Source organism: Apium graveolens, chromosome 3 (genome assembly GCF_009905375.1).
Source record: "Apium graveolens cultivar Ventura chromosome 3, ASM990537v1, whole genome shotgun sequence".
NCBI lineage: Eukaryota > Viridiplantae > Streptophyta > Magnoliopsida > Apiales > Apiaceae > Apium > Apium graveolens.
In genome coordinates, this window is record NC_133649.1 from 273,031,037 (window position 1) to 273,103,125 (window position 72,089).

Consider the following 72,089-nt stretch of genomic DNA (forward strand, 5'->3'; position numbering starts at 1 on the left):
AAAGAAGATGCACCTATGCAGGGGGAGCATACTCAAGAATATATCACATCTCAAGAAGCATCAGAACATACATCTGGCTCGTCAAGTTCTGATAAGCCAAGTTCTGATAGTTCTGAAAATCTAAATTCTGAAGAATCCTACTCAGAGAGCATAGTTTCAGGGGGAGCATCAGAAAATGAAAATGAAGACAGCATGGATCATGGGGGAGCATCCAGTTCTAGAGAAAACCTTCCATCTGCAAGGAAGTGGACTAAATCACATACACCTGATTTGATAATTGGAAATCCTGATGCAGGTGTCAGAACTAGAACATGTACTTCAAACGAATGTCTTTACAATTCTTTTCTCTCTCAGACTGAGCCAAAGAAAGTGGAAGAAGCTCTTCAAGATGCTGATTGGGTGCAAGTAATGCAGGAAGAGTTAAATGAATTTGAAAGAAACAAAGTCTGGACCCTAGTGCCAAGACCAAAGAATAGATCTGTTGTTGGTACAAAGTGGGTATTCAGAAACAAAACTGACAGTGATGGCATAATTACAAGGAATAAGGCAAGGCTGGTTGCAAAAGGATATTCTCAACAGGAGGGAATTGATTATGATGAAACATTTGCACCAGTTGCTAGGTTAGAAGCCATAAGAATATTTTTGGCTTATGTTGCTCACAAAAAGTTTACTGTCTTTCAAATGGATGTGAAAAATGCTTTTCTCAATGGAGAATTAGAGGAGGAAGTATATGTTGAACAACCTCCAGGCTTTGTAGATTCCAAACATCCAGATTATGTCTACAGGCTTGATAAAGCACTTTATGGACTTAAGCAAGCTCCCAGAGCATGGTATGAGACTTTAGCTCAGTTTCCTCTGGAAAGTGGATTCAACAGAGGAACAATAGACAAAACACTGTTCTACCTCAACCATGGAAAGGACTTACTTCTGGTCCAGATTTATGTTGATGATATCATTTTTGGGTCTACAAATGACAGACTTTGCAAGAAGTTTGCCAAACTGATGCAGTCAAGGTATCAGATGAGTATGATGGGGGAACTTAGCTATTTTCTGGGCCTTCAAGTCAAGAAAAATGAAGAAGGCACTTTTATTTGTCAAACTAAGTACACCAGAAACTTGCTGAAGAAATTTGGAATGCAAGATTGTTCAAGTACATCCACTCCCATGGCCACTGCAACAAAACTGGATAAGGATACTGGTAAATCAGTAGATATTACTGATTACAGAGGTATGATTGGCTCTCTACTCTATCTAACTGCTAGTAGACCTGATATCATGTATGCTACCTGTCTTTGTGCAAGATTTCAAGCAGATCCAAGAGAACCTCACTTAACAGCTGTGAAAAGAATTTTCAAGTATCTTAAGGGAACAGCTGATCTGGGATTGTGGTATGCCAGAGAATCAGATTTTAAACTAATAGGTTACTCAGATGCAGATTTTGCAGGTTGCAAAATTGACAGGAAAAGCACAAGTGGAAGCTGCCAATTTCTTGGAGGCAGATTGGTTTCTTGGTTTAGCAAGAAACAAAAGTCAATTTTCACATCAACTGCAGAAGCAGAATATATTACTGCAGAAAGTTGTTGTGCACAGATTCTTTGGATGAAGAATCAGTTACTGGATTATGGGTTAACATATTTCAAAATCCCTATTTACTGTGATAATCAAAGTGCTATTGCTATGACAGGTAATCCAGTTCAACACTCTATGACAAAGCACATCAGCATCAGGTACCACTTCATCAGGGAACATATAGATGAAGGTACAGTGGAATTGCACTTTATTCCAACAGATCAACAACTAGCAGATATCTTCACAAAACCATTGTGTGAAGCTACTTTTACAAGATTGGTAAATGAACTTGGAATGGTTTCAGGTTCTTTCTCTAAATCTGCTTAGTTTTGTTCTGTTGCATCAGACTTTATGATCAGTATTTACAGAATTTAATCTCTTTGTGTATTCTGTGCTTAATTGAAAAATATGTTTAAGTACTGACTGTTGTCTGATCAATGTTTCTAAACTCTGATAGTGATATGTCTGTTTAGGTAACTATTCGATCCTATGAGGATAACTGTGCTAGATGCTGACCTAGTAGTCTTCAATAAACAAGGGATCCCATGTAAAAAGTAATTATTTATGTGGAAATCTATTGACACAAGCAAATTCTGATAATTGAGCTTAGTTGAGTTTACTTTGTCTATCTTATTACTAAGTCAAAAACTAGAATAATGCTACTCATCTGTTAAGTTCTGATGCTAGTAAATCTGTTGAATGTACTAAGTGCTGATAAACCTCACTTATCAAAAGAAAAAGAAAGAGAAACAAGGATTAAAAATCAGGTACTCCTTTGAGATCTAGAGTAAAAATGTGGAAGGGAAGACCCAAGTGCATTGCTGGTATTAAGTAATATGCATCAGAAAAGCAAATAAAATATTTTCTTGGTGACTTTTCACACTCTATGATTACTGGAGAAATACTCTGATAATAACATAAATTCTGATAAGCCACTGTAAAATAGAATTTAAAAAGATGCACAAAATTAGCACAAAATAGTTGAGGTGGACTCAAGCATGAATTCATTCAATAGTAGGTTTCAGAATATTGACAAGTTTATAGTAAAGTTTTAGTTATGCCTTATTTCTAAGATGTACTGAAGTGAATCAGAATTTTCTCTTTGTCTGATATTTAGCTTAATGCACACACTAACCACTCCATATGAATGATGAAAATCACTGTGGGGATCTATGTTGTTTTAGATGAACAGTCATTGTGTCACATTGCACAAATTCTGAGGACAAGTTCTGATTGCATGTTCTGATGATTAAGTTCTGAAGAATATAAATTAGAATTTGTGTGAGGACTTACTAAAATAGGCATTCCTTTTTCGAGTTAAGAAATTATGTTCTGATGACTGTTAAGTTCTGATATAAGTCTAAGTTCTGATATTACAGTCTGATTCTTTACTTGACTTATTTTTGGATAAAATTTGACAACAGTCTCAGTTTAAACCAGAATACTGTTGAAGTGGAAGATTAATAGTCACTATATTTAGGGATAGTGGTACTCGTACATGAACAGTCAACTTTTACTTGCTTCTTGTGCGCATTAAACCATGTTTTCTCTTTCCAATAAATGTTTTTCTTTTTCCAAGTCTGGGGAGACGAGGTAGAATTAATTCCACCTGTCAGCATTAAATTTCTTTGCGTCTCCTGGCATTCTCTTACCTATATAAACAACCACTTCACATCAGCCTTCCCATCAACTCTTTTATCACAAACTCACCTTCATACTCTTTAGCAGCAGGAATGGCACGTCACTGCAATTCCTGATGAGATATGGGACTCCATTCCCCATGAGGTACTCACCCACCTCCTGTTCTTCTACATGGACTACCATCGCCATCTGGAGCGATTGGAGGAGGAAAGGCTGGAAGCTCTCCGCCAGCAAGAGCGAATCATTCGACTCGCTATTCTGTTTGTCGAGAGTAGGAAGAAGAAATAATTTATTTTCTTCTTCCTGTTTTTCTTCATCATCAGCCTTGCCCTGCTTCTTGAGCTAGGACTAAGGCTGTTGACGTTAGGTTTAGCAGCTTAGGGAAATCTTGTACAAGTTCTGATGTAATTTAAATTTCATGAATGTATTCTCTTGATATATTAATGAAATTTGTTTTTATTTCAAGATCTTGTCTATGGATATTTTGTAATGTATTGATAAATCCTGATACATATTCATATTCTGATGACCATATAAATTCTATTTTAACTTAAGTTCTGATTTTATTTATCAGTACTTGCTCGTCCGATTTATTATGGTCATTTTCACTCAATTGTTTTTTTCCAGAATATTGATGTTGCAGTGAAAAATAATTAAATAAGTGGGAACAGTTTCAATTTTGAATTAAAACTGATCCACCTTGATTAATGGAATAACTGGGTAAGTGGAACGGTTTTTTCCTTGAAAAACTGCAAGTGGGTAAGTAATGATTACTGTTTTCTCGTGCCCATTAACTATTCGTTTTTACTGCATGTCTGACAGGTGTCCAACTGTTACATTTTTTTTTCAAAAGTACAAGTAAGATAGAGAGAGGATTTTTTAATCTTTTATTTCCTTTCATACTTTTTCTCTCTATTTGCTTTTACTCTCTTTTCTCTTCTAACGTTGGTTTTTCATATAGACATTCTATCAAACACCTAACAGGCACTTTTACATCTCGATTATTTTCATGGCACCTAAGGATTTGATCATTGATGGAGCTAAATTTGTTCCAAACAACTATGTTGCAATTCTTGATAATGCTGAAGCTCCGTCTGAATTGCATTTTGTGCAAGATCTTCTTGCACACAGTGAAATCGGGTATGCATTGATCCAACCTTCCGTCTTCTCAAGCCAACAAGTTCTGACACTTTGGAGGACTGGAAACTTTGATAATGGTGGTCCAAATGGTACTCCTAGTATTGTTTTCGAAGTGGGTGATTCTTCATATGCAGTCACTCCTGGTATAATACGCAAGGCTCTACATCTCCCAGAAGGATGTACTTTTTCAATTCCAGAGGAATCAGCTCTTCAGGAGTTAATGGCCAGTTTGGGGTATGAACAGAGTTTGGCAAAGCTTGGGCAGTTGAAACGGGCTCATATCAGAAGGGAATGGAGCTTCTTCTTCGACTGCATCACTAAAGCTTTTGGGAACAAGTGTTCGAATTTTGATGCCATCCCCTAATGAGTCAACACATCGGGTATGCCATTATAAACCAAACTCATTTTGATTTTGCAACGGCTATAATAGGTTTTATTGGGGATAGGATGACAGAGGATAGGAATGTTGTTTACTTTGCTAGATTCTGTCAACTTATATATACTTTTTGTACTGATGAACCTCGACTAACCAGTACCTTAACTTCACCTTTTAAAGTTACAAAACGTTACTTTAATGACCTGGTAAATGCTGACACTAAGAAACCAGTGGTTAGACCTTTACAGATTCCTCAGTCTGTGAAACAGATCTTAGTAAATGCTGATCCTGATTCCTATAGATCTGTTTATCCTGATGTCCAACCAACAAACACCTCCCACACACCACAACAACCATCAGCACCTACCACCCATACTACTCAACCAACCCTTAGATAATATATCAAATCCTATCTCTCCACTTCACAGACAGTTCAACCCTCATCCTCAGCACCTACTGTGAAGCCTTCATCTTCCAAACCTAAGAGAACAAAGACTGTTCCTCAAATACCTCAAAAGAGAAGGAGGATTGCTTTGAGAGATGAGTCTGACAGTGAGGAACAAGTTTTTGCATCAGAACCTGTTGTCCAAGAAGCTGAGACAGTGACTTCTCAGAAGATTCTGAAATTGGGGGATCTAGGCTTCTCAAGAGGCTTAGAAGAATGACTGTTCCTGAAACTCCCAAGGAATCCATATCTACAAAGAGATACAAGAAACAGAGGGCAAAAAGGCTAGTTTCAGATGATGAAGAAGCAGTAGCTAAGAAGGAGATCAGGAATCTCTGATCTTACAAGAAAAGGAATTTGCTAAAGTCACTTCTTCTTCATCAACTCCATCTCAGGAAGTTGTTCCTGAAAGGGCCAACACAAAGGAATTTGCTAAAGTCTCTTCTTCTTCATCAACTCCATCTCAGGAAGCTGTTCCTGAAAAGGCCAACACACCATCTGTGTCTCCTGTTCCAACGTCTGTATCTCCTGTTAATACAGGCACCCGTACTGAAATTGATGTTCAGAACCTGGTTGTGCCTGAAGTAATTTTCCTAGAAGCTCCAACAGCAACTAATCCATCAACAACACCTGTTACTGATGCTGCTCAAAATTCAGACTTCTCTTCTACACCTTCTCTGCATCTCGATGCTGATGATCAGAATATAGGTGAACATCAGGATATGGCTGTTGATCAGAACTTAGAACCAGATCAGCAATTAGAGGATACTGAAGCCTCTATTGCTACTCACACTATTGTTTTATCAGAAGATACTGATTCTGTAAGTTCTGATGCTGCAAATGCTGGAGATACTGGTGATGCTGCTCCAAATGTAGATGCTGATGAAGCAGGTCCTTCAGGACATGCTCCACAACAAACTATTCTTAAATCTGAACTTGTTAAGAAGTTTGTTACCAGAGAAGCACCAGTGCCTTGGAGTGAAACTCCTGCAGGACAGGAGTGGACTAAGGAATGGAACTCAATTTCCTGTATTACAAATGCAAAGCATCTGGCTGAGCACTTGAAAAAAGCTGATGAAATGTTAATTTCTGATGATTTCAAAACCCAGCTTAGAGTCACTGTATTGAGTACTAAACATCTACAAGGTCTCCATTCAACTACTCATGCAGAGCTACACAAGATTCAGGAAGAATTCATCAAACAGGACCAAATTCAGAAAATTGACAAGAAAAAGTTCTTCCAACCTACCTTTGACTGGATTGCTTATATTGAGAAGACTCAAGAGAAACAACAAGCTCAGATTGATGATATTCTAAAAAATCAAGCTTCTCAGCAATCTCAACTTACTGAAATCCAAGCCTCAGTGGAATTGCTTGTCTCTCTTCTACTACCTGCTGATGCCAAAAAGGGGGAGAAAGTAATTAAGTCCAAATGCATGACTGGCAAGACACTGAAAGGGAAGGATGATGAAAAGGATGATCAAGGAAACTCTGGAATGGGTAGAGGTCATAGTCAAGGTAGAGGTTTCTCATCAAGAAAAGCTGAAATCACAAGTCACAGGACAAGTTCTGATACTGGGAAAATAATTAGTTCTGCTACTGGTAAAAGGATAAGTTCTGATGAAATTTTAGATCTTGATGAAGAAATGTCAAGACAGTTATTTCTTCAGGAAAATCCAGGAATGGACTTGGAGAGTTTAATGGAAGAAGAAGCCAGACTTAAATCAGAAAAAGTCACATCTAAATCTGAAGCTTCTGGTAAAAAGACACTTCCAAAAATCAAAGGCATTGTGATAAAAGAAAGGACAAATACTGAAGCAACATTGGCTAAATCACAACCGCAGATAGATCCAAGATCCAAGGGTAAAGAAAAGGTTGGTGAACCTATCAAGATTTATGTGCCTCCTGAGAATGAAGAAATCACTGATGAAAATGATGATCTTGCTCTACTTCAAGAAAAGTTCTTAAAACAACCTCTGACATGGCTCAAGTTGTTCAGAGTCAAGAGACAGTAAGTTCTGATATTCCAAAGAAGCAAGTAACCTCTGACATAGCTCAAGTTAACTTGATATCAGAAGTTAGACCAAAGACACTCCTACCAGGATTCACTAAAGCAAAATAGACTCAACCTTTGAAGACTGCTGCAAGTGGTTTTGAAGCAAGAGTAGTTACTGGAAAGGAAGCAAGAGATAAATTTGGATTGGGAAGTGCTGATGAAAGAAGAATACAGAACACTACCAATGATCCAACTTTCTTGAGTGAACCAGGTATTGGAGCAACTCCTGAGAGATTGAATCAACTGGAATCTGTACAAATGGTTTACCATACCTACTTGAAAGAACACATCTTGTTGTACTTCATGACAGATGGTAGAGTTTATCATATAAGGCAAAATGCCATTCCATTGAAGTATTTTGAAGAATTGGAGCATGTACTATTCTTACTTCAAGTGGATGATAGATTGACAGGAAGTGCTGCAAACTATTTGAAGGATCAGATTCAGAGACATAAAAGGCTTTATTCTGTTAAGTCTGACAGCACATATGTTCCAAAGTACAGAGATCACAAGGGTGATATAGTTGAAATGAAGCCCAACACTGCTAAAATTATAACTACCTTTCTGGGTTACAGGGCTGTGGAATTCAATCTTGAGTCTGATAAAGCTTATTTGATCAGACTGGATCAGGATATAAGAAAAGCAAAGATTAATGATCTCAGGGCTGCAATCTTTCAAATTGGTGAAGATAATGCAGAGCTTAAAGATGCTAAAAGGAGAATGATTGATGAACTTAGATATGTTGAGAGATGTTTGTTGAAGAACTATCTCAGAACAACTCCTGACATCAGAGAGATCAGAAGATGAAGCCAAGTCAAGATCTACAACTGATAAAATTCTGATATTTGTACAGACTGAAGCTGTTATCAGAAGTTAAATATTGGTAAAGGTTTAAGGACTGTAAGTTGTAGTTATCTAGTCTAATTCTCATGCATTTGTACTTAATGTTTTTGACATCATCAAATATCTGTTAAACTTGTATATTATGCTAATTTACAAATTGGGGGAGATTGTTGGATATATTTGATAATGTCATGGCTAATATGATTTATGTTTAGTTTTCAGATCTTACTTAAACAGGATAAATCAGTACTTACTGGAAGTCAGGACTTAAGGATATCAGTACTTATATTATCAGGAGATAATCATCAGAAGATGGATATCAGAACTTAAGTGCTGAAGTACATCCAGATAAGGACAATAGCTGATTAAAGGAAAGAAGATCGAGATAAGCATAAGAAGAGATATGCATGAAGAAGGAATTCTATGAAGAATAGAATACTTGGAAGAAAAGATATCTGATTGATATATTTTAGGAAGCAGAATTATATTCCATATCAATTAGTGATTATCTTGTAACTGTGTACTATATAAACACATACATAGGGTTTACACTATAAGTGTTATCATATTCGAGAAGATTATAATAAAGTTTTTTTTTCTGTTACTTGAGATATTAAAGTTTGATTTGATTGTACTTTACACTGTATTCACCCCCTCTACAGTGTGTGTGACCTAACACAACCCTACGCCTGTTTCAGTGACCATAACCTGTAGCTCTGATACCAACCTGCGATGCCCTCCAAACCCGGGGTCTAGATTTGGGGGTCACTAGCCAATAAACTATAATAAAATAATCACAGCGGAATAATATAATAAATATGACCCCTTGCATGCAACTGGATCGATCACAGGTTATAGTATGGAACAGGAACTAATACAAACCAACTATTATTACAACCATAAGTTTAATTAGTTTTACAAATTATTCAAATTTTATTACAAACCTCTAGACTTATTCAAGCGTCCCAAACTATCTCCCTGGAAAACACACCAAACTATTTACAAGCGCTTAACCTCTAATCAAACCTGGAACTCAAGTCCTGCTCCGGTTTAGCTGAAAGATTAGATTAATAAACAAGTATGAGCGAAAAGATGCCCAACAAGTAATATAGAGTTTGTAAGTGAACAACAATAACAATATCTGAATAAAAATCAGAAGCTGGATAGTATAGTTATTCACTGTCTATCGAATCAAAAGGTTGGTTCTAGCAGAATGATTGCTAGAATACGAGAATGTCAATAAATATAGGAATATTGTTATTCAATATGCTATCAAAGTATTTATAAACAGTTCTTATATCTGAATATGTAAAATGATAAGCTATTCTGAATTTAGAATATGGAAGAATACTTGCATAATGTAGTTCGAAATGAACATCACTTGAACGATAAGTGAAGTTAGGGTTACTTGCCTGGTATGCTCGACAACTTCTTACTATAACTCCGCTTATAACTGATGTCTACTATCTCCGTCTAACACTTGACTGCGCTCCTTGCTACTCGATTCTATAAATAAAAGGACTAGCTTAATTGACAAAACCAAACTCAATCGACGTAACTATACGTCTTGACATCTACCCGACCGTTTATAACTAAACATGGCATTTTAAACTGTAAACAAATAGCACACATATCATGTAACACATAATCATAGCATTTGTATAACACGTAATTACGTATTTCATGTAACACATAAGTCAGATCATTAAAAGATAGGTCCTAGGGCGTTTAAAATAAAATTCAGATCAATATTAGCATTTACCGATAATACCGACTCAAACTGATACACAAATCAAATGACATTGCAATACAAAAGAAATTAGGTCTCAAAAGTATTTTTATTAGAAGCGCAATATTTTTCTGAGTCTGTACACGTTCGTTTCGTATTAAACGGACGAACGGTTTAATTATTATGAATAAAATAAGTAATAAATAGATTTAAATCAATTAATAATAATATTAATTAATTTTTAAATACCAAAATATAATTTTTAAAACCTAAAAATAATTTTTAGGAATTATTTGAATTAACTATAAATAATTTACATTTATTTAACTATTTATAAATAAAATTAACTAATTAAATGATTTTTAATCAATTAATTGAATTCATAAATAATTAACCAAAATAAATTATAAATAATTAAGGTAAATTAAATTTTTGAAAATAATAAAAGAAAATAATTTTTAGTATTTAAAATAAATAATTAAATGATTTTTAAAATTTACAAATAATAAATGAATAATTTTGAAATTAAAAGAAATGAATTTTAGAAAAATAAAATGAATTTTGAAAGAAAAAGAAAAAGGAAAACAAAAATACAAAAACAGGCTTTGTATTTCTCTCTTCTCTTCTACTGAATCAACAGGCGGCACAGGAGGGTGGTGGGTGGCCGGACTGTGAAGAACACGGCCACCGGAATCTGGAAAACCCTGAAACCGGTGCCGGATTCTGGCAGTTTCCAGCAGCACCAACCCGTCCCGAAACCACACCGAACCCCCCCGTTTTTGGCCCCAATTCACTCCATATCAATTCTAAAGTCCAGAAAACACAGCAACAACATCAACCTCCCACCTGAACATCATTTTCGGCAAAACAAAACAACCCAGAAACGAAGAACAGCGGTGTTCTTCACGGTTTTCTGGCGAGAATTCCGATCTCGGCCGATTCTTACTCAAAATCGACGGGCTATACACGGTTTTAAAGCCCTAATCATGAACAATCCATTCCAGCAATCACAACAAACAGAAATCATCCATATAATCCAAAAATTCGAATTAAAATACTTAGTATAAACCAAATTCAGTTTTTAATGAATCTTTAACAAAATCAAACAAATCTTGTATCAAAATTATCCTTACAAACTCTACTACAACATATAATCATTTAAACAATCATATAAACGCTTAACAACAGAAGCTCCGAATCCGTCGATTCCGGCGAACGTAGAACAAACAAGATATCGAACCTTAGTTGGTGATATTTGTATCAAAACAATGGCCTTGGTTCTGGCTTTGATTTGGGCTCAAAATCGCTGCAAACCGATTCCTCCAGAGGGATCAATCGATCGAATTGCTCAAGAACGAACCCTAGAACCCTAAATCCCCAATTTCCATTTTCCTGATTTTTGGTTTTATTATTAATAATTTCTGAAATAAAAATAAATAAAATACAATAAATCTGCTATTTATACTTATAACAAATTATATCCCCCAAAATTATTTAAGGGTGTTTTTATCCTTTAATTATAATAATTAGGGCCCAATAATAATAATTACGGTGGAATAATTTTAAAAATGATAAAATACAAAATTAATGTCAAAATTCTCCAAAAATTGCGAATAATTCAAAAATACAAAAATAAAGGGTATTTGAAATACGAAATTTTTTATAAAAATAAAACACTGATTTTGTGGGGTTTATCGTCCCGGTGATGTCCCGGTTCGTTGATTTTTGAAAAATGGAAACGATCCCTAAATTACCAGAAAATCCCGAAAACACGTAAAATACATTCAAACGCACATAAAATCAAATAAAACAGGTATCTTAATAAAGACACTAATAATTACGCGTCTCGTTTGCAGATAAGTCCATATAATTGCAATTTAAATATATTTTTAATCAATCGAAATTTTTTTTCTGGCCCGCACAGAAACACACATAACAGTTATAACATCTCATATCATAGCAACAATTACTTTAAATTTATAAAACACACAATATTTATTTATTTAACATATCATATTCACATAATTTTCCCGGATATTACACAAACAATCTAAGATCCAAGAAATAATCGTTAATGACAGACAAAGAAATTCAACAAAATCCTCCACCACCAGCCGAAAGCCAAATCAACCACAATATGAGTAGATATGTGCTATTAAGATTCCAATCTTGAAGATTCACGAATGTCCAATCTGAAAAGTCAAGATGACCATTTGTTTGAAAGCAACAAATCATGAATATCTGAACAAGATTGATATGATCCTCACAGGCCAATGAAACTGGTTGTTGATGTCCCTGGTCAAGAAGAAAAGATAATTGACAATGACAAGAAGGATTATACTCCTCAGGATCGTTCATCGATTAAGAAAGATACAAACATTAGACATCTTTTGCATAACAATCTTGATAGTGTCATGTCCAATAGGGTGATTGGACGCAAAACTGCCAAGAATTTTTTGACACTTTTGAGGCCAAGTGTTAAGGCACTACTGCTATAAAAAAGAATAGAAGTACAGTACTCACTAAGGAGTATGAACACTTTAACTCAAAAGACGATGAGTCCTTGACAGAAATCTATGACAAATTTCAGAAGTTGCTGAATGACTTGTCACTGGTTGACAAATAATATGATCCAGAAGATTCTAACTTCTAAATTTTTCTTAAGTTACAAAAAATCAAGAGACTTACCCAAACATAACACCGGGGCCTTGTAACCAACAACACTCCGGAGTTAGGGGCCACAAATCAAAGAAAAGTACAATTTTTTTCTTAAGTTACAAAAAATCAATTGGCCTACCCAAAACTTAACACCGGGGCCTTATAACTAACAACAACCTGGAGTTAGGGGTCACAGACCAAGGAAAAATTCCAATTTTTTTTCTAGGGGTCTACCCAAAACATAATACCGGGACCTTGTAACCAACAACATCCCGTAGTTAGGGGTCACAAATCGAGGAAAAATGCAAAAATTTTCCTAAGTTGCAAAAATCAAGGGACCTACCCAGACTATACACTAGGGTCTTGTAACCAACAACACCTTGGAGTTAAGGGCCAAAATCAAATTTCCCCACCCGAATTTTATCAATACTCCCCTGTCCGGGAAACTGGTATTAGGGAGTGAGAGTCAAATGATATGCCATACTACAATTAGGCCCAAAATATCACTAAAGCCCAATGGAAAGGAACCCAGGCCCAACTGGAGATGGTCCCGGACACGTGACACTCACTCACGATAGCAACGATCCCATATTACTCAAAATAGTATGGAAACATCTTAGACGTACATGTGTCAAGACCTCAGGACATACCAACAATAAGGGAAAAGCTAAGCTCGAATTTTCATCTAGACCGTTCAATTATCCATCAACCATGATTCATCAACGACCAAATTGAAAAGGTACAGATCCCAAAATCCTAAATTGTGACCTTATAAAATGCCCCAAAAAAGGGTTTTAAGAGTTATTTTTTCAATCTCTACACACATACACAGTATATATATATATATATATTCAAATAACTCATGTTCTATCTTTCTTTTTCAAGTAATTCTTTTCTCATTCTCCCGCCGGAGGTGTTACGAGAATGTTACTCCTCCGATTCTGTTTTGCAGGAATCTAACACAATTTAACCTCATACGCTTTCATTTCTGTATAAACGGATACCATATCCGGATATGAAAGGAGTCATCAGTAGAGCTGGCCAAACGAGCGGGCCGAGCGTGCCGGGCCGAATTTTGAACGGGCCGGTTCGCTCATCACTGAACTCGTGAACGGCCCGTGTGACTATACGGTCCGTTCCGAGCCATGCCGATTACAGAAATCAATAACCCGTGAACGACCCGCGAATTTGGCGAATTATACGGTTCAGTGTTTTAGACAAATAAACAAATAAGTTACACATATATGTAAATTGCAAATTGTAGGCGGTTAACTCGCGAATTGGCGGTTAACTAGCAAATTGGCGGTCTGGTTTATATTTTAAACAAAATTGGTGGTGCTGCCTTCGGTGAAGGTGAAGTTAAGGGACCACCTCCCTCTATAATTCCTGTCTACCTACTCTTCTGTGCCTCCACCTTCCCTCTGTCGTCACTTTATACATAGACTGTTGCATGTATATCATGTAATCCCAATTTTAAAAAGAAATAATTTGAATCAAGGTGAATGTATGTTTATATCTTTTGCTAATGTACATATGAAAAGAATGGATATGGCGGTTTAGGCGGGCCGAATAGGCGGTTTAGGCAGAGCCGGTTTGTTCGTCTGAATCGTCCGATTTAGGCGAGCCGGGCCGGGCCGGTTACGGTTTAACAGATTTTAACTCGTATTCGGTTCGTCTGGACACCCGGTTAGTGCCGAATTATGAACCGGCACGTGACGAGCCGAATTATACGATTTTTACACGAGCCGAATTCCGATCGGGCTGATCCAAATCGTTCGTTTGGCCGGCTCTAGTCATCAGTACCGTAGTGCGGCTCAGTGATTATTATGAATATAAATGGAGTCACGGAAAGCAGGAGCATCTGGATAATAATAATATAGATACAAAATATACAATACAGAAAGAGAAACAAAAAGAAGAATAAATAAGCAAAAGCAGTAACAATAAGTTTGACTGGACCCCGTACCTAAAGAAAAACAAACACTTGATTGGCGGGCTGTTAAAGACCCTCCCTTTTCCTCAACAATCCTCCCCTCACAAAAGCCAAACTTGTAACACGCCCTCCTTTACCCCCCTATACTAGCCCAAGATTTACCCCTCCTTTTATTTTTCTCTTTTTTTTTTTATAAATACATATAACATTTTGTAACCAGTTGTCCGGCTCGACTAATCTCGAAGATCGCCATCATCCCTATCTTAAATTAGAGCGTCCAATTAAAAAAAAATGAATTTAAGACATTGAGATGATGAGCTAAATTGCTGGGGCTAATCCAATTTTACTTTTAGCCTGTTTTGTGCTAAGTATTCTCTTTTTTCTCCTTATTGTCACTCAAATGTCTTCTTCTGCTGCCTCTGTTCTGCATATCTCACAGCCACTTTAGCATAAGACCAATATTTATTTATTTATTATTCATTCTTTACCAAGAATCCAAACTGGGTTTATTTCTCAACTCTGCATGGTTGCACACAACAAGAATAACAACAAACACAGCCCCCCTCCCCACCTCAACTTGGTCATTCTGTTTCTAGATGTGTGTGCGTGTGTCCGAATCTTACACTATATTTTTGCATTTAATGTAAAGTGAAAACAATTCACAATCATCCAATTCTTGTGACAGCCGACAACAACTCTGAACATAGTACCATAATCTCAGCAATAACAAGTCTTATAGTACTGCCTGCTACTAATATTTATCAGGTTGTTGGGTACCAGTTTTGTGTCTCCATCTTGTTTGATACACACAATTCATTTTTTCATCTTTAAAGGGCTGATCCGTATTTGTGTTGCTAGCTACTTCCACACAACCACCTGCACCTAGGTACTCATTTTCTTATAGATATTCATACAGTTGTTCTTTCTTGATTTTCTAACTGTGTTTCTTACAATCTGTTTAAAGTTTTTAGCTTTTGAGTGCTTTTGTCAGTTTTTGATATGGGTTGGTCAATCTGATGAGTACTTGCAGTACCCTTTATTTATTTATTTATTTATTTATTTTTGGTTTGGATTTGAATAAAATTTCAGGTTATTACCTAAGCTAGCTCATCAAAAAATGTGTAGATATGGAGTCCAGAATTAACATTACAAACAAGGGTACTTGCAAATGTAGTTACTTTTGTTAGATTCTGGAAAAACATACACTATCAAGAATTCAAGATGTATAGACAAAGAAGAGTGGAATTTTTGAGCTTTTTCTTCCTCCTCCTAATGCTGTTATGCAATTGTTCTGAGTCAAGGAAACTAGCAGCACAAGCAAAAACTAAAGGAAATGAAGTTGAGGGTTTGGTAAATTTCAGGAAGTCCTCAGTTGATGTTGATCCAAATGGATTTTTGAAGAGCTGGGATTCTACATTATCTTCAAGCCCATGTTCATGGCAAGGCATTGATTGTTCATTAGAAGGCACAGTCACCGTTCTCAACCTCACCGGCGCGGGGCTCATAGGCAATCTTCAGCTTTCGCAGCTCATTGATAATTTGCCAAGTTTGTCTCAGCTTCATTTGAGTGGAAATTTATTTTATGGCAACCTTTCCTCTACTGCTTCTTCATGTAGCTTAGAGGCTCTTGATTTGTCTGCTAATAACTTCTCTGAGCCACTTGATGCACAGTCATTGTTACTCTCTTGTGAACATCTTATGATTCTTAATCTCTCCCGGAATTCAATATCAGCTGGTAGTCTTAAATTTGGTTCATCTTTATTACAGCTTGATTTGTCTAGAAACCGAATATCGGATGTAGGATTCTTGGCTGACTCCTTATCCAACTGCCAGAACTTGAATCTGCTTAATTTTTCAGATAACAAATTGGCTGGAAAATTAACTAGCTTTCTCTCTTCTTGCAAGAATCTCTCCACTGTTGATCTCTCCTACAACTTCTTCTCCCAAATACATCCTAATTATGTGGCGAATTCTCCTGCCAGCCTTGAGTTTCTTGATCTATCACACAATAACTTCACTGGAAACCTTGTAAATCTTGAACTTGGGACTTGCCACAATCTTACTGTTCTCAATCTCTCCCACAATAGCCTGTCAGGAACCGGATTTCCAGATAGCTTGGGAAATTGCCAGTATCTGGAGACCTTAGACATCGCGAGCAATGATATCCGCTTGAAAATTCCAGGGGTGTTGTTAGGGAGCCTCAAGAAGCTGAGGCACCTTTCTCTAGCTCAAAATAATTTTTTTGGGGAGATTCCACCGGAGCTGGGAAATGCTTGCAGAACACTTGAGGTACTTGATTTATCCGGGAATCAGTTGATTGAGCAGTTTCCAACTACATTTTCACTGTGTACTTCACTTGTGACCCTTAATATCAGCAAGAATCAGCTCTCTGGAGATTTTCTTACCTCAGTTATAAGTTCTCTTCCAAGTTTAAAGTATCTGTATGTGTCATTCAACAACATTACGGGTTCTGTTCCCTCATCTCTAACCAACGCCACACAGCTGCAAGTGCTAGACCTTAGCTCTAATGCTTTTACCGGTACCATACCTACTGGTTTTTGCTCAACATCCTCCTTGCTTTCACTGGAAAAATTGATGCTTGCAAATAATTATCTTAAAGGAAAAATACCTTCTGAGCTCGGAAACTGCAAGAATTTAAAAACTATTGACCTTAGCTTCAACAGCCTTATTGGTTCAATTCCTACGGAAATATGGACTTTGCCATATATCACAGATATAGTTATGTGGGGTAATGGTCTCACAGGCGAAATTCCAGAAGGAATATGTATCAATGGAGGAAATCTTCAGACTCTCATTCTCAATAATAATTTCATTAGTGGATCCATTCCACGGTCATTTGTGAAATGTACCAATTTGATTTGGGTGTCTCTTTCCAGCAATCAGCTCAAGGGAGGTATCCCTGCTGGTATAGGCAATCTTCTCAATCTTGCTATCCTTCAACTGGGAAACAATTCACTGACCGGAGAAATTCCATCAGGGCTTGGTAAATGCAAGAGCCTCATTTGGCTCGACTTAAATAGTAATGCTCTAACAGGTTCCATTCCTCCAGAGCTTTCGGCTCAATCTGGCCTTGTTTCCCCGGGACCTGTTTCTGGAAAGCAATTCGCGTTTGTGAGAAACGAGGGTGGGACTGCATGCAGAGGTGCTGGAGGATTATTAGAATATGAAGGTATTCGGGTTGAAAGGCTTGAAAAATTTCCTATGGTTCTTGCCTGTCCATCAACTAGAATATACTCCGGCCGGACAGTATATACTTTTGCAAGTAATGGAAGCATTATCTACTTTGACCTTTCCTACAATGCCTTGTCAGGAACTATACCTGAAAGCTTTGGTTCATTGAACTCTGTACAAGTGTTAAACTTGGGACACAATAATCTTTCTGGAAGTATTCCTTCTAGCTTTGGAGGCTTAAAGTTTATCGGAGTTCTCGATTTGTCTCATAATATTCTTCAAGGATTTATTCCAGGGTCATTAGGAGGACTCTCATTCCTTAGTGATCTTGATGTATCGAACAACAATCTCTCTGGGTCTGTCCCTTCGGGAGGTCAGCTGACTACTTTCCCATCCTCAAGGTATGAGAATAATTCAGGCCTATGTGGAGTCCCCCTGCCTCCTTGTGGCTCAGGAAATGGGCGGCGTCCACTAAGATCTAATAGTCAAGGAAAGAAGACATCAGTTACAAATGGGGTGATGATTGGTTTTGGAGTGTCTCTTTTCAGCATCTTTATTCTCTTATGTGCACTTTACAGGATTAGGAAGTATCAGCAGGAGGAGCAGAGGGAAAAATACATCGAGAGCCTTCCAACATCTGGAAGTAGTAGCTGGAAATTGTCTAGTGTTCCCGAACCTCTAAGCATTAATGTTGCCACATTTGAGAAACCTTTGCAGAAGCTAACTTTTGCCCATCTGCTTGAAGCTACCAATGGTTTCAGTGCAAGTAGCTTAATTGGGTCTGGGGGGTTCGGTGATGTCTACAAGGCACAACTTGGGGATGGCCGTGTCGTTGCAATCAAGAAGCTCATCCATGTGACAGGCCAGGGAGATAGAGAGTTTATGGCTGAAATGGAAACCATAGGAAAAATTAAACACCGAAACTTGGTTCCTTTGCTTGGTTATTGCAAGATTGGAGAGGAGAGGCTTCTTGTGTATGAATACATGAAATGGGGAAGTCTGGAGTCCTTTATTCATGAGAGGCATAAAGTTGGAGGTGGTTTAAGGATTGACTGGGCTGCTAGAAAAAAGATTGCCATCGGCTCAGCAAGGGGACTGGCATTTCTTCACCATAGTTGCATACCCCACATCATTCACAGGGACATGAAGTCGAGTAATGTACTTCTGGATGAAAACTTTGAAGCTCGGGTTTCTGATTTTGGGATGGCAAGGCTGGTAAATGCTTTGGACACCCATCTCAGTGTGAGTACCCTTGCAGGGACTCCAGGTTATGTCCCTCCAGAGTACTACCAGAGTTTTAGGTGCACAGCAAAAGGGGATGTGTATAGTTATGGAGTTGTATTACTAGAGCTTTTATCAGGCAAGAGGCCAATAGATCCGGCTGAATTTGGTGATGACAACAATCTTGTTGGGTGGGCAAAACAGCTGCATAAAGAAAAAAGAAAGCTTGAGATTCTGGATTCTGAATTACTACTGCATCAATCTGGTGAAGCTGAACTGTACCACTATCTGGAGATTGCGTTTGAATGCCTAGATGAGAAAGCCTACAGAAGGCCGACTATGATTCAAGTCATGGCCATGTTTAAAGAACTTCAAATGGATTCTGAAACTGATATTCTTGATGGCTTATCCATAAAAAATTCAGTGATTGATGAATCCCTATAATAAGAATCCTTTTATTCAATGTGCCTATATCTTCACAAATAATTATTGAAGTTTTGTGAATTCTGTGAAATTAGGCCATGGCGACACAGGTAGATGTGTCTTTAACTATGGAAATGCAGGGAAAGCATCGATTTTGACATTTGCCCGGTGTAAATAATAGATTACTGGAGGAGGCAGAAGTTGCGGACAAGGAGAAAAAAAAGGACAAGCATAATCTTTCTCAGTCAGCCTTATTGTTGGCAAGACCTTCACAATTCCTTTTCTGTTTTCTTATATTCTCTATCAAAGTTTTGTTTATTGATGTGTTGCAATTTGGCTTTTGAGTTGCCAATTTTATTGTTAATAGAATCAGTGACATGGAGATGAGATTAAAGTCTCACTGTGTACAGTTGTCTTTTAGGATTCAGATCTTTTTAACAATATGAAGAAATCTCAAACCTTGATATATCCTGCCTACATTAGTAAAAAAAAATTCAATTCATTGGCAAGTCCAGAAAAATATAGCTCACGGGTAAAGGAGTTTGTTGAACTCAACTTACCCAATAGTTGTTTTTGCTAGAATATCACCCTGATTGCCTGAGTTTTGTTCCGCAATAGGTTTAGCGGCAGTGGCATGCATTTAGCATGCGAACTCGGTGAACTTTTATTGCCTGCAAAAGTAGTAGTGAAGTAACTAAATTCTACAGCCTTTCAATGCTTGAGTTATTTAAAAAGTGGTAAGCATCTATGTCTGATTGGTTGTGTACATAATGTATAGGCATCCAACACCTTCAGTAAGAAACTTGAGTAAATCAGTATATTGATGTTTGATGAAAGCAAAAAACTCATGTCTAGCCTAGAAGAGTAGTTTGTATTGCTTTGCTTGATTTTCTCATGTTAAGTATGAATGATGCAGTTGTATATTCTTGACTGCTGCCAACTAATGATTAGAAAAATCTATGACCTTCTTTATTAACTTTCTCACTCTCATTCCCAGAGTCCTCAGACATGGCTATTGCAAGAAGACCTTTAACTTTATTATTCAAAGTTTGAAATTTAAGTATAACAAAAAGTTGGAATATGCAGACAAACAAGTGAATTTTTTTGTTTAACTAACCTTGTAATTGTGATTACTTTAACCAGATTAAATTCAAATTGTGATGATGATTTTGTTGAGTGATTATTGCTAATTTGGTGTGTTATAATTTGAATTTGTCTTTACTCTGAAAAATCTACCCAATATTTTGCTTTTATAGATATGTCATTGTCTACATTTTGCTTTTATTGTTTGGCTCCTGATTACTTATTTGTTTTAATTTATTTTTCTGTCAAGTTCAAACTTTAAAATGATTTGTGGCGTGTACACATTTTATCATATTATTATCACAATTTCCGTTTTTTCTAAATTAGTTGCTGAAAACGGAGACTTTCACAAAAACAATTTTCAGAAGCAAGATGAACTTCTTCTACATTAGCTTTGAACTTTTATTACATTAGTTTTTTCTGTAACTGTTTACTGGTCCTCCATCTGTAGTGAATCTGTGGTTTTTTTGGGTACTAAAGGCTAAAGCATTGATATGATGGTAGAAGAAAATGATCAAAACTTTATTTATTTGGTCTCCCTTTACTCCATACAAGATTTTGCCTCTATTTTTTCACCATCTAGTCCCTATCTGGGCAGGACTTTTGCTTACTGAGATTGCCATCTATCTTACAATAGTTTTGCTTATAACTGAGATTGCTAAACCTATTACATTCGGGGTAAGAAAATTATGAATGTACCTCTCGTACTTTGAGCGGAGCATAACTGTCTGAGACACAAAGCAATAACAACACAAATCCATGGAGAAGTTTTGGTCTGAGCATAATTGTCTGAGACACAAAGCATACTTATGACAGAAGACTTGTCAATTAAAAAGCATTCCACAACAGGAGATTAACCAAATTTTACGATGCCATAATATGCAGATATAGATCAATCATGTAGTCTGGATTTCTTCAGAGCAATATAGTTGGGTGTATTTTGCTGAAATGCCTGATGCTAAAGATATGACTATTGTTTCTGATGAAAGGAATGTGATTTCTTTATGTCAGCGTAAAACGGGAGTGTTAGGTTAGGTGTGGTTTAACCTGACATAAGTAATATGTCTGTATCAAGTGATTCTGATACTCAGTTTTCTCAAATTGATTTAAGATAACCTAATTAACCCACAGAAAACTACATAGAAGACAACGAAGATAAGTAGGCACCGTGTCAATTCATCAAGCTGTTCAAAACAGAGGGAAAATCCGGGATGGAGACTGTTCTTTGTATCACATGGGCGCAAACATCTCTACCTTCATTCCTATAGAAGGAACTTCTCTGTGTCCAGTAGAACTATACAATTGCCTTTGAAGTAGAATCTTAATTCTATCTCCACTTCTTATTAAGATTTCTTCTGCTTATGCATTTTACCACATAATATACTTCACCTCCTGTAATGCCCGCAGATACAGGAATCAGACATGACTTTGTTGTACTATTTGTTTTATTAGTAATATCAGCTTTCATGCAAAAAACATCATTAGTGTTTTTGCTTGTAAAAAGAACCGAGAGCGCAAGACCTAAGAAGTTATCTGCAGGCATTGTCGGGATATCAAAAGAGACTACGCCCAATGCTTTGGTAGCTGAACCAATCTGCAACCTTTGGTACCTCAACTTTATAGAAAGGGGGGAAGTGTTTTCTTACATTTATCATCTGCAAAATCAAAAAATGAGGTTAGAATTCTAAAAGTGTGATTCTGTATCATTAGAGGGATACAGGAAGGGAGTTGAAACAGAAATTAACCAACCTGAAGGAGACTCTTTTTCAAACCAACTGATTTCAGCTTGCTGCACCTACCAAAATTCAAATCGCTCAAGTTCTTCAACGTTGACATATCTGATAGATGCTGTAGGGTTGTGCACTCATAAACTGTAAGCGATATAAGATGAGGAGGAAGTGGAGGAAGTAATTCAAGGCTGATGTATATGTATATCTCCAACTCTTCAACTTTACCAAGATGGATAAACCGGGTAGATGTACTAGTGTTGCATGGTCATATAGAATCAAGTGTGTTATAGTAAGAGGAAGTTCCGGAAACAATGACCCTAAACTTGTAGTTTGAGATATTGTAGGTTGTTAAGCTTAGAGAGACTAAGTGGTTTGGTTGAAGTTAATCTCTCACTCCCATCACTAAGAAATAATCGTTTCAAAGAAGACAAACTTTGAATCATAGGCAGCCATTCTGTTACATTACACTTCATAGTTAAAGCAATCAACTTCGTATCGTTCGCTATAGCAGGCAGTTTAATTCTATCAATGTTTGTTCCGTATATACACAAGTCCGTAAGTGATGTAAGATTCCATACACTATCCACAGATATTTAAGCTTCTTGCAATAAGCCAATCCCGATGCCCTTAACCTACTTAGGAGTCCAATTGAATCTGGAACTTCGCTGATTGCTGTATCGGATGCATACAACTCTTCTAAACATTGCATCTTTACAAGGCAATCGCTCCAGCTGTGAACACCAATCCACATTTAGTACTTGAAGCAACTTGAGCTGCCATATGATATTTGGAAGATTTCTAAGGTTTTTGCAGAAGCTCAAATCCAGTATCTCCAAATTAATGAGGCCTACAAACGAAGCCGGAAGTTGTTCAATTGCAGTACTACATGCAAGAAATTTCCTTAAGCATACCAAATCCCAATCTGCTGTGGTAGCTTTTTAAGCTTCTTGCAACCATCCAATTTCAAATAAACCAATTTCTAGAGTTGAGCAACTGAGTCTGGCAGTTTCTTAAGTGCGGTGTGACTTGCATCAAGCTCCTTCAACCATTTCATACAACCCAATTGCTTTGGCAATTGCCTCAGATTGCTACAATAACCCAAATACAAATAAACCAATTTACTGGACTGTCCATTGATTCAGCTAAAACTTTCACGTAAATGCATAGTTTATTAATTTAATCAACTTAAAGCTATTTGAACCTTTTCAAATATCAATTCCATTTCACGAGGATAACTAATATCCTACAACTCAGTATACAATTTTAATTACCTCATGATTTTGCAAATGTTCCCATGCATTTCCTGTCAAGAAAAGGCGCGGTGTGCTCTTGGAAATTTCCCAAATTCTTGACCATGTATACATCTACTTCGGAAATATCTTGTCTCAATTGATTTAGAAAGTTCACATCTCTTGTAGTAATAACAATTATACTACCAGCTGAAAACAAGCTGCAATGCCTAGCTAGAAATACTGAACAACTTGATTCGTCCAGATTATCTAGGACAACCAGTGCTTTCTTGATACAAAGAATTTGTTTCAGTCTTTTAATTCCACTGACAACAACAGGAACCTTATAATCTTTCCTCCTAGGAAGCAGTCAATAGTTGCTGAAGTAAAGGAAGTAGAGGACTACCTTCATGTGAATATTGTTTTGACATTATCAATAAAGCAACAACTATCAAAATTGGTATGTTATTTATTGTAGAAAGCTTTTGCAGTAGTAGTTTTCCCAATTCCGCCCATCCCACATATCTATATTTCTTCAACAGCAGAATTTATCCCAAATAGTTCTTCTCCAAGGTGTAAGACCTTTGTAGTTACTTGTCGTGCGATGTTCTCTATAATGCTCTGAATAGTTTTCGATCCATTCCTGTTTGTAATTTAAAATAAAGACTTGTAGTCAGATAGTAATGTCATGATATGTCATTACACTAATATGCGGAAGAATAAGACATACTCATTTGCATGCTTTTTGTGATGATATTCTGATACCTCCACAATTTGAGCAAGAGCTGATTTCCACTTGTTTGTCATGTTAGGGAGAGTAACGCTTCTCGTGATATTCAAAAGCGTCTCCAAAACTTCTTTTCTGGTGCCATACATCTGATGGGTCAACATAGTAAAAAACAGGAACAACCTGATTTTCTGTCCACCTGCAACTATCTCTAGGAGCTCACTGAGGCACCACAAGGAACGCGCATAGTTCTCAGAGATAACTACGACAAATATCTTTGAATCTCTGATTGCATTAAGCAGCCCAGATGAAATTTCTTGGCCCTTTTTAAGAGCAGGATCATCTATGAAGGTTGTAATTCCAGCTTGATCTAATGCAGAGTAAAGATGTGAAGTAAAGTTTCTGCGAGTGTCGTCACCGTAAAAGCTCAAGAAGATATCCCAGGTAATAGGTGGAGATGACGAAGAAGCGGAAGCTGCAGTTATTTCAAGATTACTAGTGGAAGCCATGGAAGAAAAATAACTTGAAAATAAAGGAATTCTAGTTGTTGTCAAGAAATGGTTGAGTGAAAGTAGGACTGCAGTTAGTCAACGTTTCTATGTTGGTCCAGTGACCCTGTACGAAAAATGCAGCGAAATTTCCCACTTCCTCTGTATTCACGGGAGATATGAAAACACTGGCCCCGTGGCCTGGACTAAAATGCAGTGCGGTGACTTAAATATGAAGACAATATATTTTTCAATGCCCCAGCTAGAGAATGAGCGAAACCGACCAAATAACGAAACCGAAATCGTTAAAAATTGAACGAAACTGTACCATTAAAAACTGAACCGATTAATAACCAAATTGAATAAAAACCAAACCAATAATATGATTATTTTACGGTTTGGTTTCAATTTTTTTAAAACCGAATAGATTCCGAACCGAATCAAATAAAATTAATTATATATTTATTTAAATTATTATATATATATATGAATCTCGTAAATATGAATCCTAGTTGTTATACTAAATATGAATCTCGAGGACTTCTTTACCTTGACTGAGATCAAAGATGGGCCTACAGCTCCTGCTCGAGTGAAGGAGTTAATTATATGTTAGTGATTTAACCAGACAGTGGTCGCAAGCATTATAGCATCAACGGAGAATAATGACCGTCTTGCTATTTTAAAGTGAAATGTATTTGGAAACTTTTACTTTAAATTATATTTAATTTTGTTTGGTTTTAAAAATGAAACCATGTTATCTCAAACCGAAATCACAAATAAAAACTGAAACCCCACCATGGGTATTCGGTTCGGTTTTGATTTTTAAATCTAGAAACCGAATTAATTTGGTTACAATTTGATTTTCAGTCGAAACCGCACCAAACCGAATCATGCTCATCCCTGACCCAATCTACAGGCAAACAACAGTTGGGCATGTGACCCCGAATTTCAAATTCCCTATATATAATAGAAGTACAATTACGATAGAGACCCTGAACTAATCTCGACTAAGACCTCCTAATTGTGAGCACCGCTTATAATTAAATCATTAAACAAAAATAAATTTACAACGATGTACGAGACTTCATCACTTTCTTTTGTTACCTCGCTTGGGTGCCCGTTCCTTTTTGTCTGCGTTTTGGTTCTTTTTGTTAGAATGTTCTGTAATAAAGAAAGATATGAGATGATCTTAAACTGTTTGTTGAAATGACCAAGTGAAAATTTGTGATACATTTATTTGTTGCTGAAATGTTGCTTGGCAAGAATTTTTTTCTACATTTTGCTTTTTTTTTTGGCTCCTGGTCACTTCTTTCTTTTAATTTATTTTTCTGTCGAGTTTAAACTTTAAAATGATTTGTGCTGTGTATACATTTTTTCATATATTGTCACAATTTCCGTTTTTTTTCATATATTGTCACAATTTCCGTTTTTTTTTCTAAATAACTCGCTGAAAACGGAGACTTTCACAAAAACAATTTTTAGAAGCAAGATGAATTTCTTCTACATTAGTATTGAATTAGACTGAAACACTGAAAACATGACTAGGACATGAACCCACTTTTCTTATTTTCTTTTCATATTTTCTGCTAATCTTGCCTGATTAGTATTAAAATATTGTTAACATTGGGGCTAATGTAAGTTTCTAATTATTTAGCTTTATGGAAATGGATAAAAATTGGATCTTCACAAGTAACTAAAGTGGTGTTATTGATACTGGTAGAGGAAGTAAAAGTGCTCATATTGAGTTTATGAATTTACTGCACTTTTCTTTGTTCTGCTTTCAGCTTCCTGAAAAGGTTTGAACATTAAAGGATCATGCTTAAAAATGTTATTATAGAGAAGTTGAACTGGCACTTGGTTTTGACTGTGAAGTACTAGAAAAATTATCTCATAGATGGTTTGGAACTGAAATTGTTATGATGATTGTAAGGGTGGCCATAAAAGGCATGAATGGAATGGTGATTGGGAGTCACTAGGTTATTTAGCACATTAGATTGCAATTTCTATTTTTTCAACATGCATGGTAGCCGTCGTGGCCCTAGATGAATTAGCTCCTCCTTCTCCACTTTCACCTGATGATGTTAGAGGCAATTCGATATGCAATTCTATCAGGGTGGTGGTGTTGGTTGAGGTCAGCCAGGGCCTTTTCAACCACCACAGCCTTCACGCCGTAAATGTGATGTTATCATGGAACCTGACTGATTAACTAATGAGTTTTTGGTATCGAAGGAGATACTGCCGCAAGATGAATATTCTGGAAAGTGGCAGAATGGTGGTCAGCATGGATTCAGATCTTGCCCGCTTAGGAGATGATGCTATTAATGATATTGAGGAGGGGGTACACATACTAAAAAGAGGTTTTCGATTGAATATAATCTTGCAGTCAAGAAAGTATTTGAGCGGAAAGATTATGATAATTTTTTGAATAAATAAGGTATGGTAAAAGACGAATCGTGTTAAAAGATATCCTATTGAATTTTAACATATTGAGTTAAAAACCACCTCAAAGTACAAGAACAAGCAGTCTCTCCTATCTTTTTGAATGTGAGAGGGTAGTTTTTCTCTCCTATCTTTTGAAGAATCTGTGAGAGAGTTTTATACCATGGCGGCTGTGGATGATATTGATATTCAAATGGCCGAGTTGGATATTGATGCGGAGGGGAATGAAGAATTATGTTTCGTTGAGGAGGTTGAAGAGGTACCAAACAAGTTTGATCTGTGTTTGGTGGGCAGGTTCTTAACTGAAAAGAACATTAATACAAAGGCAATGAAATCTAAATTGGCGGATGTATGGCGTCCTTCAATGGGAATAAACATCAAGGAGTTAAAGAATGGTGTGTTTTTATTTCAGTTTTATCACAAGGATGATATCAGTTGGTTCCAGAAGGGAGGTCCATGGACGTTTGATAATGCTATTTTAGTCTTCAATTCAATTGCTCAGGGAGAAGATCCATTGAAAGTGTCGCTTAATGAAGTGTGTTTCTGGATTCAAATTCATGATTTGCCATCAGGGTTTATGTCTGAGTCAGTGGGGAGGCAGTTAGGTAATTTCTTTGGATCATTTCTGGAGTATGATTCGAATAATAATAAGAGTATATGGCGTGAGTATATGCGTATCAGGATTATGGTGGATGTTAGGAAGCCTTTAAGAAGAAAGAAGAAGATAACCAGGAAGAATGCTTTGGATTTCATGGTGCAATGTAAGTATGAACGTTTAGGGGACTTTTGCTTTCGTTGTGGATTACTTTCTCATACAGAGAGGTTTTGTCTTAGAAAGTTTCAGCAGGAGGAGAATGTAGAGAAGGAATGGGGGGGCTGGCTACGAGCACAACCACGACGGGCGGCCGGAAAAAGTAAATGGCTTCGTGAGGAAGGTGATGATGATTGGAGCGGTAGATACGGAAATAAAAACAGAAATCAGAATTTTGCGGAGAATCAGGGATATGGGATAAGGAAAGTTGGAAATCAGATCCAAAATTATAGGGATGAGGGAACAGGGGGTGCTAAGTTAAAGGAAGTGGTTGTAGCAAATCAAGTAAGTAATTATATAGCGGGGGGATTTTCAAATATGGGTAATGTTAACGGGCCGAGCGGGGAGGAATTTGATGGGCTGGATTTGGAGGAAAGAAAATGAAAAAGAATTGGGCCTACTACAGTAGAAGGTATGGAAACTGGTAACGATATTATTGTTCACAATGACTCTACTCTTTTCAAAGCTGATGGGGTTGATTCAAACAACAGTATTTTGGCTACGCTTGCTAGGCAAGCTAGCCACCCATTATGAATTGTTTAGGCTGGAACTGTCGAGGGCTGGGGAACCCTCGTACAGTTCGTGTTTTGGGTGATCTTGTGCGAGATCGTAAACCTGATGTTCTTTTCCTCTCTGAAACTATTTCTACGAGTAATATAATAGAGTCTCTGCGGTTAAAATTTGGCTTTGCTCAATGTTTTTTAGTGGATAGGGTTGGTCAAAGTGGTGGTCTAGCAGTGTTTTGGAAGGCGAATGTAAGCTGTCAAATTACAGAATATTCTCAAAATCACATTGACATTCAGTTTCTCGAAAATAGTGTGGTAACTTGGAGACTTTCTTGTTTCTATGGTTATCCAGAAAGAAGCAGACGTAAAAATTCGTGGGACTTAATTAGACAGTTAGCTGATATTTCTCAGTTGCCTTGGTTGATTTTTGGAGATTTTAATGATTTGCTAGATAAGTCAGATAAGTGGGGTAGGGCTGTGCATCCTCAAAGTTTAATGGATGGATTTCGTTTGGCGTTAGAAGATAGTTTTCTCTCTGAACTGGATTTATGCGGTGGAAAGTTCACTTGGGAGAGATGTCGAGGTAAACCAGGTTGGGTGAGGGAAAGGCTGGATCGTGCTTTTGGTACAGTATCCTGGTTGAATAAATTTCCGTTATGCAAACTCACAGTACATCATACTTCTAGGTCGGATCATGATCCTATTCAGGTGGAGTTGGTAAGCACTTCAATCTCTAGAAGATTATTTCGCTTTAAGTTTGAGAATGTGTGGCTTAAGGATCCAAATTTTGTTAAGGAAGTTAAGGAGTTTTGGTCGAAGATTCCTGTTATGCATCTTTTGCCGAAATTATTGGATGCGACTTCCTTTTATGGCTAAATGGGGACGGAAGTTTTTTAATAAATTTAGAGGAAAAGTTAAACGACAAAAGGAAGTAATTGGTAGTTTAATAGATCGTACTGATGCAGCAGGGGTGGAATTATACATGTCTGAGGTGGAAAAATTGAATGATCTTTTGTTCCAGGAAGAGGCGTATTGGAAGCAGCGTGCTAAGATTTTTTGGTTGGAGGAAGGTGATACTAACACTAAGTTTTTTCATGCTTCAGCTACGAGTAGGAAGAAAGCAAACCGTATCACTTGTTTAATTGCGGATTCTGGTGAGCGTGTAGATGACCATGACAGTATGTATCATATAGTGAAGGATTATTACGAAGGCATTTTTAAGGCACCTGACTATGTAAATGTTGATGATTCTGAGGTCAGGGCTATGGTTTCTGAGGAACAAAATAAGGATATGATAAAAGATGTTACATTTGATGAGTTCACGGTAGCAGTCAAGGAAATGCATCCGGATAAGGCGTCTGGGCCGGATGGTCTTAACCCTGCGTTCTTTCAGCAATTTTGGGATTGTATGGGTAGAGAGGTGTATGATTGCTGTAAAAGCTGGTTGGTTAACTGCTATTTTCCTGCAGAGTTTAATAACACAAACCTGGTGCTTATCCCAAAAAAGGTTAATGCTTGCTGTATGAAGGATTTCAGGCCCATAGCACTTTGCAATGTGCTTTACAAAATATTGGCGAAGGTTTTGGCAAATAGACTCAAACTGATTTTGTCGGGTTTGATTTCTGAAAATCAATCTGCCTTCGTTCTGGGACGGAGCATAACAGATAACATTCTAATAGCGTTTGAGGTTATTCATCATATGAAGAGGAAAAAAGGGAGGGATGAAGGGGAGGTGGCTCTTAAGTTGGACATTAGTAAAGCCTACGATAGGGTTGATTGGAATTTCCTGAGGTGTCGAATGAGAAGTATGGGTTTTTGCAGAAAATGGATTAATTGGGTTATGTTGTGTGTTACTACGGTTTCTTACGAGGTTTGCTTTAATGACTCGTCGATTGGTCCTATAATTCCTAAGCGCGGTCTCCGTCAAGGGGATCCGCTATCTCCGTATTTGTTCCTTTTATGTGTTGAGGGTCTGTCTGATCTTTTGCTTAAAGCAACTGAGAGGGGTGACATTCATGGGTGTAGAATTAGTCCCACGGCACCAGTTATTACTCACCTTCTGTTTGCTGACGACAACTTTTTGTTTTTTAAAGCGAATGAGGAGGAAATAAGGGCAATAAAAGCAGTGTTGAATAAGTTATGAGCAACAGTCGGGGCAATCTGTAAATTTTCAGAAGTCTGGTGTGTTTTTCAGCTCTAATGTTAGGCTGGATAAGCAGAGGGAGTTGGCAGGGATTTTAGGAGTTATGACGGCTTTGGAGGACAGCAAATATCTTGAGCTTCCATCTTTAGTAGGGAGATCGAAGAAGAGAGTTTTTGGTTTTATTAAAGATAAAGTATGGCAAAGAATTCAGGGGTGGAAGGCGAAGCCTATTTCAAAAGCAGGTAAGCTGGTGTTGATTAAGAATGTGGCCCAATCGATCCCTTCTTACTGTATGTCCTATTTCTTATTACCAAAATCTTTATGTATTAAAATTGAAAGAATGTTGAATAGTTTTTGGTGGAGTTCAGGAGCTGATAACAATAAGGGGATTAAATGGTTATCTTGGGATAATATGAGCAGGCCTATGTGTAAAGGTGGTTTAGGTTTCAGGAATCTGCACGGGTTCAATATTGCTCTTCTTGGTAAACACTGTTGGAAGTTCATTCATCAACCACGGGCTCTGGTTTCTCGTGTTTTTAAAGCTCGTTATTTTGAGAATACTTGTTTATTGCAGGCTCAAAAAGGGTCGGGGTCTAGTTTTATCTGGGCAGGTTTGCATGAGGCTAAACAAGCTTTGTTGAAGGGTTTTAGGTGGGTGTTAGGGGATGGTGAAGACATAGTCGCAGTCAAAGATCAATGGCTTCGGAAAAAGAGTGATTTTAGAGTGGAGAGTAGTTATCTATATGAAGGTCGAAATGAGAAAGTGTCTCAGTTGTTTTTGCCAGGAACGAAGTAATGGGATACTAATCTGATCAGAGCAAATTTTGTGGAGGAGGATGTCAAAGCTATTTTAGCTATTCAGGTGCCCCAAGGAGTTATTAGAGATAGAATAGCGTGGTCTCAGTCAGTTAATGGATAGTATGATGTGAAGACAGGCTACAGAGTATGGTTTGATCAACAAGCAAGCAGTTCTGTGGTGCCTCAGACTTCGAGTTGGAAAAAGTTGTGGAAGATAGAGATCCCTCATAAAATTCGCATCTTTTTATGGAGGTTTTGTCGAAATAATATCCCGGTTAGGAACGAATTACGTCATAAGGGGGTTCCTATAACTATCATGTGTCCTATGTGCAATAAAGATGTAGAACAACTTCTACATGTATTTTTTGATTGCCAATTTGCTGCTCAATGTTGGGCATATGTAGGTCTGAATTTTGATATGAGAGAGGTTACTTTTGTACCAGCGTGGTTATTACAGAGGATTAACAAGGGATCGGAGTTGGAAGTCAGTAAAATTGCAGCAGTGTTATGGGGGATATGGAGTTGGCGTAATAAGAAGGTATGGGAGGATAAACTGCATTCACCGAAAATGGCTATGGATTGGAGTACGAAGATTGTGTCAGAATGGAAACGTATTTTGAGAGAGAAGCGTGCTAGGAACACAGTGTTGAATTCAGGGACTCATCATCGTATTCAAAAATGGTCTCCACCTGAGGAAGGTAAGTTTAAGATTAATGTTGATGCAGCAGTGGTGAAGGAGGCTGAAACTTGTTCCGCAGGAATGGTCCTTCATGACTTTAGGGGGCAGTTTATTGAGGGTAAGGTAATGAATTTTCTGAACCCAGAATCTGTTTTTGCTGCAGAGGCAAGGGGTGTTTGTGAATCTCTTCTATGGGCCAAGGAAAAGAATATGCAGAATGTCATTATCGAAACAGACTCTTTGTTGACAGTTCGAGCTTTACAAATGAAGGCATCGAGTGTTTTAGAAGTGGACATTGTGCTGCAGATGTGTCTTAAGTTGTTAGAGGAGAATCCGAGTTTCTCAGTAGTATTTGTTCAAAGGCAAGCGAACAAGGTTGCTCATGAATTGGCAAAATTACCTTGTGTAGCAAATTGCTATAATTGATTTACGTCTCCTCCAGATATGCTGTTGGAGGCTATTTTGTACGATGCTTTGAATTAATAAAATACCTTTCTTTCAAAAAAAAAGGTATGGTAAAAGACTTACCTTCTGATAGTTGTGCAGAGGATAATCATGAAAACAAGAATGCAAGTGATTTACTATGCCTTTGCACATTTGCCAAAGTGCCAACCATAACCCAATCTTCACAGACCATAAAGGTTTCTAAGGAGGGGTCACTTTCAGTCACTGAATATGAGAATAATACAGTGTATTTTCCTTGGCATCTGGAACCTCTTTGAATCTCAGCGATTAGGGGTTCTTGAGAAAATTATTCACTAGACCAAATTCAAAGCTTGAAACTTGATCTCGACATCTTAGTACTGCAAGTCAAAGAGGATGTTGAGGCTCTAGTTACTTTCATATGAACTAATACAAAGAAAATGTATAATATCGAGATCTTTTCAGCCAGGTCCTTCTAAAAGAGCAAGTATTCTGCTGGATTTGGTAGATCCAACAACGCAGAGATTCTGCGCGAGGTAAAAATCGATCTATGACAAACAGTAATAGTAGGGAATAAGGATGGATTAAAAAAAGGTAGATGATGTGATCCATCATTAGAAGTTGTCCCACATCGTTTGTAGGAGGGGCAAATTGCTAGAATATAAGTAGCCAGATAACTACATTAGTATTAGGCCTTTTAGGGTGTGACCAAAAACAATCTGTACGGGCTCGGTCCAGAACGGATAATATCATACTAATGAGGAGCTCGGCCTGCTCAGCAAGTCCAACAAGTGGTATCAGAGTTATGACTGTAACGGTCCATAACAATTTCAGACCGACTCCCAGAATGGATCTAGAAGGAGGCATATGGGATAACCAGTATGGGCTCAAGGAAAAAGGCAGGTGGGCCTTTCAGTATGGGTCTAGGGGGACCCAAAAAGTCGGGGGAATCAATTAGATCACATAATCAGGTAGAAGTTTCTGCAGATGTCGAGCCCGATGTATGAAGGGGGAGATTGTTAGGACTTGACCTATATCGGTTGTGGGAGGGGCAGATTGCTAGTTAATAAGTGGCCAGATAACTCCATTAGTATGAGGCTTTTGGGAGTGACCCAAAAACAAATCCGTGCAGGCTCGTCCCGAAGTGGACAATATCATACTAATATGGACTTAGGCCTGTTTAGTAAGCCTAACAAGTGACATAAGAGCTTCTGGTTATAAATGGTCCATAACAATCTCCAATGGGCTCAAGAAGTGACCTAGGAAGCGGCATATGGGATTGCCCCAGGATGGGCTTAATGGGGAGGTAGGCGGCCTTCCAGTATGGGCCTAGATGAGGCAGATAGCCAGATGAATTTCTAGTATGGGTCAAGAGGGAGTCTGGTCACACTGAAGGAAGCAGAATCGACAGGTGTCGAGCCCGATGTGTGAAATGGGAGATTGTTAGGAGCTGTCCCACATCATTTGTGGGAGGGGCAGATTGCTAGTATATAAAGCAATCAAATAACTACATTATAATGAGGCCTTTTGGGGTGTGCCCAAAAATAAATCTGTGTGGGCTCAGTCCAAAGCGGACAATATCATACTAATGTGGAATTAGGCCTGTTGAGATGGTCCAATAACAATCCCACGTGGGCTCCAGAATGGACCTAAGAAAAAGGCAGATGGGCTAACCCAGGACGAGCTTAAGGGGGAGGTAGGAGGACCTTCCAGTATGGGCCTAGGGGGAGTCAGAAAGCCAGAAGGATTCTAGTATGGGTCTAGGGGGAGCAGATCACGCAATCAGGTGGCAGATTCAGCAGGTGTCGAGACCGATGTGTGAAGTAGGAGATTGTTAGGAGTTGTCCCACATCTTTTGTAGGAGGGGAATATTGCTAGAATATAAGTGGCCAGATAACTCTATTAGTATGAGGCCTTTTGGGTTGTGCCCAAAAACAAACCCGTGCGGGCTTGGCACAGAGCGAACAATATCATACTAATGTGGAGTTAGGCCTACTAAGCAAGCCCAACACCAATGATACATGCTCATGTAGATAAATGTTTGCACCTTTCAAACTCGGTACAAAATTTTAAAAACTTGGTTGAATGAGGATATTTATATACAGGGAAGACTGAAGAGACTATAATAGCTGATCAGAGAAAGTTTGTTGACACATCCTTGTCTTCCAGTTACGTTGCCGAACATGGATATGAAGGTACTCCAGATAAGTAGCTACTGTCCAAATTTTTTAGGATATGTGAACTTAATCTTATGGAGGCTTCTGACCTGCATGAGAATTGTGACAACGGTAACCCAATTCTGATTTACCCATCTATTCCTCATGGACAAAAAAAGCAGGACTTGTTGATATCGATTTGTCAGTGATTAACAACTACATTACACTTGAAAAACTTTGTAGGCGTGGATCAAATGGCAAAGTGGTTGAGATTGTTGACTGTACACAAGACAACAAGGCCTTGAATAATCTAAATAATGACGAAAATGGCATAATTTTTAAACTTTATAACAAAAATAACCACTTCCGAAAAACTGGCCAAATATGGTCGTTTCAATACACACATGAAAAATGCGTAGGGGCAACCAACCGACAGCTGGAAATAGAGAAAAAGTCACGTACACCGCTTTAAATGTTTAAATGAGGGACCCATGTGAGGTGTGATATGCATTAGAAAATTGCGTATTCAATTTTAATTTACCATAATAACACACCTAAATTTGCGTATTTAAACAAAAAAATTAATAAGTTGGTGTATAATTGTTGGGTCCCAATATGTTTGTAGAAGGGGGGTTGAATACAAACGTTACCAAATAATCGAATAAAATGCGGAATAAAAAATGTGAAACAAAATTCAAGTTAAATAAAAATATTATTAAACTTGAAAGGTGTTACAACAACTGTATCGATTACAAGGTATTAATCTCAAATCAATTATCACAAATCTAGAATAAATTCGACATGAACTTTTTCTATTTTTGCAATAATTAGAATCAAATGCTAAACGCGATTTGAGATTAAGTTCTAGGGATTTTAATCCGCTAGATTGATATACAAGAACAAGATAAAGATTTCTAGTGGATTAGATTTAACATTACAATCTAGAAATTATGATCTTTGAAATAAGCAGATGAAGATAAAATGTTTTGCTGCGGCTGCTGTCTCTTTTCCTTGAATAATGATTGAGAGTTTTTAAAGAAAAGTCTTCTGCTTCTTTTTAAATCAGCACAACAATAGAATTGAATTGGCATGACAATCCTATAGCTTGTATGACTTTCGGTAGGACAATTGAATGAACTAGCAAGACAATCTGAATGAACTAGCAAGACAATCAGAATGAACTAGCAAGACAATTACCCTCCTAGAGTAACTTTCGGTATGACAATGGAGAATGGCCTAGCATGACAATCGGTATGACAATCCAGATTGTCATGCTAGTTCATTTCCATTTGTTTTGCTGATTTAAGCCTTGAATTTAATCCAATTAAGCTTCTGAAAATTCCTAAAATTCCTAGAATTAATTCAGAATTAATTAATCAATTAATTCAATTAATAAATAAATTATTCTTCGCAGATATAATTTATTTTCTTAATTAAATTAGATGACTTAATTAATTAATAGAGAATTAATTCTAGTCTTGAGCAGCAACCATTCTTCTGCAAATCTTCTGAAAATCACTGAAAATTATGAATCAATTCCACCACTTCAACGTTGACACTCGATGTACTGTCTGGTTCATGAGTGACTAACTTCCGTGACGTTTCTTCATGTCTTGACTTTGACACTTTGATTTTCTTCAGATTAAATCCTTGTAATTAATGATACTCTGACGAGATCTCTGTCACTTGATTAAATCCACGATCTTGATTTATATCACTGAGGCATGATCAACTTCTTGAACTTCTTCCAGTGAATTAATTCCTCAAGTCTGTAGATGAACCTTGTCTCTGAATCCTTTGACAGATATTACTTTGCGAGATCTCTTTGACGGTCGATCCACTATTTACTTATTACATTCTTATTTGAGTTGAGTTGAATCCTCGAATATACAAATAGGTCTATGACATATGACTTACAATCTCCCCCTATTTGTTTGTTAGACAATAACACACAAATACCTAGAGGATAACTCAACTAACAAATAAGAAAAAGATATAAACATACATGCAAAGTAAATAGTAGAAAAGTTCTGGATGAGATTTAACATTTTCCAGATTCCAAGTAGATGTTCCTCTAGACTGAACATATCTTCAAGTAGTTCCTTCTTCATTTGTACAACCACATTTCCTGTTGAGAAGCCCATATCTCTTGCTTCTCCCCCTATGAGAATCAACTGATTAAAGAAGATCACCTTCGTTTTACCACCTCTCCCGTACAATAGGATCCGCAGATAAAAACCAATGGTACTCCCCTAACAGCTTCTTCCCTTACTAGGAAATCACCTTGTGTTTACCACCTCTCCCGTACAATAGGATCCGTAGTTAGAAACAACAATGGTGTGGTGTACTGTACATATAGGATCTTTTTCTTCCTCCCTGCTATTTACAATGGAGAATGGCCTAGCATGATAATCGGTATACCAATTGTTGGGTCCCAATATGTTTGTAGAAGGGGGGTTGAATACAAACGTTACCAAATAATCGAATAAAATGCGGAATAAAAAATGTGAAACAAAATTCAAGTTAAATAAAAATATTATTAAACTTGAAAGGTGTTACAACAACTGTATCGATTACAAGGTATTAATCTCAAATCAATTATCACAAATCTAGAATAAATTCGACATGAACTTTTTCTATTTTTGCAATAATTAGAATCAAATGCTAAACGCGATTTGAGATTAAGTTCTAGGGATTTTAATCCGCTAGATTGATATACAAGAACAAGATAAAGATTTCTAGTGGATTAGATTTAACATTACAATCTAGAAATTATGATCTTTGAAATAAGCAGATGAAGATAAAATGTTTTGCTGCGGCTGCTGTCTCTTTTCCTTGAATAATGATTGAGAGTTTTTAAAGAAAAGTCTTCTGCTTCTTTTTAAATCAGCACAACAATAGAATTGAATTGGCATGACAATCCTATAGCTTGTATGACTTTCGGTAGGACAATTGAATGAACTAGCAAGACAATCTGAATGAACTAGCAAGACAATCAGAATGAACTAGCAAGACAATTACCCTCCTAGAGTAACTTTCGGTATGACAATGGAGAATGGCCTAGCATGACAATCGGTATGACAATCCAGATTGTCATGCTAGTTCATTTCCATTTGTTTTGCTGATTTAAGCCTTGAATTTAATCCAATTAAGCTTCTGAAAATTCCTAAAATTCCTAGAATTAATTCAGAATTAATTAATCAATTAATTCAATTAATAAATAAATTATTCTTCGCAGATATAATTTATTTTCTTAATTAAATTAGATGACTTAATTAATTAATAGAGAATTAATTCTAGTCTTGAGCAGCAACCATTCTTCTGCAAATCTTCTGAAAATCACTGAAAATTATGAATCAATTCCACCACTTCAACGTTGACACTCGATGTACTGTCTGGTTCATGAGTGACTAACTTCCGTGACGTTTCTTCATGTCTTGACTTTGACACTTTGATTTTCTTCAGATTAAATCCTTGTAATTAATGATACTCTGACGAGATCTCTGTCACTTGATTAAATCCACGATCTTGATTTATATCACTGAGGCATGATCAACTTCTTGAACTTCTTCCAGTGAATTAATTCCTCAAGTCTGTAGATGAACCTTGTCTCTGAATCCTTTGACAGATATTACTTTGCGAGATCTCTTTGACGGTCGATCCACTATTTACTTATTACATTCTTATTTGAGTTGAGTTGAATCCTCGAATATACAAATAGGTCTATGACATATGACTTACAATCTCCCCCTATTTGTTTGTTAGACAATAACACACAAATACCTAGAGGATAACTCAACTAACAAATAAGAAAAAGATATAAACATACATGCAAAGTAAATAGTAGAAAAGTTCTGGATGAGATTTAACATTTTCCAGATTCCAAGTAGATGTTCCTCTAGACTGAACATATCTTCAAGTAGTTCCTTCTTCATTTGTACAACCACATTTCCTGTTGAGAAGCCCATATCTCTTGCTTCTCCCCCTATGAGAATCAACTGATTAAAGAAGATCACCTTTGTTTTACCACCTCTCCCGTACAATAGGATCCGCAGATAAAAACCAATGGTACTCCCCTAACAGCTTCTTCCCTTACTAGGAAATCACCTTGTGTTTACCACCTCTCCCGTACAATAGGATCCGTAGTTAGAAACAACAATGGTGTGGTGTACTGTACATATAGGATCTTTTTCTTCCTCCCTGCTATTTCTCCCCCTTAGTTGAGGAATCCTCCAAACTATTACTTAAGCTTTTATCTCCCCCTTAAAGAAGGAATGTATGCCGTCGTCTGAAGGAGTTCTCATATTTCACTTGGTTGGAAAAGAAATAACAAGTAGTTTCTCTTTCTACCTCACTGTGAGTGTGTGATTCTGTTTAGTGTACCTCACATGTGTTTCACTCTTCTCTCCACTCGTGTTTACACTCATTCTCACAAGTGTATCACTCCTCTCATAGCTCCATAATCCAGCTGTACCTGCAAGGAAAATCACCTTAGCCATCCTTAAAGGAGGTCACAGGTGGTGCAATGGGAGTTCACAAATCCCCATCCTTGTTAAACTCGTCAGATAAATCTGAGTCATAATCTACAAGTTGCTAGTTTCCCTTTTAGGGTTCCAGATTTGAATTCTGGGAAGGTAAACAATGATCCAACGAATTTAGCATAAAGATCAAAGTTCCCTTCTAATGTCTGTGAAGACATTTCCTTGTGACTTATCAGGTAATATCTGAATCATTGTCAACAAGTTGCCGATCTGCGCCTATGTCAGATCCACTATCCGCAGATGCATCCAGGGGATTTAAGCCTGGGGAGGTAGACACTGACCACTGACATATGGCTTTTGGATCAGTATCCTCTCCTAACACCTGTAAAGGCAATTGGTCCACTAACGAACCTTGAACAATCGAATCTGACCTTAAAATGGTCGAAACTCTTGTTTCCGTCAACTCATCCTTTGTGTGTGTAACCTCTCCTTGTGCATCAGGAATTGATTATGTTTGAAGTGGTGACACTACATCGGATACCTTGGCCGACAGGCAAAATTCAATAGACTCACCCTGTTGAGAGAATGAATCTAGTAACTGTTTTTGTGCCTTTTCAGCCATTACATCTTTTTGAGAAGATGTATGGGGGCTAGCAGTTGTCTCGGTTTAAATACTACTCATCTATGTATGAGACAGAGCTACTGGGTTGACTACAGAACCTTCCTTATGTGGTGTACTAAGGCACTATCTCCCTCACGCTCATTCATACTACATTTAGTGGTAAGAGAGTGTTGGTTGGTTCTGTTTTTGTGTTTGTCTTTACAGTCTGGGATAGATGTTGTGGGTTTTCAACCTCATGACTGTCAATGAAAGAAAGTCATTGGAGACTGAACCTGTAACACAGAACATATGGTAATAGAGAGAAAATGATTTACAATAGTGATTTCAAAAGATTTTACATGAAATAAGAAATCACTAATGTAGAAAGAAGTTTAATTTTTGTTTTTCAATATGAATGAGTTTTTGATAAAATATTGATCACTTAGGGTAAAGTCTAAGTAATTCTCATTCATGTCAAAAGCTTACAAATATCTGCAATATAATGTTAACAAGATATCATTGACCGATACTTGTCAAGTACTTTAGATACTAATTGTTATGTTGCATAATCAATATATCACTGCACATATAAAATAATATGATTGTGCCTAGTGATAAGATAGTTATTAATATGACGACTCTACTTATTCATATAACATTATAACTTCTGTTAGAGTGCCATACCATGTTCTTGACGATTGCTTGAGCAGTATACTAGTTCATACCAACCTGAAGTGAGATTGTGAAGAAGAAATTGCATAGTCCAATAGATCTGCAGCTGCAAAGTCCATGAACTGTGGTGCATTGACTTCCTCTTTTGACTCACCAATCAGGAGTACACTTGTACACATCTTACTAGAGTACAATTCCAAGTGTAATGTGCAGCAGGTGTCTGATATGTCGTAATATTCTCAAGTCTCGTCACTGGTGCTATATGTTAGATACTGCTTCCTGATAATAACCTAGCACAATATACAAAATTACAATGATAACATTCCCAGCTTGCAAACAGCCATATCCCTCAGATAAACCTTTGCTGTTATCTCCAAAGGTAACCATGGGGCCAGCTTTCTCAATCCACATTTGATAGCAGGGCTCTATCTCCGGTCATATATCTTGATGATCCACTGTCAAGAATCCACACTACCGGTTATACTTGTTTAATGCCCTGCACTACAAATGGATTAGACCTTCTTCGGAACCCAAACTTGGTTGGGCCCGGCATACTTGTAGAACTGTCCTTTATCAGGCAAAACAACATTTTTAATTTTAATTGTCTCAACTTTCTCAATGACTGAACATTTGACCTTGTAAACAGCCTTAACAAATTTCTATTTAAGCTTAGGCACAAATGTCTCCTTTCTAGCCTTAGAAGGACTAGCAGTCTTAGACCTATCATGCTTCTTGTTATTCACATGCTGACGAGGAGTAGTCTTATCATTAGACACATGCTTACCATTAAAATAAGCATACATCATATTAAAAGCACAAGACATACAATTAGCAACACCACATGCTTTATGAGAGTGATTAACAGCAGGCAATTTATGCATGGTAGACATGGCATTATTGTTATCCAACTCATGTGTGTCTGAGTTAGTCTCAGTTGCTTTCACAACTTTGACTGGAACTTTCGACTCACTTGACTTGGAAACAATCTTCTCATAAGCATGATCCTCAGCACGTATTTCTTCTTGAATAACAGAAGAGGTCGCATCAAATGGTTCAGCAATTGATGCTTTATAGAGGGGTTCATCAACACCCTTAAGCACATATGGTACTTCCCTCCCTTTAGCACATATATGAGGAGGGGAGTTTATGCCTAATTCTCCAATAGCAGCATTGTAATCATAACCTATTCCAGATGTTTGATTAACAGCTTGCTTACTGTAGAACTCTTTAGCCTTCGAACAAGAATTGAAGTAGGCTCTAACCTTAGTCTCAAGACCGGTGATCTTGTCTTTGAGAATAGTTTCGAGTTTTCTATAACAGTCAACTCTATTCTCTAGAAAAGATACCTGTTCTTTTAATTTGTCTTGATTAATGTGCACAAGTCTTAATTCATTGACCTCTTTCTCAAGGTCTGTGATCTGTAAACTTAACAGTTCATTATCACGACGTGCACAATCTAAGTTACCTCTTAGATGATAAACCATTTCAGCATCAGAAAGTTTTACCTCTATTCTTGACGATGAAGCTTTTCCATCAATAGCCATAAGAGCAAGATTTCCTTCATCTTCATCTTCACTGTCAGTATCATCCCAGCTTCTTCCCTTTGCCAGATAAGCCCTTTCAGAGTTCTTTCTTACTTGCTTTGGCTTCCTACATTCTGTGGCAAAGTGTCCCAACTCATTGCAGTTATAGCATCTAATGGTGCTTCGATCAACCATCCCTGTTTTGTACCCACCACTGCTGGTGTTAGAGGATGAAGATCCACCTTTCTGGAATTTGTTGTAGTTGGACTTGTACTTAAGCTTGGGATTCCTCCTGAATCTGACATGGGAGAATCTCTTGACAATTTGGGCCATTGATTCATCTTCCAATTGCTCCAGCTCTTCCAAGGAATAAAAATCATCACTTGATTGATTTGTAGTAGGAGGATCATATTCTGCTACTAACTCATTTTCCTCACCCTTGGAAAACTGTACCATTCTTTCTAACTGTTGAGATTGTTGTTGTTGTTGACCTTCAGCTACAAGTGCAGTAGATGTGCTGACCATTCTATCCTTCCCGTAGACTTCCTTCTGTTGAATCTGCTCCAACTCATAGGTTTTTAACACTCCATAGAGCCTGTCCAAAGAAATCTCACTCAGATCTCTAGCTTCTCTAATGGCAGTGATTCTATGTTCAAGATGAGCTGGCAGTGTTAAAAGGAACTTTTTGTTGACCTCCCTGATTGAATAATACTTTCCATTGATGTTCAGGTTGTTGATCAACGCATTGTACCTCTCAAACACTTCAGTAATTCCTTCTCCTGGATTTGATTTGAAATGTTCATATTCAGAGGTTAGGATTTCCAACTTGTTCTCCCTAACTTCCTCTGTGCCTTCATTAATCACCTCAATAGTTTCCCACATGTGTTTGGAATTTTTACAGTTCATCACATGTCTGTTCATCAAGGGATCAAGGGAATCAATTAATATTAATTGAAGGCTGGCATCCAAGGAGGCTTCTTCCTTCTCAGCAGGAGTAAAATCTTCAGGCTCTTTTGGATAGGTTCTAGCTTCAGTAGTCACCACACCATCTATTATTACCTCCGGTTCAATAATCATCGGAGTTTTTATACCCTTCTTTAACAAGTTTGAATATTTGGGATTTGCAACTTGTAAAAATAATAGCATCTTCTTCTTCCACATGATATAATTCTCTTTATCAAATTGTGGAATTTTAACGGTTCCAACTTTATGTGAAGTCATTATGAATTTTTGAATAAATAAAAATTCAAGGAGTTGAAAAATCACAAAAGTCTAGGATCTTGATTTGTTCGTTAATCAGAAGGCTCTGATACCAATTGTTGGGTCCCAATATGTTTGTAGAAGGGGGGTTGAATACAAACGTTACCAAATAATCGAATAAAATGCGGAATAAAAAATGTGAAACAAAATTCAAGTTAAATAAAAATATTATTAAACTTGAAAGGTGTTACAACAACTGTATCGATTACAAGGTATTAATCTCAAATCAATTATCACAAATCTAGAATAAATTCGACATGAACTTTTTCTATTTTTGCAATAATTAGAATCAAATGCTAAACGCGATTTGAGATTAAGTTCTAGGGATTTTAATCCGCTAGATTGATATACAAGAACAAGATAAAGATTTCTAGTGGATTAGATTTAACATTACAATCTAGAAATTATGATCTTTGAAATAAGCAGATGAAGATAAAATGTTTTGCTGCGGCTGCTGTCTCTTTTCCTTGAATAATGATTGAGAGTTTTTAAAGAAAAGTCTTCTGCTTCTTTTTAAATCAGCACAACAATAGAATTGAATTGGCATGACAATCCTATAGCTTGTATGACTTTCGGTAGGACAATTGAATGAACTAGCAAGACAATCTGAATGAACTAGCAAGACAATCAGAATGAACTAGCAAGACAATTACCCTCCTAGAGTAACTTTCGGTATGACAATGGAGAATGGCCTAGCATGACAATCGGTATGACAATCCAGATTGTCATGCTAGTTCATTTCCATTTGTTTTGCTGATTTAAGCCTTGAATTTAATCCAATTAAGCTTCTGAAAATTCCTAAAATTCCTAGAATTAATTCAGAATTAATTAATCAATTAATTCAATTAATAAATAAATTATTCTTCGCAGATATAATTTATTTTCTTAATTAAATTAGATGACTTAATTAATTAATAGAGAATTAATTCTAGTCTTGAGCAGCAACCATTCTTCTGCAAATCTTCTGAAAATCACTGAAAATTATGAATCAATTCCACCACTTCAACGTTGACACTCGATGTACTGTCTGGTTCATGAGTGACTAACTTCCGTGACGTTTCTTCATGTCTTGACTTTGACACTTTGATTTTCTTCAGATTAAATCCTTGTAATTAATGATACTCTGACGAGATCTCTGTCACTTGATTAAATCCACGATCTTGATTTATATCACTGAGGCATGATCAACTTCTTGAACTTCTTCCAGTGAATTAATTCCTCAAGTCTGTAGATGAACCTTGTCTCTGAATCCTTTGACAGATATTACTTTGCGAGATCTCTTTGACGGTCGATCCACTATTTACTTATTACATTCTTATTTGAGTTGAGTTGAATCCTCGAATATACAAATAGGTCTATGACATATGACTTACAATAATGCGTATTTTGTAACCCTAATTTAATAATTTTTAATATTTTAGCATCCAATAATTCCCTTTAGTTTTTAAAAATATTAAAAATTAAACAAAAGACATCATTAATTTAATAATTTTTAACATTTTAGGTTTCACCAATCCCCTTTAGGATTTTAGAAATATTTAAAGTTTAATTAATAAAAATACACTGATTTAGGGTTTAGAGTAGACCCTAAACCTTAGAGCCTAAACCTAATTTAACCTAGGATTTCGGGTCGAGGCCCTAAACCCGAGCAACTAAATTGTAATTTAAATCTTGAATCCTAATTTAACAGTTTTTAATATTTAAGGGTTTAAAAATTTCATTTTAGGTTTTTAAAAATATTAAAAAATTGAATAAAAGAAATATTTAATTTAACAATTTTTAACATTTTAGGGTTTATCAATGCCTGTTCGATATTGAGTGCAACACAGAAGGGGGGGGGGGGTGAATGTGTTTTCTTGATTTTTAGGCTTTTTAAAACTGATTTGGAAAGGTGATGAACAAAACAGTTTGTTCGTGGAGATACTATGTTTAGCAGAATATAAAGAACATGCACAACAAACACAGTATTTCAAAACTCACTTAATTTTTATTAAAATTAAGTATGTCTTGCTACAAATCCTGGGTTCTTAAGAATATAAGAACCCAACTTCTTCCTTTAGAGAGTATAAGAAAAATTTAGATCTGTTTGTTACATATAAAAACAAAGGACCAATATTTACTTTATAGATCAGTAAACGCAGGTTTACACAACATGCAATAAGATGTACTAAATCCTACTTTAAGTTATCTCTAAAGCTTTCCATTTCTGGATTAGGGAATCCTTGCAAATCTTGTAGGTCTGTGACCTTCCTTTATCAGTTAATCTTGGCCCTTGATCTTGCACTCTTCAAGCTATTTTTTTAGACTTTTCAATCTAAGTGATTAAATCATTTGTTGATTGATAATCTGGAATCTTTAACTTGTCTGCATTATGTAATTGAGGTTCATATCGAGATCTCTAGTTTGTTCTATAGCGAACTGACACCTTGATAAGTATAATGACTTATCGAGATCTCTGAGTTCTCTATAAGTGTCTTTGACATGTCGAGGTCTCTGAGTTCTCTATAAGTGAACTTGGCTTGTCGAGCTCTCCAAATCTTTGCATGTAGAAATGACTTGTCGATATCTCTGAGATCTCTATATGCATTTTGACTTATCGATATCTCTAAGATCTTTAATGAGAAATTGACTTGTCAATATCTCCAATCTTCATATCTTCATTTTGATTTGTCGATATCTTCGAGTTCTCTATATGCAAAAATGGCTTGTCGATATCTCAGAGATCTCTATATAAATTTTGACTTGTAGATATCTCTGAGATCTCTAATGATAATTTGACTTGTCGATATCTCCAATTTTCATATCTTCATTTGACTTGTCGATATCTATAAGACTTCTCTATAAGCCATTTTGGACTTCTCGATAAGTCATTCTGGAGTTCTCGAATGACTTCTCTACATGACTTGATCTGTGACTTTAGATATCTTGACTTAGAACATTTTTCCTAAAATATATTTATTCAACTCCAAGCTTCTTCACCTTTTCTATGAGACATGATCTTGTTGATTTTCTTCCAGGGTTTATTCTTAGGTTGAGACTGTTCATAGAAAAATACTCCAGTCTGATCTTTAATATTTTTACAGACTCAAGTAATACAATACAAAATACATATTTAGTCTATCATACAACTAATTCTTAAGGCTGTCAATTTGACTTAGTCTTGTTATAATATAGGCATGTCTTGCACAACAATCTCCCCCAATTTGTGAGAATATTGCTTATCACAAATTCATGCCTGATAACAAGACTAACCCCAAGCTAAAATCAAATACATAACAATTGACAGACTTGATAAATTACAACATTTATACATTGAGCAATTACATGAGTTCAATAGTACAGAAACTAGGTGAAATCTTCATAGACCGGTTCTTTCCTAATGAGGTCCATTAGATTTACAAGTACTTGAAGTTCTTCAATAATTTGTGTCCCTCTCAAGGCTTCTACTGTTAATGTTTGTGCCCTAGAGACAACACTATGATGTTTTAGTTTAAAACATTTGCATTATTAATATTTATGTACTATCGATTATTCCTTTTATAATTTATTAATTCTTAATTTACTGCGATATAAATGTTAGATTTATAAATGTCCTTGGAATATGATATGCAATTATATATCTCTAAGTATGTGACTTAGAAATGAGATTATGAGAATAGTATCAATATTCCTAAAGGTCCCCAGTTGAGTATTATTATAGGGGACAATAATAATGCATTAAGACTAGTATGTTTTGTTAGGTAATGAATCACACACAGAGGGGGGGGTGAAAGTGTTTTTCTGATTTTAGGCTTTTCTTGAAAGATAATGGTTGAACAAAGTAAATTTAATCTTGTATAAAAAAGTGTTCATGCCAAAGTTAAACTTACACAAAATAAAGAACACAGATCTTCAAAACTCACTTAATTTTTGTATTAAAAATTAAGATGTTTTGCTACAAAATTTCTAAGCTCTTCGAAGTTAAAGAGCTCAGCTTCTTCTCGAGAGTGTTACAAGAATTTTGATCTAAATTGTTACTTCTAACTAGAGGACCAGTGTTAATTTTATAGCTCAGTTAACTGTTGGTTTACACATTGGATAATAAACATGCTATTAACTTTTCTAAATTGTCACTTGTCATTTCTATTTATAGAAAAGCAAATCTTCCATTTCTGGATTAGCATATCTTTAGCATCCCGTGTTTACTTTAATCTCCCTCTATCAGTTAATCTTTGCCATTGATCTTGCATACACTTTAAGCTGCTATTTGTAGACTTGTCAATCCAGCTGTTGGATTATTTGTTGATTGTTTATCTTGGATATTAAACTGATCTGCAATTCCTGTACTTTGATACTGTACTTCGAGATCTCCAGTTTGAATTATTAGAACACTTGATATCTCGATAAGTACAAAAGCTTATCGAGATCTCTAGTAATCCAAAATGAGTTTGGCTTGTAGAGGTCTTCAAGCTCATCGAGATCTCTAGTCTTCATAACTTCACTTGACTTGTAGATATCTCCTGAGTTCTCGAATGGATATAGACTTGTCGATAACTCTGAGTTCTCTAGTGAAAGAATGACTTATCGATATCTTCTTGAGCTTCTCGAGTGGCTTTCCTGACTTCTCTACTCCCGGTGGATTTTGCTTATCCGTTGAGTAGATATTTAGCTCATCCATTGAGTAAATATATAGCTCATCCATCGAGTAGATATTGCTCATCCGTCGAGTAGATGTTGTTCATCCATCGAGTAGATATATAGCTCATCCTTCAAGTAGATATTGCTCCTCCGTCGAGTAGATATTGCTTATCCGTTGGTACTCTCTGGAGTTTGAATGACTTCTCGATAAGTCATTCTGGAGTTCTCAAATGACTTCTCTATAACATTAAATCTGTGACTTGTAGAGATCTTGACTTTGAAAATTTTTCTCCAAACAGATTTATTCAACTCCAAGCTTCTTCAAAATTCTTCTGAGACATGATCTTCTTCCAGATAGAATCCTTAAGCTTGATATTATTGTAGGAAAAAGATTCCAGTCTGGTTCTTTGCAATTTTTACAGACTTTAAGTGTTACAAGTACATAATACAAATTTAGATAACAATACAACTTACTTAAGGTTGACCCCAAGCTTAATTGATTACTGAAAATAACTGTTCATTAATCTTATACTCAGATCATAGATGCTAATGACACTGTTAGCTCCAGTAATCTTTGACATCATCTATTATATATTACAATCTCCCCCAACTTGTTCATTATGAAATTATGCACAAGTTCTGATTGATGATGTTAAAACTTTATCTAAATGCAGAAACCAATCTTCCCATCTGATCTTCTTTTGTGAGTTGCATTTAGATTTACTCTTCCTTCTCCCCTATCAAGAAAAGAATATTATTATCTGGCAACATCCATTAGCTGTTTTGGCATTTAGATATATTCTCCCCCTTTTTGACATTATCTTCAAGAAGAAAGATCCAGCTAGATGCACATTATTTAAGCTTTTGTCAATGTCCATTTAGAACACTATCAACAGCTTCAAGCTTTAGTGAAGTCTGTAGTGATGAGTTCATCAAGTAGAATAGAATTGGAAATTCCTAAGCTCTCTGTTCTTTTGAATAAGTAGTCTCACTACTTCTCACTGCACTAGTCTCATGACTTTTAAGATTCAGAGTAACCTCACAAGGATTGCTAAATCCAGACACTCATCTACCTCTTCTTTTTCTAGGATGGATTCTGCCTCTCTTATTTCCTGTTATTCTTTCAATATTTTCTCACATTCTCACATGAAATGCTCAATTGTTGTTTGTCCTACAGAAATAAGATGTGGCTGAGAAGAGTTTATCTGTGATCATATGAGTAGGGGAAATCCATATAGGTCTAACCATACTCATTTCACCAGAAGAGTGAATTTCATAAACATCTGTGACTAGGGTCACAGTTTGATTCACAGATTGCTCTGTGGTTTTGACAGTGTGTTATCCTCCTTTTATAGTTGGAACCTCCAATTGAATTGGAGGGGATTTGACTGGGTTACTGCCATGTGCACCAGCCTCAAACCCTTGTATGTCTTGCAACATACTGGCACTTGGATGTGCTAAGCTTGCCTCTCCTACTGACAGGATCATGGGCAATTATACTTCTAGCTTCAACTGCAGAGGTAATTTTTGCTAGAGTTGTGAGGGGAGTTGTTCCTTCTTGAGGAACCTTCAATTGAATTGGAGAGGATTTAGATAGCTCCCTCTCAGGAGTACTACCCTCAAACCTTTCAGTCTGTGAAGACTATTTTGCACATGAATGTGCATTAGTGATATTCATGAAGAACTGACGAGTTTCCATGTTTCTGATATCATGTTACTTTTCTCAAACCACAAAACAACTGAAGAACATTTTGGGGGTTCTGTCCTTTTGTAAAACAGGTTCCTTTTGAGAGTTACCTGAATGGGATTGTGTTTGAGTTTGTGTTTGTGTTGCTGTGCTTGGGTGAACTGCAGTTTGGTTTTGAAATATTTTAGCTGTAGTTTTAGCAGCTAATACCCGTGGATAGATTATCTGAATTACCTGTTGTTGTCTAAGTAGATTAGTGTTGGACCTGTAATGCATTGAACAAAAGTATCTTTTTGGAGTTTCGTTAGACAAATACAATGTAAGATATTTTAGTTTCAAGCATTATTACAGAGAAGACAATATTCAATACAAATATAAGCACATATGAATTATTACACAAACAAGAGAATGCTTAGAGAAGAATTTGGATTTTCATTAATAATGGAAACAGAGTACATTAAGACATAGATTCAACAAGTAAATCCTAATCTTAACTACTCTAGTTTGGGCTTCTTCTTCTCTGCCTCCAACCTCCTTGCCCTTCACTGATAAGCTCTGGACATGGAGTGTGCAAGAAAAATGATTCTCTCCTGCAACTCCAAAGCAGCAAGGCGTTGCTGCTCAGCTACTCTTGCACGTCTCTCCTGCTCGAGAGAGACTCTCATCTCAACTGAAAATGATGCTGAGTTGATCATCCCATGAGAGTTCATCAAAGATCTCTCTTGGAATATCAAAGGGGCTACAAATAACCCCTTGAGACGGACACGGAGTTTGAAGGGATCAAAGTAAACTTGGTCTTCATCTAAATGATGAACAAGCTGATAAGCTCAATGAATAAGTCTGTAAAAGAGTGGGGCATCCATTTGAGTGTGAGAGAGAGAGAGATATGAACATGAGGTGAGTTTGAAATCAGATGTTTGTTGAGAATAGGAGAGTGATGAATGATAAAGAGTGAAGTGTTTTAATTTATAGAGGGAGTAAAGATAGAAACCAATAGACTCTTGAGTTGCCCGGATAATAAGAGTAATAATCACATAAGCATACTTGACAATTAAAAATGACTAGTTACTATTCCCCATGCAAGTACTCAAGTATATTAGTTCACTATTTAGAATAACTGTTCTCCATGCAAGTAAACAAGTACTCCCTACATAAAAGTAACTACTCCTATCAGCATATAGTCAAATAATTTAACCGTTATCAGCATACTCAAAACATCACAAATAATATACTAGTCTACTAACATTAGACTAACCTATTTCCACATTAACAAGAAATCACATAAGCATGTAAATGTGTCAATAAGTCAGAGAAATTAGAGACAAAGTATGTCAAAAGTATTTTTCTGAACATAATTTATGAATTAAATTTGTTCAATTTTTCATACTTTTTGCTTCTTTTGATCTGTTATTTATTAACTTCATATACCGAGGATATGAATTGATAAATACTCAGTTTACTTGGAATTTTGAGAAATTCCAAGTTAAAATAATCGAGAAGTCTGGTATTTATAGTCAAAGTAGATGACTTGTCAAGAACTCAAAAATAGACATTTGGGGTTTTCTATCGAGAAGTCATTTTAAATCACTCTTATAGAGAACTCAAACTTGACTTATCGAAATGTCAAATAAATACCCAGTTTGTCCCCAAAAATGGACTAAACTAATTCTAACTTTTACTTGAATAAATTCAAAATAAAATTAGAATGCATTTTCCAAAAGTATTTTATCAAAATAATTTATCAATTTAAATTATCTCAGTTATGAGTTATTGATAAGTTAAAGTTTGTACTTATAGAGAACTCTATGAATGAATACTACTAGAGAACTCTACAAGGATTAATCGATAAGTCATTTTGAACCTATCGAGAAGTCACTCGAGAAGTCAGTAAGTTGACTTATCGAAGACTCACTCAAGAAGTCCTAAAATGACTTGTCGAGAAGTCAATTTATACTTATCGAGAACTCAGTTCTCTATATACTTTTGGTTATTGTAATTCTGCCTTGAGTTAATTTTACATATTAAGGATGTAAATTAACAACTAAGCAGTTTACTCAGAATTTGAAAAATTCCAAGTTAATTGAATTTGAAAAACAAATATGCAGAGATTTCTGAAATATTTATAATTCATATTTCAGTTAATTTCCAATTTAATCAAATTAACTTTGATTTACTGGAGATTAATCTGCTGCAAAACATTAACTGAGTTCTTGCCTTAGGATGAAGAATTGAGCATTCCAATTTCACTTACAAGTCTAGTAAAAGTTGCTTCATCCAAAGGTTTAGTAAAATGTCATCTATTTGTTATTCTGTTGGTACAAAAATGAGCTCAATGGTACGATTAGTAGCATATTCTCTAATAAAATGGTACCTCACATCAATGTGTTTTATCCTAGAATGATTAACTGGATTAGCTACTATAGATATAGCACTAGTATTGTCACACATGATAGGAATTTTGTGTAACAGTAGGCCATAATACATTAGCTGATTTCTACTCCAAAGCACTTGAGCACAATAACTTCCTGCAGCTATGTATTCAACTTCAGCTGTAGAAGTTGATACAGATTGTTGTTTCTTGCTATAACAGGATACAAGTCTTTGTCCAAGAAATTGACAGCTTCCACTGTTACTCTTTCTGTCAACCTTGCATCCAGCAAAATCTGCATCTGTGTATCCAACAGCTTCAAAACCAGTTCCCTTAGGATACCATCATCCCAAGTTGGAGTTCCCTTCAAATATCTGAAAATCCTCTTTACAGCCATCAAATGTGATTCTTTTGGATTGGCTTGAAATCTTGCACATAAACATGTTACAAATATGATGTCTGGTCTGCTTGCTGTTAAGTAAAGCAATGATCCAATAATCCCTCTGTAGCTTGAGATATCTACACTCTTGCCCTTTTTATCTTCATCCAACTTTGATGCAATAGACATATGTGTAGATGCATGTGAACAATCAACTATTCCAAACCTTTTCAAAAGATCCTTTACATATTTAGTTTGGCTGATGAAGATACCATCACTTCTTTGGTTGACTTGAAGTCCAAGGAAGTAAATTAGTTCCCCCATCATACTCATTTCATATTCACTTGGCATAAGCTTGGAGAATCTTTGAGATAACTTTTCATTAGTAGAACCAAAGATGATATCATCTACATAGATCTGAACTAGGATCATATCTTAACCATGCTTCTTGTAGAAGAGAGCCTTGTCTATGGTTCCTCTAGTAAAATCATGCTTCAATAGGAAATCTGATAGTGTGTCATACCGAGCTCTAGGTGCCTGTTTTAGTCCATATAGAGCCTTGAGTAACTTATGCACAAATTTAGGAAATTTTGGATCCTCAAAGTGAGGAGGCTGTTGCACATAAACTTTTTCTTCCAGCTCACCATTCAGAAAGGCACTTTTGACATCCATTTGATACACTTTAAAATTTGAATGTGCAACAAATGCTAGAAAAATTCTTATAGCTTCAAGTCTTGCAACAGGAGCAAAGGTTTCATCATAATCAATCCCTTCTTCTTGTGAGTAGCCTTTTGCAACCAACCTTGCTTTGTTTCTGGTAACTATACCATTTTCATCTATTTTGTTTCTGAACACCCATTTTGTTCCAATAATGCTTCTGTTTTTGATGCAGGAACTAACTTCCAGACTTTGCTTCTTTCAAACTGATTCAGCTCTTCCTGCATGGCAAATATCCAGTCATGATCCAGCAGAGCTTCAACAATTTTCTTAGGCTCTACTTGAGACTGAAAACATGCATGTAGGCACTCATTAGCAGTTGCACTTCTAGTCCTCACACCAGCAGTTGATCACCGATAATTGCTTCTCTGGAGTGACTTCTATCCCACTTCCTAGTGTGAGTTTGTTGACTTGTGCCTTCATCATTTTCTCCATTATTGGTATGACTGGTAGATCCTTCTTCTCTTTCTCCCCCTGAGTTTGTGCTATCAAGTTCAGGTGTTTGAGATGAGCTTCCATTACCATGATTTTCCTGTTCAGTAGACTCTTCATTCATCATTTATTGTGCATTAACTTCATCTTCTCTATCAGAATCACTATCAATGTTGAGGTTCTCAAATACAAGGGCTTCATCTTCATTATCATCAAGGCATTCCAAGCCTGAAAACTTGTCATCATCAAAGGTCACATCTGTACTTTCCATAATCATTTTTTGATCAATCACATAGACTTTATAGGCTGTTCTTTCCAGTGAATATCCCAGAAAAATTGCTTCAAAGACCTTTGAGTTAAATTTTCCCACATATTCAAAATTGTCTTTCAAAATGTAACACTTGCTTCCAAACACATGAAGATGCTTTACAGTAGGCTTTCTCTTGGACATGATTGAGTAGGGTGACTTGCCATGTGCCTTGTTAATGGGATATCTGTTCTGAGTATAACATGCAGTGTTGATAGCCTCTTCCTAGAAACTTGTTGGTAACTTGGCATCTTGCAGCATTGTTCTAGCAGCTTCAACCAATGTTCTGTTCTTTCTTTCAACTACTCCATTTTGTTGAAGTATCCAGGCAGCTGAGAATTCTTAAATAATGCCTTTGCCTTTGCAGAATTCACTTAATGTAGCATTTCTGAATTCTGTTCCATTATCACTTCTCAGTCTTTTCACACAATTGTAATCTTCAGCCTGCTTTTCTATCTTCTTGATGTGCTCAATTATGATATGTGGAGTTTCATCTTTAGAGTACATGAACTCTACCCAAATGTATCTTGAGAAATCATTCACCATCACAAGTGCATATCTGTTCCTTGAAATTGATAAGACATTTACTGGCCCAAACAAGTCCATGTGAATAAGTTGCAAGGGTGCACTAATAAAATTCACAGTTTTTGACTTGTGACTAGATCTTTTCATCTTTCCTTTCTGACAAGCTGTTGGATTTTAATTGCAGCGGAGGCATGGTAAAACACTTTTACACATATAAAATCCAAATAAAAGCATATAAATCGTGATTAAAACATAGGGATCGATTACTAACCTTTAATATGCGATCCAAGAGCAACAATCGGAGATCCTTAGCAGCTGCTCCTCAAACATGAAGCACTCCACCGGTATCCACCAAGAAAATGACGTTAAGGAGGAGGAGGAGGTGGAGAGAATTAGGTTTTATAAAATTTTGGGGTTTTAGGTTAGAATAAAAATAGGGTTTATAATAGTATATTTATAAGCAAAATTTTCAGCTGAAATTTTCCCATAAATATTATTATTATTATCCCATTTATTATTCTCATTAATAATTAAAACACCTTTTAAACACCTTTTAATTATTAATCCTTTTTCTAAACACTTTAGAAATAATTCTCTCTCTTGATTTAATTTCCAAAAATTAAATCCTTAATTAATAATATTAAGAAATTTTCTTAATTAATTTATAATCAATTAAATCTCATTTAATCAATTATTAAATTTGCCAATTAATTATTTATTTTATAAATAAATAACCATTATTAATTAATTCCTCCACCATTAAATCATTCTCTTTTTATGGTGTGACCCTGTAGGTTCAATATTAAGCCGGTAGTAGAAATAAATAATAATAAAACTATTTTATCATCATTTATATAAATTATCTAATTTATTAAATATGATTAATTAATTAATCACATTTATTTTACATCGTGAGGGATACTTTTCAGCATATCGCGACTATCCGGATAATACGAATTCACTGCTTAGAATACCAAGAACCTTTTCAGTGAATAGTTACCGTACAATAAACTCCTTCTACCCTACAATGTCCCGATTAAATACAAGGCATGGATATCGTGTCAAGCCTATCTAATTTAATCACTTGCTTACCATTCACTATGCTTAGTTCTATGCAAATTAGAAACTCCTTTCTAATTTCATTCACTCTGGCCAGAGATTCCTGAACTAGCATAAGTGGATCAGCCTTGAACATTCGCTTCCTTCACTGGAAGGGGTAGATCCTTTATTGATCATACACTATCTTCGTGTATAAATTCCTATACCCAGTAGAGCCCTAATAATTGTCCCTGGAGACTAAGAACTAAACCAAAGCAAAGTTCAGTGTACACAAGATGACTATGATGACCTCAAGTCTAAGGATACTTGTACAACTATCACTATGTGAACAACTGCTGACACGTGAGTGAACTCCATCAGTTGTTCAGCTGGGCGAGTCATGTTCAGTGAACTTATTCTATAATAAGCACCTACATACTAGCTATAATGTCACCACACAAATGTCTATGAGAACAGACATCCTTCATAATGAAGCAATCATAGTATGTACCGATCTCTGCGGATTATTAATTACCAGTTAGTAATCCTACGACTAGGAACTATTTAAGTTTAGAGTTATCATCTTTTAGGTCTCACTATTATGATCTCATCATAATCCATAAAAAAGCTTTACTCTAAACTATGGTATATCTTATTTAAACACTTAAATAGATAAAGCCCGTAATAAAAATAAAACAAGTCTTTTATTAATATCAATGAAATCAAAACAGATTACACATGAAGTTATTCCTAAATCCTAATACATGATTGGACTTAGGACATATTCCTTTCACAAGCTTCACAGACTTCAACTTGAGCAAACTCCAGCTTGGGCATGTCTCTCACCAACTCCTTTTTGACTAAGTTGTTAATTGCCTTGAAATTCAAGTGAGACAGCTTCTTATACCATAACTTGCTTTATTCTTCCGATGCCTTGGTGTAGAAGTAGAAAATACCATCCCTATTTGTTGAGTCCAAGTCTGCAATAAACAAGCTTCCTTTCCTTGCTCCTTTTAGAGCAATTTCACCAGTTTTCTTGCTGATAAAGGTGCATTCTTCTTTGTTGAATAAAAATTTAAAGCCTTTGTCTACAAATTGGCTAACACTGAGAAGATTCACCTCAAGACCATCTACTAGTGCTACATCATCAATGACAACATTTTCAGAAACAATCTTGCCATATCCCATTGTGAATCCTTTGTTGTTGTCTCCAAAGATCACCAATGGGCCAGCTTTCTCCTCAAACTGTGATAGCAGGGCCTTATCACCTGTCATATATCTGGAACATCCATTGTCAATGATCCATATGACTTTCATCACTTTGTCATGCACACAATGAGATTCAGGTGTGTTTAGTAACCCAAACAGTGTTGGGTACTTTTTTTTGTTAACTAATTTAACAGAAGTGAAGTGATTTGTTTCAGATAAAATAGAGTTCAATGATTGTTGTGCATTTTCCCTTTCTGATGTAGACTCAATTTCTGTTTCTTTTAGGTCTACTCTCAGTTTGTGACAACTCTTCATCACTTTCAAGTTACAAGGGATACAATCAAACTTATCACAGAATGAGTAGGGATCATCTAAATATGCTTCATTGTATTTGCAAGTTCCTTCAGTTGGCTTACTAACACCCTTTTTACAAAGATGAGTTAGATGATTTATAGAATTACATATTCCATACTTCTTGCCAGAAATATCTGCAATATAGGCCAGATTATTGCTTTTGTTTTTCCCCATTCTTCCACTTCTATTTTTCTTCTTCTTTCTTGCATCTTCAATCTTGGTTTCTTTGACATGAGTCTTGGTACTTTAGTTGTCCATAAGATTTTCTTTAGCCTTGAAGATTGAATTGAATTTGCATTCTTCTTTTTATTATCCTCATCTGCAATTTCTTGCTTGATAATCAATTCTTCTTCACTAAAGTTTACCTCACAAGCCTTAAATACTGGTGACCCAACATTTTTCAGCATTGCTGGAATGTTTTCACTCTTTATTGCTTTTCCTCTGTCACTAGTATTTTTCTTCTTGCTGTTTAAGGTATTATAATCAAGACCAATGGCAATATTTGCACATGGTTTGTTTTTCTCATGGTACTGACCAACCAATTCAGATGCATTCTTGAAGGACTTCGACTTTACATCACTTTTCTCCAGTTTTTCTTTCAGTACAGCCTCAATCTTATTTGCACACTTAAGCTTATTTTCAGATAGCCATTTTCTTGTTTCAAGACTTCAAGCTCCATTGTCAACAATTCCGCTTCTTGTTTTTCACTTTCAAGCTTCTCATTTAACTTTGTTAATCTGCTAACTTCTTCATTAGAAGCAACCATGCTTGTATGAATGTGAAACATTTCTGTGCTCATCTTTTCAACAGTTTCCTTATATTGATTCACATTTAAATCAGTGGAGGTAAGAGTTGGTACCTGTGATTTAGATGAGGATGATTCTCCTTGCTCCAAGACCATGAGTGCATAATTTCCAAGTTCTTCATCTTCATCATTCTCAGAGTCATCCCAACTTTTACCTTCTGCAATATAAGCTTTTCTTTGCTGTTTCTTCAGAAGAGCTTCATACTTTGCTTCAAGTTCAAGATAAGCCTTATCTTTCTTTGCCTTCTTGGGTTTCCTGCACTCTGTAGCAAAGTGGCCTAGTTCATCACAGCTGAAGCACCTTATATTAGATCTGTCAACAGATCCAGTTTTGTAACCACTTTTGCAATCAGAATTATACTTCCCTTTCTCTTTCCAGCTGTTGTCTTTATTGAAGGATTGTCCTTTATTCCTGAAGTACCTTAGCTTCTTTACTCTAATGTTAGAGAATTTTCTAAACAGATAGGCCATTGACTGATCTAGCTCATCCAGTTCTTCAAGAGTATAGTACTCATCATTTTCCAACTCTAGTATGACTTGTACCTGTGAATCAATTGTTCTCTGTTCACTTGTTGAGGCAACTGATGTCACACCCCAATTTAAACAAGCAAATTAAATATAACTATTACAACATTTAATAATAAATAAACATACCCAAATCCAAGACCTTACAGTTTAGGGTTTGGAACAGCCCAACACTACCATCTATTACAACTGATTTTAAATATCGAGTCCTCACACAAACTACTATCACTTATTCTACCTGAGCTCGAACATAGGCATCAGCATCACAGGTCTTACGGGCAGTCTGCTTGAATCTAACCATAGCTGCTAGCTGTAATATCAGGGTAAAGCAAGGAGTGAGCCAAATGCTCAACAAGTGCTAAACAATACGATACAAAACATAAATCAAGATATATAATAAAGAATGTCAATGGGAGGACATGACCAATGATAATGAGAGATAAAACTTTGGGTGATGGCATCATTTTGTTGGTATAAAAAAAAACATATCTTAATCAAAATTATTTTATGACGCTACGGATTACAGCCGGTGATCAGCCGCGAGGTAATCCCGAACCTCGCTGGGTTCTAAAACAGTAATGGGAATCTCTAGGAAACTTTTAAGCCTAATATAAGTGTGGAAAGGACTCACGTCTCAGTCCAGATCCACTATTCAAAGAAAACATTTATCCCCCTTTGGGACTGAAAACCCACATTTTATTTATTTCAAAAACTGATGCCGATTTATAACAAAATCTCTTTTATAGTAAACATTTTTTTTATCAAGGGATTATAGATCAACTCGAAACACGGGAAATATGGTACTAAATTTCAGGGCCATGATTCACAAAACTATACTCTATTAAAGTAACTGAATGGTTTTCATATATCCAAGATTGGACAAGGGGATTCAGTGAGGCTATTGGATATTATAAAGGGTAATGCCAAATTGGTCTTTAAGCAATGGTTTCTCATCAAGGTTCAAGTGCTGGATCATCAAGAAGATAAGCTTCATGAATACTAAGGGTGTTAAGGTATGCAGAAATGATCTTTAACTCAGGATATATCAGAATTGTCAAGCTTTAGGATAAGAAAGAGGGGTATCAATCAATGAAGAATCACTTTGATAAGTATCTGGCTTTTAGGGTTCAAGGTAATGTTCTATAGGGGTTCAAGTATCAGGATGAGATATCAATACTTAGGAATCATCAGCATGTTAATCAAGAGAATCAACCAAGAGTTATAACTACCCTTTCTTTTATTCTGGCATTCGAATTACTTTAATATACTATCATGATAAGACCAATTTGCAATACGTACTCGATGGTTCATGGAATTTTTATATAATTCAAATATAAACATAAGTTATGCTTGATTTAATATATCAAATGACACAGGATAGTTGCAGCAATGTATGAACTATTAGCAGTAAATATGAAGGACAAGTTGAATCACTTGCCTTGAGAAAGGCTGGTCTGGTCTGACTGGTAGGAGCAACGGGAGCTTCACTCGACCTTTATGGCAAGTTTTCCCTCATTTTGAGATCCTACATAAATAATAATAATCCTCATTATAATATATTCTCACCAACTTAACCTATTTACAACCTGAATTTAAACACGGATGGCACTTAGGCCTATATGCACTTAATTTATATTCACCTTTAATTTATAATTACACACACATAGCCACATAATCACATATCATATATTAATACCAAATAACACCATATACACCATAATGCAACACTAGGCTTGGATGATCTCGATCCCCCAACTTAAGTCACTTGGTCGCTAAACTAGACAAAGTCTTCTAATTTTGGTTTCCTAACTCGATGTGCCTTTACTAAACTATCCAAGACCTATTGACCCACACTTGTGCCTTTTATTATACTGACCTTATACTATCTTACAACTATGGTGGTTAACCAAGACCTCACTCCTAAGTGTTCTAAAACTATGTGATGAGTGAAAGTGTTTACTGGTGCAAATTTCAGAATGACATCTATGGTTTCTTGAGTGCATTTGACACCCTTAAACTATAGGTTTTCCTTCAAAACTCTTACACAAGACTCTCCTGACCTAAGGGCATCTCCCAAACTTAATGTGGCTCAAGGGCCTGGCTTGGGCCTTCGTGGGCTTAAGCTCAAAGTCCATGGTTCCCCTGTTTTCCTGGGCAGAAAATACCCTAACTTGAATTAACTTGTGACACATGGTTCTAACTCATATCCTATGAACTATGGTTGGAAAACTTCTCTGACACTCCCTCTAACTAAGGCCCAACAGGGCCTAATGAGGGCCTACCCATGACATGGTCAAATCTCCCTATTTCTAAGTTGCAACAAAACTGTCCCCTGCTGGACAGATTTTGTTATTCTACTTGTGCACCTAACCAAATGACATGCAAACCTCCAACCAACACCTAAAACCTTTTATATACTCCCAATACTAACTTCTGGTGGCTTGGGCCTCAAAGTTCACATCAATGACATGGTCAAAACTCACTCTAACTCTCCTTTCTCCAAGGTTTTGACTTGACAAACTCAACCACCAATAACCCAATACCCAAACCAAGACTTAAACATGGTGATCTACTAAACTAATTCCCTTATACTCAAAATAATCTTGGTGGAGATCATCCTTACCTAAGGTGCAATCATGGCAAAATAAAATAAAACACATTTCACAACTCACAAATCATCAAGTTTTTGAAACAACAAGTTATGCATTTTATAAAAGATATACACGACTTATTACCATGCATCAAGAAGCATTAATCAATATTAACACATTATTCCTACTGAAATGAAAGCTTACTAATAAAATCTTTCCAAATGATCAAAATCTTATAACATTCTAAGTGAAATCCATATGCATGCATGTCTTCGAGTTTTGCAAGCTAAACAACATGTTTTCTAAATATGTTTTACCAAGAAATTTACATGCAAGCCTAGCATGAGCTATATCTAGATGATCACTTAGCATGCAAGGAGTTTCATCAAATTTTTACTACAAAATTCAAGCCATTATCACATAAACATGCAAAAATTGAACAAAGCAACAAGAATGGTCTCAAAAACCATTCATTCGGCTCCCCTATGGTCATGGCCGAATGAAATGGAAGGGAATGGCCATTTAACATCAAGAGTTTCCTTCTCAAGACTTGGCACTTCACCATTCCTTGTAGTCCTCTCAAAAACAACCTTAAACTCACAAGAATCAAGGTTGTACTTTGAGTTTCAACTAAAACCTTAACATGCAACCTTAAAACTTAAACTTTCTACTCAAAACTCTTTGAAATATGTGAGATCATGGTATGGGAAGTAACATTTACTTGTGTAGGAGGTGGGAACTTGATTGAGAAAGAAAGAAAATAGGGAGGGGGTGGTTTTGACTGAAAAGCCGAGAGTGAGGGGGGTAGGAGCCGAGAGTGAGAGAGAGGAGGGAGAGAAGAAAGAGTGTGGTGTGGGTGATGTGTGAAATGATCATGTCTTTTACTTGTTTTATGGTTTTTGTTTTGACAAATGTGAGTGGGAATAGGAATTGACATGACTACCCTTCCATTTATACTTGGATCATTTTGCATGCAAGGGTAAATGAGGAATTTGGCTAGAAAAATAAGAGTTAGTGGGGGTGGTAATTGTCTCTTTAGCCCTTTTGGATTGAATAGAAAGGATTTGCATGCAAGGACAACTATGTAATTTGCTAATTATAACAATTAACATTTATAAAGATTTATTTTTGTAAAATAAAACACAAGTTCAAAAATTATAAAATTTATACCATAAAATAATTTGGATTTTTAGAAATTTTATAAAACTACTTTTGAAATTTGTGAACAAAATAACTTTTAAAGAGAAATTTATTCAAGGTTTAAAATATTCCTTATAAATCAAAAATGAAAGAAAGAAATAAACTTTTGCTTTGAAAATTCATATACCACATAACGAAAATTTAAGACGCAGAGTTCTCATTCACACAAGCATACAATAGTTGCATATATTGGCATTCAGGCTTTTATAGTTGTACTAAATTTACAATTAATATTACACAGAAATGCCGGGTGTAACAACTGAGATAAGAGATCTTGGTTCATCATTGGATGTTTGGCCTTTATTTACTATTAAATCACTTGAACCATCTACAATATGTCCTTGGCCAGATCTCAATGACTGCCTTTGAATCATCTCTAGTTCATAGGTTTTGAGAATTCCAAATAGAACTTTCAGAGTTATCCTACTCAAGTCTCTCCCTTCCCTGATTGCTGAGATTTTCTGTTCCAAATGATCAGGAAGAGTAAGAAAGAACTTTAGATTCACCTCTTAAGTTTCATAGTACTTGTCATGAAGCTGCAAGTCATTTATCAGCTTATTAAATCTTTCAAACACTTCAGTAATGCTTTCCTTGGGTTTAGCCATGAAACCCTCATACTGTAAAATCAGTATCCTTCTTTGATTAGATCTATCTTCCTCAGTTCCTTTACAGAGTATTTCAATCTTCTCACATATTTTCTTAGCAGTGTCACAGTTGACAATGTTATTGTACATCACATTGTCAAGTGACTCAATCAATATTAATTGCAAACTGCTGTCCAGGGAGACCTTTTTCTTTTCAGGGTCAGAATACTCAGCTGGATCTTTAGTAGCATAATGAGCTGGTATGACCATGTCTCCATCTGTAGATTCCTTAACTCTTACCATAGGAGTGAAGGGTCCATTCTTGAGAATATAAACATAGAGTGGATTGGCCATCTTGATAAACAACAACATTTTCTTTTTCCAAAGAGTGTAGTTAGCTTTGTCAAAGGTAGGAATTTTGATGCTACTGATTTTCTGTGTATTCATTCTTCCAAGATCTTGAATCTGTTTTCTTTCAGATTTTTCTCTGATACCACTTGTTAGGTAATGAATCACACACAGAGGGGGGTGGGGTGAATGTATTTTTCTGATTTTAGGCTTTTCTTGAAAGATAATGGTTGAACAAAGTAAATTAAATCTTGTATAGAAAAGTGTTCATGTAGAAGTTAAACTTGCACAAAATAAAGAACACAGATCTTCAAAAGTCACTTAATTTTTGTATTAAAAATTAAGATGTTTTGCTACAAAATTTCTAAGCTCTTCGAAGTTAAAGAGCTCAGCTTCTTCTCGAGAGTTTTATAAGAATTTTAATCTAAATTGTTACTTCTAACTAGAGGACCAGTGTTAACTTTATAGCTCAGTTAACTGCTGGTTTACACAGTGGATAATAAACATGCTATTAACTTTTCTAAACTGTCACTTGTCATTTCTATTTATAGAAAAGCAAGTCTTCCATTTCTGGCTTAGCATATCTTTAGCATCCCGTGTTTACTTTAATCTTCCTCTGCCAGTTAATATTTGCCATTGATCTTACACATACTTCAAGCTGCTTTTTGTAGATTTGTCAATCCAGCTGTTGGATTGTTTGTTGATTATTTATCTTGGATATTAAACTGATCTGCAATTCTGTACTTTGTTCGAGTTCTCTAGTTTGAATTATTAAAACACTTGATATCTCGATAAGTACAAAAGCTTATCGAGATCTCTAGTACTCTATAATGAGTTTGGCTTGTAGAGGTCTTCAGCTCATCGAGATCTCTAGTCTTCATAACTTTACTTGATTTGTAGATATCTCTGAGTTCTCGAATGGATATAGACTTGTCGATAACTCTGAGTTCTCTAGTGAAAGAATGACTTGTCGATATCTTCTTGAGTTCTCGAGTAGATTTCCTGACTTCTCTACTCCCGATGGATATTGCTTATCCGTTGAGTGGATATATAGCTCATCCATCGAGTAGATATATAGCTCATCCGTCGAGTAGATATTGCTCATCCGTCGAGTAGATGTTGTTCATCCATCGAGTAGATATATAGCTCATCCGAGGAATAGATATTGCTCATCCGTCGAGTAGATATTGCTTATCCTTCGGTACTCTCTGGAGTTTGAATGACTTCTCGATAAGTCATTCTGGAGTTCTTGAATGACTTCTCTATAATATTAAATCTGTGACTTGTAGAGATCTTGACTTAGAACATTTTTCTCCAAACAGATTTATTCAACTCTAAGCTTCTTCAAAATTCTTCTGAGGCATGATTTTCTTGATCTTCTTCCCAGATAGAATCCTTAGGCTTGATACTGTTTTAGGAAAAAATATTCCAGTTTGCTCCTTTGCAATTTACAGACTTTAAGTGTTACAAGTACAAAATACAAATTTAGATAACAATACAACTTACTTAGGGTTGACCCCAAGCTTAACTGATTACTGAAAATAACTATTCATTAATCTTCTACTCAGATCATAGATACTAATGACATTGTTAGCTCCAGTAATCTTTGACATCATCTATTATATATTACATGTTTGTTGACTGATGATCACATCTCATTGATCATCTATATGGTGATACTAAAGTCAAAACATAGGCACATATATTAGATACATGATGCTGGATTAACTCGTTGTGAGATACTATATGTTTATAGTGTCATAAGTTATTCTCATAGTGATAATGATGTAATGTCCTTAGACCTGAAGTCATTATATTTTTATACGATAATTAATATACTTTAATTCCATTAGAAGTTATCCTTGTCCGGGTAATGATAAAAGTGGACATTGGGTATATTATAAATCGTATGAGAAATATGAATGATCTAGATGTGATTTAACCCTCCTATTTTAGGAGTGATACTATTGGTCTCTTGTTTGAGCTAGACTATGAAATGCGTGGCCACACTCAAATGTTGATTTGATATGATAGTCTACTCGTTGATCAAGGAAATTTGGATTAAACTATAATGTGGATGACACATTACATGCCTCTAGTTTAATCTATAATATTTGGTTAAAGGCATTATATTACATTGTACATTATCACGAAAGGTTTAATCGAATCACCGGTTTAATTATTATTACGTGGATAACAATGATGTATTACTAGATACAGCTAATTGTTTATAATTTTAATATGAGATATTAAAATTATTGCCAACGTAATAATAACCTACAGGGTCACACATAAAGAACGCTTGAAGGAGAAATAATTTAAATTATGAATTTAAATTAAATAAGTAATTTATTTTATTTATGATATTAATTAAGTATGACTTAATTAATTACTTAAAAAAAATAGAGAAATTACTTAAACTAATTTCGAAATAAGTTATTAATTAATTAGGTTTGACTGATTAAATAATAAATTGGTATTTCAGATTAGTATTAATTATAATGGGAAAACTCATTCATTTCTCTATATAAACTCTTTGAGGGCTGATTTATAAAAAAAGTATATATGGTTTTACAAAACCCTAGTCGTTCAAGGAGAAAGAGGAAGATAGGTAGATATGGAGTTTTCAGGTGCTAGTACACATCAATCCTTCAATAAAAGCATCCGTGTGGATACATACTTGGTGATTCAACAAGGTTTGGAACTCCATTAATCCTCCATTAATAAACTGTTAAAACTTCTTTAAGGTAAATATTCTTACCACAAATTAAATATCTATTTTTGCATGGATCTTGCATAAAATTTTGATTTTATTCTGGTTTTAATTTAATTTTACATCATTTTCGTTGCGTTTATGTGCTCGAAACCCTTCAATGGCATCAAAGCTACTTGCGAAAGTGTTTAATTCATATATGTGTTTAACCGTTTTTGATATACAAGCATGTACGTGATTTGCCATGTTTTGATGTTGATAAAATATGTTTGTATATGTATGGTTTGAATATACGATATTCATGTGAGTTGTATAATCATATGCTGATTATATAATCTGTATGTATACTGATATATATATGATTTATATTTGTTCTTGTTATGAGAATCATATTAGATATGAATTCTGAATCAGATATTGCAAATGCTCTGAAATCTGGGTCAGGTGTTCTATTTTTGCAAACGAATACCTTATTCGATAGGTAATCGAGCGTCTGAACAAAACTGATAGATAAAACCATCATTAACTCGTCTATAAGGCATTTGACGCTGTTTAGACCTTGTAATATGCGATTTGCTGTTATGAGATTTAATTTTGAATTTTATGATTTTTTTCATATTTGGTTTTTATGATTAGATCATGATGGGTATGATATGTTAAGATTAGATTATGTGTTCTAACATGTTCTTATGTGTTAATTGAGAATGGTGGATGGTTATGGCTTATGACCTTAGGTTAATGGTTTTGGTTTTTTAAATTCGGCTTGCATGTCATTCGATCTTGTAATTATTAAATCTCGAATGTAATTCGAGTTGTTCTTGTAAGTTTATTAGATTAGTTTTTATACTTCATTCATGTAATGTACATGAAGACATGAATATTTAAAGATTAGGAAGGGTAATCCCACATGGAGGCCATCCAAGGAAGCAATACAAGAAAGAAGACATGTAATAGTAGTTATCCTGTATTTATTTTCCACCTTAGATTGACCTAGATCTTTGTCATTAGCTTGATGAAGATCACATAGGATGAATCCATAACCAACCACGTTTACTTTATCGCACTTTACATATATACTGATATGATAAATGTATGTGTATAGTAGTTTAATGATACATGCTTAATTAGATTAAGGATGTATGTATTAGATACAACACCCATGCCATGCTTGCTAAACAAGATAAAATCTATAACGATTCATGATTTTAAAATGAACAAACGATTATGAGATTCTCGTGTTTATGAAACACGAAATAAAATACTAATCTTCTTTATTTCCGACATGGGGCGATTTTGTCAAAAGCAGGTTCATTGAACTTGTAAGGTTGTGGGTTTTAAGCGAGACCGTTATGACCCGCTCATTACTTGGAAATCAAACCATTGACTAATATTGATTTGAAGGATTTTATTCAAGGAAAAATTAGGAATTTCTTTAAACAAAACCCTAAAGTTAATATTAAGTTGATCAGATGTCTTCTAATGAGTCCAATGTGTTAACCCCTAGATTGACAAGGAGTGGGTTTGCAAAAGCGAAGTACTCAATCTATCGTGGGAGATGTGTTGAAGTATATTGATACTTTTTGACTATTGGGTTTGATTTAACTAAGTTACCACAATAGGATTGTGAACTTAGAGGCATAGAGTTTGGCGAGATTTATTAGATAAATATGAACAAATGTTGTTCCACCAAGCTATCCAAGAGTTATATAGTTGATATAATTGACAAATGTTGTCTAAGTAAATAATCATGTTTTAGGAGAAAGCCAAAGCTAGCCTAACGCATGGTGAAATATGGATCTTGGCTCACTAGAAAGGATATAGAAGATATTCTTTCCGATTTAATAGTTAGGGCTATTTATTTGATAAAAATAGTGGGAGATATATATTATGAATATATATATATGAATAATCACTTGAACATAATTTAATGATCATCTGTAGACTAATTCATTTTATGAACTTTATTATTGTAAATATTAAATGACAAATAACACAAATGACTTCTCTATATAATAGTCCTTGAGAAGGACAAGATGACATGAAATAATTTCCTCGTTTAACATAGGAACTTGAGGATTGTACTCGGGTTCAAGGATGTCACTCAAACCCCTCCTTTATTTCTTCTACTAAGACTGAAACATGTGCTGACTTCTCTCCCTCCTTTATTATTTCCCTGCCAAGTAGAGTGAAGGAGCCATCATGATAATAGATTCTGACTTCTCTCAATGATACAACCCAAACTTTGACTATTTCTTCAACTAATTGTTGAAAGTAGTCATCATATGTGATGCACCAGTTTAATGGTAGAAAATCAGTTTGATTAAAGCAATTTCAGATAACCCCCTTTCCAACTTGCAACTTCTTTGGTTTTCTCCCAACAGTCTTATAATGAGTTTTGATTGGTGGCTTTAATGAAGGTAGGTTTGAGATTTTCTTTAGGGTGGTTTGGCTAGAAGTGATTGGTATTTTGAGGAAGGTGTTTGCAGTTGGTTGTACAAAAGTTTAGGCCTAGAGGTTAAGGGTAGTTGAGTGTTTGAGCTTTCAGACTTAGTGGTTTGAGTTTGTGAGATTTGAATTGGTATAACATTTATCTTGGTACCTTCACCATCTTCCCTCCTATTCCTTCTCCTTTCATCTCCCCTTTTCCTGTCATCTCTCTTTTCTCTTCAGGTTTATTGCTAGTTGCTTGAGTAGAGTGACTTGTATTTGATCCAGAAGGTTTTTGTTCATCATTCTTCTACTCATCATCATCCTTGTCATCTTTTAAGTTAAATTTAGTGGTTGGAAATATAGTCTCAGCATTCTGCAGATATCTTCCCAAAATTCTGATCATCTCCACATCTTCAGTTTTCTTGTTCTTTTTGGACTTTAGATCAGTTTCAAGGGTCATTATCACTCTTAGGTTCCCACTTACACAATTCTTTGGAACTGTGAAGAACTTGAATTTCTTGGTCTATGGACAGATGTAGGCCACTCCTTTGCTTAGATAGAGATAGGCTTCTGGAAAAGCAGCTATCTGTGCCTTCTTCAGTTTATTTAGCAACTGGGTGTCCTCTGGAATTACTACATTAACTCTTTCTATCATTACATCCATCTCAGATGCTCTCATTGTTTGAAGAGTTGAGAGAGACACCCGAAGACATCTGTCCAAACCACAATCATTCATATTTGCAACTATTCTCTTCTCCAGAAAGTTTTCAACTTTGACAATCACAACTCTGAGAAAGTTGATGTTGTTGGCCAAGGCTATTTTGTAGGTAATGTAGTTGTTGTGAAGGGACATCCTTAAGACCGTTAACAGTTCATTGAACTCCTTATCTTGACAGGGTCCTTCTGTAGCTTTTTGTAGTTTGTCTTTTCCAACATCTTGTGATATTTGAATCTGTGAAGAGCTTTGACCAGTTTGAGTTGATGTCAATTTTCCAGCCTCTTTAGGCTAAGATTGTGTAGATTTACCAGCTTCCTTGGACTGTTAAATCCTAGCTTCTATCTCCCCCGTAGTCTTGTTGGTAGGAAGGAGTAGTGGATTTGAAATTTCTGGCCTCACAGCTTCAGGATGAGCAGGCAAATGAACATTCAAGGCACCCATGATAGCTCCCAAAGAAACTGAATTATGTATTTGAAGATGTTTTTCGGAGTCTACCAGGGCCCTGATGTCATTCTGTTGACTCTGCACTAGATAAGTGAGAGCATTGACTTGTGCTGTGAGTGAGTCATTTGAGGCTTGAGTTGAAACTTGCTGTTAAAGAGATCAAATCTGGAGATTTGTTGATGTAGAAGGAGGTTATTGAGAACTTGAAGTGATAGGAGCACCAAAAGTAGCTTGAACCGTCTCCTTGATCCCTTGTATTAAAAGAGCAGATGGTTCATATCTAGATTAATGAAGTTGATCTAGTTTGACTCTTGTGTCATTGTTACTTGTAATGTGATTCTGGACAACTTCATGCAAAGCTGCAAAATATTGTTTCAGTTGCTTGATGATTTGCTCCATGCTAGACATATCAAACCTTGCCATTTGGTCAACAAATTTCTGAAATTTGTTCTTGATTTCTACTTGAGTTGGCACAAGGTCATCCAACTTGTCTTTCACCAATCTCCTAATTCTGTCCTGATGACTGTTTATAGTCTGTTACAATGCTTTACCAATAAGGTGAAAAGATTTAAGTTGTGCCTTGTAGACCTCTATAACAGCATCATAAACTTCCTGGGGACTGAGAGTTTTGGCATTGCTTCCCAAGATAGTTACATAATCCTCTCTAAACCTAGCAAAAACCTCATCCATCTCTAGAATGAAGTCTTTGTCTAACCAAACATCCACATTACCATCTTGTTCAGCTTCATTGACAATTTTTTGCTGTTGTTCTTCAACATCTGTTTTGTAAGACAACAAGATTGCTTGATAGTCCTGACTGGACATGTCTGTTGTAAGAAGCTGTTGTATGATGTTGTCAAGTCCAGAGAGTTAATCTACAAGAAGGTCATTCATGGTGATTGATTGAGCCTGGGCATCCTGTAGCCACTGGGAGATTATGTATGAGGATCGTTAAGAAGGGTTTGATGTGGAAGGTTGAGATTCAAGAACATCACCTGTGACAGATGCCACAGTTTGACTCACAGTTGGAACTGTGGTTGTGACAGTGTGTTGTTCATCAACAATGGGAATCTCCAATTGAATTGGAGGGGATTTGACCAGGTTACTTTCATGTACCATGACCTCAAACCCTTGTTCTTCTTGTAAAGAAATGACACTTGAATGTGCTTGACTTGCCTCCCCTATAACAGGATCATTGGCAATTAGAATCCTAGCTTCAATTTTTAAGGCAATTTCAGCTATGGTTTTGAGGGGAGTTGTCCCTATATGAGGAACCTCCAATTGAATTAGAAAGGATTTAGATAGCTCCCCCTCGGGAGTACTACCCTCAAACCTATCAATTTGTCAAGATTGTTTAGCACATACAGGTTCTTGAGAAACTACCACATGGTCTTCAGTAAAAACTGATGAAACCCATGTATTTGTGTTGGTGTCATCAAGGTCTACCCCAGAGTGTAGCCTCTCACCAACTAAATGTAGTTCCTGGGTGGTGAGCATAGTTTCATGAACCATGTCACTTGATTTTGACAACACTTGAGGATTAGATTCAAGTATTTCATTGTATGAAGAAGAAATTTTAGATTTAAGATTAGTAATTTCAGGATTGAGTGTTGGAATCTCCCCTTGAATAGAAGAGGAAGCTTCAATAAATTTGCTCTATGTGTGTGTGCCATCCTTATTCCTTCTTTCATACACTTGAATGTGTTCAAGTGTTGGTGCAGACTTTTTACAAGGTGCACTAGGGAGAGTGCTCTTTTCAATAGAGACACCCTGTTGAGAGGATGCCCCTAAAGTCTGTTCTATGCCCTCTTTTGCAACTACATCCTTTTGGGAGGATACAAAGGTAGTCAAATGAGTGGTCAACTCAGATTTCTTTGCTTTCTTTGGTTTCTTGATTAGGTTGGACTCTATTGTAATTTGATCCTCACCACTCTCATTTATCACAATTAGGGGTGCCTGCTTTCTCTTCTTTTTACTCACTTCACCCTTTTGAGAGGATGAAGTGGTTGGTTTCCTAGCTTTTAATGGTAAAAAATGATGGATCTCAGTTTGGAAAGGCCCCTGTTGGTGTTCCTGTATTTTTTCTTCCACAGGGACATGAGCCATTACTGTACTAGATTGAACAATTGATCTCATGTCAGGCATTGGGTAAGGGTAAGTCTTGAATCTCTCCAACATAAATGGAGTGATTGTAAGACTTACATGTACCTTGTTCTTTCTAATGAGTGAGCCAAATAGAATTTTGGACACTTGTTTACAGTTGACTATTTTAGTTGTATATATACCATTAAGTAAATAAATGTCATGCATTTTATGATTTAAAGCAGACATTATAAACTAAGAAGAAAGATTTCCTTACCTCTTGATGCCAAAGGGATTGTGAGCCTGGTGCTAAGCTCCTCCTTATCAGTAGTCCTACATTGAGGTGTCTATTATGAGCCATGGAGAACACCAGCTTCTGAACAACACTTGAAATGTTATCATACCCTGTCTTCCTGCCAGTGAAGGCCCTCATAATTGAGTCAAAAAGGAAAGACAATTCCCTCCTCAATTACCTCTTATTAAGGCTTGCCAAGTTAATCCTCTCACTGTAGTCGATGAAGTCTATGAACTCAGCTAGCTTATCTTGAGTTAGAACCTCCTCCAAATTTTCAGTAGGGATGTCCAAAGCCATATTGACATCATTCTCAGAAAACTCCACCTGTTGGCCTTGAATGGAGCAGTTAACCACCATAGATACAACTTGGTTCTCATGCACCACTGTCCTCATCACATATGTGTTCCAGAAATCATTGAGAACATCCAAGTATAGTATGGGATTTGCAGTTAGAGCACCTGCAAAGTATGTCTCAGAAAGGAACTTCACAAAGCTCTTGAAACTATCAGGAGCTTGGTTTGAATCTGTAAATGCAAGATAATTGGTGCCCTCTTTTCGAATATAAGCTCTAACTGTGTTTGATGCCATTTTAAGTGTTTGAATTTGAGTGGGTTAAGGAAAATTAGAGAGAAAGAATTTGAAATGAGTGAAAACGGTTTAGATTTGCAGAAATTAGGTCACTTAGAGATCTTGAAGGCGTAAAGAGGTGTATGTCGGGTATTTTTAGTAAAAGGTAAATGACTTAT

The 72,089-nt window shown here is 36.1% G+C and overlaps 4 protein-coding genes across 4 annotated transcripts; 3 read left to right on the forward strand and 1 right to left on the reverse strand.

The window, feature by feature from the left end:
* Window positions 1-14,646: 14,646 nt before the first annotated feature.
* Window positions 14,647-19,690, forward strand: LOC141713341 (receptor-like protein kinase BRI1-like 3). The gene is made up of 2 exons (XM_074516705.1): window positions 14,647-15,276; window positions 15,480-19,690. The coding sequence occupies exon 2, from the start codon at window positions 15,612-15,614 to the stop codon at window positions 19,245-19,247; it is 3,636 nt and encodes a 1,211-aa protein (XP_074372806.1). The 5' UTR covers window positions 14,647-15,276; window positions 15,480-15,611; the 3' UTR covers window positions 19,248-19,690.
* A 1,153-nt stretch (window positions 19,691-20,843) lies between these two features.
* Window positions 20,844-24,638, reverse strand: LOC141713342 (toll/interleukin-1 receptor-like protein). The gene is made up of 4 exons (XM_074516706.1): window positions 23,999-24,638; window positions 23,311-23,911; window positions 22,059-23,127; window positions 20,844-21,964 (listed from the first exon to the last, which is right to left on the reverse strand). Exons 1-2 carry the CDS (start codon window positions 24,502-24,504, stop codon window positions 23,794-23,796), a joined length of 624 nt encoding a protein of 207 aa, XP_074372807.1. The 5' UTR covers window positions 24,505-24,638; the 3' UTR covers window positions 20,844-21,964; window positions 22,059-23,127; window positions 23,311-23,793.
* Window positions 24,639-28,263: 3,625 nt separating this feature from the next.
* Window positions 28,264-29,115, forward strand: LOC141715026 (uncharacterized). The gene has a single exon (XM_074518514.1). It carries the CDS (start codon window positions 28,264-28,266, stop codon window positions 29,113-29,115), a length of 852 nt encoding a protein of 283 aa, XP_074374615.1.
* A 1,370-nt stretch (window positions 29,116-30,485) lies between these two features.
* Window positions 30,486-31,178, forward strand: LOC141715027 (putative mitochondrial protein AtMg00310). The gene is made up of 2 exons (XM_074518515.1): window positions 30,486-30,624; window positions 30,751-31,178. The coding sequence occupies exons 1-2, from the start codon at window positions 30,486-30,488 to the stop codon at window positions 31,176-31,178; spliced, it is 567 nt and encodes a 188-aa protein (XP_074374616.1).
* Window positions 31,179-72,089: the final 40,911 nt, after the last annotated feature.

Excerpts from the sequence above, each read along its gene's own strand:
- LOC141713341 (XM_074516705.1), top strand. The coding sequence starts at position 15,612 with ATGTATAGACAAAGAAGAGTGGAATTTTTGAGCTTTTTCTTCCTCCTC.
- LOC141715026 (XM_074518514.1), top strand. The coding sequence starts at position 28,264 with ATGAATTGTTTAGGCTGGAACTGTCGAGGGCTGGGGAACCCTCGTACA.
- LOC141713342 (XM_074516706.1), bottom strand. The coding sequence starts at position 24,504 with ATGGCTTCCACTAGTAATCTTGAAATAACTGCAGCTTCCGCTTCTTCG. Across the intron at positions 23,912-23,998 it reads CACAAAAAGCATGCAAATGA|GAATGGATCGAAAACTATTC; the intron begins GTATGTCTTATT and ends AATTACAAACAG.
- LOC141715027 (XM_074518515.1), top strand. The coding sequence starts at position 30,486 with ATGACGGCTTTGGAGGACAGCAAATATCTTGAGCTTCCATCTTTAGTA. Across the intron at positions 30,625-30,750 it reads GAAGCCTATTTCAAAAGCAG|GAGCTGATAACAATAAGGGG; the intron begins GTAAGCTGGTGT and ends GGTGGAGTTCAG.